A 61,293-nucleotide genomic window follows, 5' to 3' on the forward strand; every position below is an offset into this window, starting at 1 on the left:
GACAGAGTCTGCTAGGCTGCAGTCCATGGGGTCGCTAAGAGTCGGACACGACTGAGTGACTTCACTTTCCCTTTTCACTTTCATGCATTGGAGAAGGAAATGGCAACCCACTCCAGTGTTCTTGCCTGGAGAATCCCAGGGACAGGGGAGCCTGGTGGGCTGCCATCTATGGGGTTGCACAGAGTCGGACATGACTGAAGCCACTTAGCAGCAGATAGGCAGATGACATCACCCTTATGGCAGAAAGCAAAGAACTATAGAGTGTCTTAGTGAAAGTGAAAGAGGAGAGTGAAAAAGTTGGCTTTAAAACTCCACATTCAGAAAACTAAAATCAAGACATCTGGTCCCATCACTTCATGGCAAATAGATGGAGAAACAGTGGAAATAGTGACAGACTTTATTTTGGGGGGCTCCAAAATCATTGCAGATAGTGACTGCAGCCATGAAATTAAAAGATGTTTGCTCCTTGGGAGAAAAGTTACGACCAACCTAGATAGCATATTAAGAAGCAGAGACATCACTTTGCCAGCAAAGGTCTGTCTAGTCAAAGCTATGGTTTTTCTAGTAGTCATATATGTATGTGAGAGTTGGACAATAAAGAAAGTTGAGCGCTGAAGAATTGATGCTTTTGAACTGTGGTGTTGGAGAAGACTCTTGAGAGTCCCTTGGACAGCAAGAACACCCAACCAGTTCATCCTAAAGGAAATCAGTCCTGAATATTCATTGGAAGGACTGAGGCTGAAGCTGAAACTCCAATACTTTGACCACCTGATGCAAAGAACTGATTCATTTTCTAGGAAAGATTGAAGGCAGGAGTAGAAGGGGATGACAGAGGATGAGATGGTTGGATGGCATCACCAACTCCCCAGGAGTTGGTGATGAACAGCAAGGCCTGGTGTGCTGCAGTTCATGGGGTCGCTGAGAGTTGGACATGACTGAGCAACTGAACTGAACTGAACTGATAAGAAAGTGACTTCTTTTCTTTTCTTTGACCTCAACACATGGCTTCCAGTTCCCCAACCTGGGCCCGGGAATGAAATTGTGGAGTCCTAATGACTAGACTGTCAGAGAATCCCTGAAAATGATCAGCTTTTAGTAATACATAATAAGGTATGTTGGGATGAAATGCCATAGCTCCTGAGGTTTGCTTTCAGGTATTTCAGCAGGAAAAAGGAAAAAAATACAGATAAAGCAAATGCAGCAAGCAAGGGAATTATGATGATATAGGAGAAGTCATTGTACTGTATCTCAACTTTTTTGTATGTTCAAGTTTGATATTTCTTTTTTTTGGCCTCACGGTATATGGTATCCCAGTTCCCCAAAAAGGGATCAAACCCTTGCCCCTTGCAGCAGAAGCACAGACTCTTAACCATTGGACCACTGGGGAAGTCTCCGTTCAAACTTTTTATAATTATTTTCTTAAACCTGGCTACCCTTTTATGACCTCCATAAAACCAAGAACTCCACGTTAAACCTACAAGATTGAGCAAAACTGTGTTGAAAATACAAGCAGCTCTGGGCTGAGGGGGTTTTCCCCAAAGGTCTGCCCCTGCTTCCCTCTCCATCCTTTCCTACTCATGTGCTCTGAGTCTGCCATCCTCAAGCATATCTAGTTCCCCAAATAGACCACACTCATTCATGCCCCACCTCAACAAGCTTTTGTGTTTCCTGCATATTTACCTGGTGGTTTTGTCCAACACTGCCCTCGAAGCCATCCATCTGGTCTACCTCCAAACTTCAGCTCAAGTGTCAAATCTTCAGTGAGGGCTTCCCTGATCCCATTTGCTTTGTAGAATGTACCCTCCCTCTCTAGAGCTCCCATTGAGTCTTCTGCACCATACTGACTATTCTAGTATGTACCACAATGTATCAGAATTGTCTCCCTATCTGATTTCCCCACCAGGCTAACAGCTTCTGGAGAAAATAAGATTTCTCATTCATCTCTGTATCCAGTGATTAACACAGGGTTTGGCACACAGTCAGTGTTAAATAAATGTTTATTGAATAAATAAATGAGTAAAAAAAAATCTATACATCCAATTTCAATCTGTTGATCAGAAAGAGATGAGCCTTGGGAAAGAGTCAGCTCACTAAGTGATTCTGCAACCCAGGCTTGCCCTCCCCCGACCATCTGAGTCTCCCTTGGTCTAAATACAGGACCATTGTAAATCCCAATAAAGGAAAGACTCCAGGACGCTGATATTAAGATAAACACCAAGTGACATTCCTTCATATAGCTCAGAAATAAGCACCAAAAACCATTCTTCAAGAAGAACTGCAGAAATTATCTTAGAACTGATCTTGGAAAGGACAGCTTCATTGACAGCTACCATATTCTGTGCAGGAAAGGGCTCAGAATACTAGAGCTATGGGATAGGAAGGAGGATTTAGGCTCGATATCATAAAGAAGGCTGAGCGCCAAAGAATTGATGCTTTTGAATTGTGGTGCTGGAGAAGACTGTTGAAAGTCCCTTGGACAGCAAGGAAATCAAACCAGTCAATCCTATAGGAAATCAACCCTGAATATTCATTAGAAGACTGATGCTGAAGCAGAAGCTCCAATATTTTGACCACCTGATGCAAAGAGCCAGCTCACTGGAAAAGACCCAATTCATTGGAAAAGACCTTGATGCTGGGGAAGATTGAAGGCAGGAGGAGAAGGGGATGACGGAGGATGAGATGGTTGGATGACATCACTGACTCAATGAACATGAGCTTGAGCAAACTCTGGGAGATAGTGAAGGATAGGGAAGCATGGTGTGCTGCAGTCTATGGAGTTACGAAGAGTCAGACACGACTTAGCAACTGAACAACCACAACAATTGGGAAGAACTTTCTTGAGGGAAGTTCCCCATTTTCTAAAGAAGTTCCCCATTTATCCAAAAGCCAGTGATTATTTACCAGGCACCTACAGCTCCAGGTGTTGTATTACTCTCAGGAACACTATAGAAAGTTAATTACCCTTGGAAATGATATGCTGGATAAGCCAAGGCAAAGTCTGAGTGATTCCAAGAATACTGCAGAAAGGGTCTAGATTGAAAGGACCCCTTCCAATTGGATGAGATAATCTCTAAAACTCCTTCCAAATAGCAGAACTGTTTTGCTTGTCCTGATGCTCCTTTCCCAGTTACAAATTTCATGTAGGACTAGAGGCTTCCAGGAATCATCTAGGAAGACTCAAAAAGGAACAACATGTCTTCTATCAAAGAGTGCAAACTTGAGACTTCCCTGTTTGTCCAGTGGTTAAGACTATGTGCTTCCGACGCAAGGGGTGCAGGTTTGATCCCTAGTCAAGGAACTAAGATCCCACATGTGACACAGCCAAAACAATTTTTTTAATTAAAATTTTTTTAAAAAAACTTTGTGCCAGTATGGTACTGGCACAAAGACAGACATATAGATCAATGGAACAAAATAGAAAGCCCAGAGATAAATCCACACACATATGGACACCTTATCTTTGACAAGGGAGGCAAGAATATACAATGGAGTAAAGACAATCTCTTTAACAAGTGGTGCTGGGAAAACTGGTCAACCACTTGTAAAAGAATGAAACTAGATCACTTTCTAACACCCCACACAAAAATAAACTCAAAATGGATTAAAGATCTAAATGTAAGACCAGAAACTATAAAACTCCTAGAGGAGAACGTAGGCAAAACACTCTCCAACATAAATCACAGCAGGATCCTCTATGATCCACCTCCCAGAATTCTGGAAATAAAAGCAAAAATAAACAAATGGGATCTAATTAAAATTAAAAGCTTCTGCACAACAAAGGAAACTATAAGCAAAGTTAAAAGACAGCCTTCTGAATGGGAGAAAATAATAGCAAATGAAGCAACTGACAAACAACTAATCTCAAAAATATACAAGCAACTTATGCAGCTCAATTCCAGAAAAATAAACGACCCAATCAAAAAATGGGCCAAAGAACTAAATAGACATTTCTCCAAAGAAGACATATGGATGGCTAACAAACACATGAAAAGATGCTCAACATCACTCATTATTAGAGAAATGCAAATCAAAACCACAATGAGGTACCACTTCACACCAGTCAGAATGGCTGCGATCCAAAAATCTGCAAGCAATAAATGCTGGAGAGGGTGTGGAGAAAAGGGAACCCTCCTACACTGTTGGTGGGAATGCAAACTAGCACAGCCACTATGGAGAACAGTGTGGAGATTCCTTAAAAAATTGCAAGTAGAACTACCTTATGACCCAGCAATCCCACTTCTGGGCATACACACGGAGGAAACCAGAATTGAAAGAGACACATGTACCCCAATGTTCATCGCAGCACTGTTTATAATAGCCAGGACATGGAAACAACCTAGATGTCCATCAGCAGATGAATGGATAAGAAAGCTGTGGTACATATACACAATGGAGTATTACTCAGCCGTTAAAAAGAATTCATTTGAATCAGTTCTGATGAGATGGATGAAACTGGAGCCTATTATACAGAGTGAAGTTAGCCAGAAAGAAAAACACCAATACAGTATACTAACACATATATATGGAATTTAGAACGATGGCAATGATGACCCTGTATGCAAGACAGTAAAAAAGACACAGATGTGTATAACAGACTTTCGGACCCAGAGGGAGAGGGAGAGGGTGGGATGATTTGGGAGAATGGCATTGTAACATGTATACTATCATGTAAGAATCGAATTGCCAGTCTATGTCCGACGCAGGATACAGCATGCTTGGGGCTGGTGCACAGTGATGACCCAGAAAGACGTTATGGGGAGGAAGGTGGGAGGGGGGTTCATGTTTGGGAACGCATGTACACCCGTGGTGGATTCATGTCAATGTATGGCAAAACCAATTTAAATTTAAAAAAAAATAAAAAATAAAACACCAGCAGATCAAAAAAAAAAAAAAAAAAAGAATGTAAACTTTATCGTATCTCAACAAAGGGAGATGGAGGGAGGGAAGTGCAACAAAGTGAGGAAGGAAAGGAGGGAGAACTTTGGGAACAAGAACCCAGATAGGCAGTCTGAACAGCAGATCCACAGGGCAAGGGCAGAAGAGGCCAGAAATTAAGGTCACCGGTGTCAACCAGGTGAGAGATGACAGCGGGAATTTTGGACAGAGACCTGGAAAAAGCTGGGGAAAGCAATGCAAATTCGAGAAAGCAAGAGCCACGAGCCTTTGGTCTGCCATTATATTCAGAAATTGGCACATAAGAGAGACTCAATGCAAAACTGAATAAATAAATAGTAATGGAAGTGGATGGCGGGGGACAAAAGTAACAGGGTCATTATAGCAGGGAGGGTTGGGCTAAGGGGAGCTTTATGTATATGAAAGACAGGAAGAGTATAAGAAATAAGGAGAAAGGAGCTTCAAGAAGTTTTGCTATGCCTTTTGATGCCAGTTTCTTTTGTTATTTTCTCAAGAGGATTGCAATAAAAAATTAAATTGCCTGTTCAATTACTTTTGGATTCTGGACTGATCATTCTTTGCATGGGATTCCCATTGAGAACAGAGAAAAAGTGGCCTACAATTTATATGAGTGACAATGTTTTTAACCTCATAGGAGGCCATACCATTAGTCAATCGGCAATGATATCTTTGCGATGCCAGTCTTATGCAAAATGAGAATGCCGTAGAATTCGCTCGACACACTGCAAACTTAAAAGTCATCCCTGAGATTCATTGATCCCCAGGCAGCTTGTTGCCTGATCTTGTTAGATTGTCCAAATTTCCTTTTTGTGTTTTACTCATGACCTAGCTAAGGAAGGACATACTTACTGACAGGCGGTAAGATGGGATGTACAGAATGGAGAGAGCACCAACAAGATCTGTTGTGTGTGGTTTTGATCAGCGGGTGACATGTACAGTATCTTGTGATACAGAAGGCCCCAGGAGTTCATGCAGCACACACTGTCCAAAGCATCAGGAGATGAAGTCTTGGATGGATTTGCAGCACGTTAGATTTTTTTATATATATACTTATTTATTTGACTGTTCTGCATCTTAGTTGCAGCACGTGGGATCTTCAATCTTCTTCAAAAATCTGCAGCATGGGGGATTTTTAGTTGCAGCATGTGAGATCTAGTTCCCTGACCAGGGATCAAACCCAGACCCCCTGCATTGGGAACACAGAATCTTAGCCACTGGACCACCTGGGAAATCCCACAACAGAAGTTAGATTTGCTGCAGACACCTGGGCTCGGACTCCACAGTGGGTCAGTGGGCCACTGGGTTAGGTGACCTCACCACCAGTGGGCGTGGAAAACACTCTTGCCCTTGCATGGTTCTCCTGCCACTGAGAGCCGTATCTCCACCATTCCAACTAAGAAACCACAGCCTTCAGCATTTTCTGCCACTTCAACACAAAATATTACCTGGATTAATTCATACAAAGCCCCAAGAGTTAGCCATAATTGACCTAAGCCCACACATCTAATAAATGGAGAAACATGGTTTTTAGACCCAGTTTTCCAACGGCTCTGTTATGGACTGAATGTTTGTGTTCTCCAAAACTTGTATGTTGAAGCCCTAATTCCCAGTGTGACTGTATTCAGAGAGGGAGCCTGGAGGGAAGTAATTAAGGTTAAATTAGGTCATAAGGGTGAAGCCCTAATCCTACAGTAGTGGTATCCTTTATAAGAAGAGGAAGAGGCAGCAACGAGAAAGACCTCGCTGATATCTCTTCCTCTGTCTCCCCACCTGCTCAGAGAAAAGGTCATACGAGGATACAGCAAGAAGGCAGCCACCTGCACGCCAGGAAGAGAATGCTCATTAAGAAACAAAATCAGCCAGAACCTGGATCGTTGGCTTCTAGCTTCCAGACCTGTGAGAAAATAATTGTTGCTCAAGTCACCAGTCTGTGGTCCATTGTTCTGACATCCTGAGCAGACTAAGACATACACCAGCACCTTCCTAAAGTGCCCCACCACCTACCCTTCACTCTGAGCTTTGTTCATCCTGCTTCCCTGCTCTTAGGTCCCTTTCCTGGCTTAGAGGCACTAGAACCACTCAAATCTCCCAACAAGCATCACCCACTCCATCAAACCATTCTTAAAACTTCTGACGCTGGCCCTACACAGACATCAGCAAAAGACATTTATTGAGCACTAAATGTCACCAGGCAGTCTGCCATGCGTGTGTCATTTAAACCTCCCATCCACTATTTCTATCCACTTTATCAAATAGGCACTATTTCTATCCACTTTGCAGATGAGGAAACTGAGGGTAAGTAGCTTGCCCAAGTAAATGGCAGGACTCAGATTTGAATCCTAGCAGTCTGATGCCAGAGCCTATGACCTTGCCAAATCTCATAGCACATGAATATCTGATCACCTGACCTGTTTATTATTTCATCTCCTCCCACCAGACTGTAAGCTCTGCAGGGGCTGGACCTTGTCGATCCATCTCTGCATCTCTGTGCCTCCAATGCCCAGCATAATGCCTGGTGCATCTTGGGCCTCACAGAGGCTTGGGGAATGAATGATCAAATGAACGAATGAATGCCTCAACCTCACACTGGTAGCCACCTGTCACAGTGATCAGAAGATGTGCAGTCCCTCTGACTGCAGTTATTAACAAAGAACCTCAGCGTGTGATAATGAAAGTTACAGCGTGTGCCCGTCTGTCCACACAGCCTTCCTCTGTCTCCATGCAGGCACGTCTGAGTGAACACATAACTCACACTGAGATTTACTTAAAAGGCATTTAACTCAGCTCACACGTCTCTGGACCAAGCTTATTACTTGCCGTAATCTATTCCATGAATTACCATTTTGATTTCCAGCACAGAGAGACGGTGGTGGGTTGGTAGGTTTTTTGCACCCCCTCTCATCAGTTGAGTTACTGTCTGCTTTTGTGGAATAAATCGCTATAAATTGAGTTACCAGCACTCTAAAATGGGGAAATATATTCTCAGTGCTATATGTGCAGCTGACAACATTATGGAAATACACAAAGTGTATGTCCGAGTTTACGGGGAAGGTGATGAGTTGTGACGGATGTTGGGAGAAGGGTGGGGGTGGGGGGTGGCCTCAGGCTCATGACAGGCTTTTCCTCCAGTGCAGCTGGGTTCAGCCTCTAGTGAGGGGTTTTGGAAGTAAAATGCCAGGGAGGGCTGAGGTATGAGGATAAACAAGGGGGCTGATTACTGGACAAACCAACTTGGGAAATAAAATAAAACCATCTAAGTAGGAACGGTATTGGGGACACTGTTGGTGCCCTATTCCGGGTCAGGAAGATGCCCTGGAAAAGGGAATGGTTACCCACTCCAGGACTCCTGCCTGGGAAATACGATAGGCAAGACGAGCCTGGCAGGCTGCAGCCCACAGGGTTGCCAAGAGTCGGGCATGACTGAAACAACTACCACTAACACACAGATAGCTCTTACCCGTCCTGTGTGCCCATCTCTCAGTTGCAAGATGCCTTGATTATAAAGGCTACACGTGCAAACTCTCTTTGGAAGCCCACCCACGAGCTCCTGGAGTAGCTTTGCTGCTCTGCAGCATCCTACCCCGGACCGGAGGCTGCTCTCCGGTGTGACACTATGAAAGACCAGCACCTTGCTCTGAGTGGGGAGGTGTTCTGAGGTTTCATATCCACTCCAGAGTTTCCTACAGAACCAGACTGATGATGGGGTTTCTCCCGACGTCTCTCGCCTGCACCTTGGCTTCCTCCCCTTCCCTGTCCACTTTTCCTAGCTTACAGGTTTCTCCAGGGAGCATCTCCTTAATAAACCATGTGGATACAAAGGCTGATCTCAGTGTCTGCCTCTAGGAAAGGACACAGGATTTGCAGTCGGGAGCCTTCTACCAACCACGAGCGTCTGCGGCAGTGGAACGTGGGAAAGCCAGGAGCTGATGGGGCAGCAATGTCCAGGGGAACAGAATAGGAGTGGAGGGCAGCAGGGGGGTTCCCGGAAAATCTACCCAATGTCTGGCAGAGGGTCAGCTCCATCAGCCAGTCCAAAGGTCAGGAAGGCAGGTGATGACACTCCCAGGCAAACAGACCTCCCCTGACTCCCCTTTCCTTCTTCCCTCCGCATTCCCCTGCCCAGTGCTCCACAGTCCCAGAGGAGCCAGAAATAACAGCTATCCATGAGAAGAAAAGAGAAGGACCATCCCTTTCCCAAAGCCAGAGCCCTGTCTGCAATCCAGCTGGATGGGGGAGGGAGAGGGAGGCGACTTACCTTGGAAACCCATTGAAGTGTTAATATTGAATAGATCTAGACTGGATGCATGTAAGTGAATGCACGCTCAGTTGTGCCCAACTCTTTGCAACCCCATGGACTTTAACCCACCAGGCTTCTCTGTCCATGGGATTCTCCAGAATACTGGGGTGGGTTGCCATTTCCTATTCCAGGGGATCTTCTCAACCCAAGGATCAAACCCAGGTCTCCTGTAGCTCCTGCACTAGCAGGCCGATTCTTACCACTGAGCCACCTGGGGAGCTCAGACTGTACATTCCAATTTCTGAACCAAGGCTCTCTTTTGTACTTAGAGTGACCATAGGGGTTTCCCTTGCCTCAGCTGACCTGCAGAGCCATAAGGGACCACCAGAGTTTTCCTCCAGGGCAGGGAAGGGACAAAGCCAAAGTTAGAGGGATAGGGAGAGACAATAATAAAGTGACTTTTAGGATTACACCTCACAAGTCCTGAATGTTGAACAGGGGTCCTGAATTGAACCGGGGTCTCCTGCATTGCAGGTGGCTTCTTTCCCAACTGAGCTATCAGGGAAGCCCATTTGACACACCAGGACACATCTATAGACATTTGCCGTAAGTATTACTGTTGCATTTGTACTGTAACTGATTTGCTGGATATAATGGTTTCTTATGCCCCTAAGACAGACATACTGTCAGTGGGAACACTCTGGGGAGAATGGAGACAGAAAGATCAATTCAGAGGCTGCTGGGCTGAGGGATGACATAACAGATGCCAAGACTGGCTACCTGAAGCCATTTGCATCCCTCTTTCCCCTGCTTGTCTCTCCTATAGAGCCTGGAAAGTGAACCGCCCCCCCCAGCCCGCAGCCAGGGGGATTCACGTGACACAGTTCTGGCCAATGAGAAATAGATGGAAGAAAGGGACTCCCTTCCCAAATAAAAAGACAAAGGCTCTCAATTAGAAGTGATAGCCCAGAATGTGGATGTGATGCTTGGAGAAGCAGCAGCTATATTGTGATCATGAGAACCAGTACCAACACTGAGGATGGCAGAAGAGAAAAAGCAGGAGGAGCCAGGATCCCTGCTGACATCCTTGGGCTTCTGTTCCAGTCCTGCACTGCCTGTCCCAAACTTCCTTTTGCACATGAGAAACACACCCTTTTCCTTTGAAAGCCACTGCACCAGAGCTTCCTGGTACTCAATCCTAGCTGATGTGAATGGTGAGGGTTTGACACAGAGAAGCTGTAGAGAGACAGAAAGGGAAAATGTGGGAGACATGTAGGAGACATAATTGACAAGACTTGACACCTGACTGGACACAAGAGGAGGAGGGAATCAGGGATGAAAAGAGTGACAGTTTTTCCCTAGATAAGGAAGAAAGAAGTAGAAACAGATTTTAATGGACAGAAATAAACCATCATCATTTAACAAGCTGCTAAGAACTGAATCACCTCCCCCTAAAATTCCTATGTTGAACCAATGTGATGATGCTTGGAGCTGACGCCTTTAATTATCTCCTAAGTTATCTCTTTAGGAGATAGTGAAGTTCACATGAGGCCATGAGGGTAGAGCCCTCGTGATTCGACTAGTGGCCTTATACGAGGAGGAGGGCACATCAGTGCTCCCTTCCTGCCATATGAGGACCAAAGAGAAGGCAACTGTCTGCAAACCAGGAAGAGGACTCTCACCAGGAGGCACAGTCTGAGGGCAGAGGCGGAAGGAGGGCAGAAATAGAGAAATAAAAAGTCAGAAGGGAGGCAGCAGAGGGGAAAAAAGGAGAGAGAAGGAGAGAATCGAGAATGAATCTCTGACTAGAAGGAAGGAGCCTCAAATGAATTCTAGAGCCCATCCTCCCACCTCTGAAGTTGAGAAACTGAGACCCAAAGAGGAGAAAGAGGAAAAGGTAAAACCAGTGGCGCTGGCGGATGTCCGCCCCTCGTTTATTCACTCAACAAACATGTACAGACACCTTACCATGTGCTACAGACCAGGAATCAGGGTCAAATAGGGCAGAGTCCCCGAGGGGACAGCCTCGTCCCATGGAGAGAGACTCTCTGTGCTGCTCATGAGCATCAGTGTCACAAAGCTCCCAGCCCTTAATTATTAAAGTATTTGCAAGAGTTGGAAAAAATAAAATAAAATAAATAAATACATTTTTTTAAAAAGAGTTGGAGTAAATTCACATTTGGAGGGGTCTGAAGCTTATTGAGAAAATCCTATCATGGAAAAATAATATAAAATTATGAATGCAAAACTGCGTACAAAAGAAGAAGGGGTTTGTGCAAGTGAGAGACCCAGAAGCTGAAGCGTTTGGGGCTTTAATAGCAATTCTACTCTGACCACACCTAAGCTGGAAAGTGGGTACCAATACTTCTAAATTGGGCCAGCAGTGCCCTCTAGTGGACATGTGCAGGAGCGCCTCAGAGAGCCCCAAAGCTCCGACTCCACTACCAACAAAGCCAGGCAGGCCAGTTTCACCGTTGGATCCCCAGAAGTTTCTCATCACCTCCACCTACGGACTCCCGAATTGTGTAATTATTACTAGAGGCTCAGAGATCAGCACCTAAGGTACAGTTTCCTGTAGTTGAGTCGACGCAAGTAACTTTACACTTCTGAGTTTCAATCTCCTTTCCTGTAAATATTATGTATCTGAATATGATTAAATTAAATGTCTACTACCAGGGTGGTTCTAAGATTAAAGCTTCCCTGGTGGCTTAGAGGTTAAAGCGTCTGCCTCCAATGCAGGAGACCTGGGTTCGATCCCTGGGTCAGGAAGATCCCCTGGAGAAGGAAATGGCAACCCACTCCAGTATTCTTGCCTGGAGAATCCCATGGACTGAGGAGCCTGGTGGGTTGCAGTCCACGGGGTCACAAAGAGTCGGACACGACTGAGTGACTTTACTTACTCTAAGATTAAATAACATGAGCCGGCGGGCCTAGAGCCTGTGCTCCACAACAAGAGAAGCCACCGCAAGAAGTCCAAGCATCACAATAGAGAGTAATCCCCACTTGCTGCAACTAGAGAAACCGTGCAGGTAGCAATGAAGACTCAGCACAACCGAAAAAAAAAAAAGAACAAGGACAGGCTGTTCTATAATCACAGTCCAATGATCAAAAACAGACAATTAACATAAATGCAATAAATGCTATTAGCAACTCCACAAACCCTATTCCAGTTTTACCAACTCTCCCAATCATGCATCCAGTTTCATCACTTCGTGTCAAATAGATGGGGGAAAAGTGGAAACTGGGACAAATTTTACTTTCTTGGGCTCCAAAATCACCACAGATGGTGACTGCAGCCATGAAATTAAAAGACTCCTTGAAAGAAAGGCTGTGACAAATCTAGACAGCACGTTAAAAAGCAGAGACAAAGGTGCATGTAGTCAAAGCTATGGCTTTTCCAGTGGTCATGTCGGGATGTGAAAACTGGGCCATAAAGAAGGCTGTGCATCAAAAAATTGGTGCTTTCAAACTGTGGTGCTGGAGAAGACTCTTGAGAGTCTCTTGGACTGCAAGGAGATCCAACCAGTCAATCGTAAAGGAAATCAGTCCCGAATATTCATTGGAAGGACTGATGCTGAAGCTCCAATACTTTGGCTACCTGATGTGAAGAACTGACTCACTGGAAAAGACCCTGATGCTGGGAAAGATTGAGGGCAGGAGGAGAAGGGGACAACAGAGGATGAGATGGTTGGATGGTACCACTGACTCGGTAGACATGAGTTTGAGGAAGCTCCAGGAGTTGGTGATGGACAGGGAGGCCTGGCATACTGCAGTCCATGGGGTTGCAAAGAGTCAGACACAACTTAGCAACTGAAGAGCAATGCAAAAGGAAATCCAGGATCATGCGTGTCATTCAATCGTTACGTCTTTTTGTCCCCATGAATTTGAGCCAGTTTCTCAATCTCACGTGCATTCATTCACGAGCATACTTTACAACACTGGCTTTTTTTTAAGACTTTTTTAGAGCTTTTTTTATGCTTGCAGCAAAATTGAGAGGGAGGCACAGAGATTTCCCTGGCATTGACATTTTTAAGAGGACGGGCTAAAATGGTAGAACATTTTTCATTTTGGATTTGTCTGATGTTTCCTCGTAGTTAGATTTGGGTTGTGCATCTTTGGTAAAAATAACACGAGTGATGTTTTCTTCTCAGGGCCTTGTACTGGGAAGCACATGATGTCAAGTTGTCCGTTTGCTGGTGATGTTATCTTTGATGCCTAGCTATAGTGGCCTTTGCCAGCTTGCCCCAGTAATGTTGCTGGGTTTTCCTTTGTAAATAATAAGTACCTTGTGGAGAGCTAATTTGAGATTGTGTAATATCCATAAGCCCCCAACTTTACCTGCTATATCCGCATCCTTTGTCCACTCTCATCTCAGTTGTAACTATAATAGTTGCCAAATAATGATTGTCTAATGCCTTCTTTTTTTTTCTGTTCATTTGGGTTTTCTCATAAGGCAGAGCTTTCTCTTCTAGCCCATTTTTTAAGTTACGTATTACCTTTACCAGTGGACTCAGTGACTCTTCCTTTATTATGGGGTTGTAACTTGCTACGATGCTATGCCACACTGTGCTTAGTCACTCAGTTGTGTCCGACTCTTTGTGACCCCATGGACTGCAGCCCCCCAGGCTCCCCTCTCCATGGGGATTCTCCAGGCAAGACTACTGGAGTGGGTTGCCATGCCCTCCTCCAGCAAATCTGCTCCCCATGGTTTATTTTCATCCTCAAATGGTGCCACCAATTTGACCAGTAAGAAAGACTGGGAGATGAGTGGGTTTGGGGGCTGGTGAGAATAAAGTATATTTTTTAAGTCACAGGACGACAGTGCTCAGCAAGCACCTGGGATTTAGAGCCAGACTGGAAAGTAATAGGATGTCATCCTTCCCATTAGCATTTTATTTATCTGTAGCCACAGGAATAAGGAAGAGAACTCTGATCCCTTCCCTCTGTAGTTTAAAGTCATTAAAACATGTCTTACAGACTGGGTAGCGCCAGCTGGAGCTTGGTTGCTGGAAAGGAAGATGCTGGGAGGAAGCTCACTTTCCAGTGAGGGGCTGGGAACTGAGAAGCATGAGGATGAACCAATGACTAGACTCCGCACTGAGATTCTGTCCTTGAGGAGAGGTGATGGTCCAGCCACCTGGCACTGTGGGTGTGCCAGGGGGACAAGACAAGACTGCCATCATCCTCTGGGAACTCACCACTGACGAGCTGGGACCCTTGGGGACCCATGTGACTCCCCAGCTGAGCATAACAGAGAAGGAGGAAGGCAAAGCAAGGTTCACAGGGAACAGGCAGTGAGGCGGGAGAACAGGGAGGGCTGTTGGGGACCAGGAGTGGCAGGGTGAAAGCCAAATCATGGGTATGTGACGGGACCTCCGGGCATTTAGGAGACCTGAGGGAGAACAATCACCCCCTCTAAGTAAACTGAGGGCTCAGAGCAGTTGCCATTTGAGCAGGTTTGTATATGCAGCTGCGCTTGGGTCCACGCAGTGGAGAACGTCAGGATACACTCTCTGCATCCCTGGGCACTGAACCAGCCTTCAGACACAAAGGTGGGTTCGGGAATGACTTGAGTTCTGGTGGGGTCAAGAGAAAGTGAGTTCTCATCTTGGTGGTGGTGGTGGTGGTGCTCAGTCGCACAGTTGTGTCTGATTCTTTTGCGACCCCACGGACTGAAGCCCACCAGGCTCCTGTGTCCATGGGATTTTCCAGGCAAGTATACCAGAGTGGGTTGCCATTTCCTTCTCCAGGGATCTTCTCGACCCAGAAATCGAACCTGTGTCTCCCGAATCGGCAAGCGGATTCTTTACCACTGAGCCACCTGGCAAGCCCTCTCATCTCAGCACTGCCATCAATTTACTATGGGACCTTGGATAAGTCACTCCTCATATCTGAAAAACCAGTAGAATGAAGCCAGCCAGTACAAAAGGAGTACCTATGAGAATACAATGTATGTCTCAAATGACCAAGCAAATGATTTGGTATCTACGAATGTGTCCTTCAGTTTATTGGGTCATACAGAAAATTGGCAGATATGTACACCATGTTGATTTTTCTTACACTGGACTTCACCAGGAGGTTGAAGCTTTGATCATATTTTGAAAGAGCAAAATTCAAGAGGTTATTAATGTCTTTCAGGAGGTCTGGGTGTTTCCATCATCTAGGATTAATCTTAATTGGTCATCTCATAGGTGAAAGGCATGGAGAGGAGGGAGAGAGATGGAAGCCCCCAAGCAGAGACAGAACGGGAACTCAGGAAGCCAACTGTAGGAAAAACACAGAAGTTCATTCAACCACTTTGAAAGTAACCTGGTGATATCAGTAAAGATAATGATATGCCCTGCTGCTGCTGCTGTCACTTCAGTCGTGTCCGACCCTGTGCGACCCCATAGACAGCAGGCTCCCCCGTCCCTGGGATTCTCCAGGCACGAACACTGGAGGGGGCTGCCATTTCCTTCTCCAACGCGTGAAAGTGAAAAGTGAAAGTGAAGTCGCTCAGTCGTGTCCGACTCTTAGCGACCCCATGGACTGCAGCCTACCAGGCTCCCCCATCCATGGGATTCTCCAGGCAAGAGTACTGGAGTGGGTTGCCATTGCCTTCTCCTAGGTTATAGTATTTCCAGGCTTCCCAAGTGGTAAAGAACTTCGCTAGTGGTAAAGAAATCACTTGCCAACGCAGGAGACATAACAAGGGTTCAATCCCTGGGTCAGGAAGATCCCCTGGAGGGCATGGCAACCCACTCCAGTTTCTTGCCTGGAGAATCCCGTGGACAGAGAGCCTGGTGGGCTACAGTCCATAAGGTCGCAAAAAGTCGGACACAACGGAAGCGACTTAGCACACACGCGTAGCATTTTGGCTCCTAGCAGACTTCTCGGGGAAGCTCTCACACAATTGCACAGAGCACTCAAACAAGATGGCTGCACTACTGCTCATAAGCATTTTTAAGTATTCATTTCTTTGGCTGTGCCGGGTCTTAGTTGTGGTATGCGTGAGACTTGGAGCTCAGGATCTTTAGTGGCAACACTCCAGCTCTTAGTTGCAGCATGTGGGATCTAGTTCCCCGACCAGGAATTGAATCCAGGCCCCCTGCATCAGGAGCTCTGAATCTTAGCCATTGGGCCACTAGGGAAGTCTCTAATAATTTTTCAAATGGATACAATGCAAATGCCCAAAGTGATGAAAATGAAAAAATAAAATCTGGCACACTGCCACCATAGACTACTATGCAGCTGTGAAAATAAATCACTTCATGTACGTGCGTCAACACAGATGGACAGCGAAGGCAAAATTTGTGTGTGCATTTTGCAGCTGGGTTTCTGATTTTGCTATTTCATGCCTTCTTTCTTTTTTCTCTCTGATCAGCCCAACTAGAAATTTACCCATTTTACAGATCTTCTCAAAGGACAAGCTTCTGAAAATAAACCTTTATTGGGAATAATTTTAGACTTACAGAAAACTTGCAAAGATAGCTGAGAAAGTTCTCATACACTCTGCAGTTTCAGGTTCCCCTTTTGTTACTAGGTCACATTACTGTTGTATATTTGTCAAAATATAAGAAACCAACAAAGATACATTAGTATTAGTGAAACTCTAGACTTTGGATGTTCCAGGTTTTCTGTTAGTGTCCTCGTTCTGTTCCAGGATCCATTACACTGCATAGATTACCACTTTGCATTTTGCTGTGCTTGTGTCTTCTGGTCTGTGACTATTTTTCAGCCTTCCCTCATTTTTCACGACCTTGACAGCCTTGAGAAGTACTGGTCAGGTGTTCTGGAGATGGTCCCTCAATTTGGGTGTGTATCTGATGTGTTTTATCATGGTTTCGCTGCAGTGATGGATTTAAGGGAAGAACATGTGCTCAGTCACTTAGCTGTGTCTGACTCTTTGCGAGCCCATGGACTGTAGCCCATCAGGTTCCTCTGTCCATGGAATTTTCCAGGCAAGAATACTAGAGCAGGTTGCCATTTCCTACTCCAGGAGATCTTGCTGACCCAGGGGTCAAATCCGCGTCTCCTGCAATGACACGCAGATTCTTTACCACTGAGCCACCTGAGAAGCCAGAGGAAGCCTGCCTCAAGGTAAAGTGTCTTTCTCATCCTGTCATATCAAAGGTAACTAGTATCACTTGGTTAAGGTAGTACTTGTTAGAATTCGACATCTACAATTACTACCTTCTCTCTCCATGACTATAGTCTTCAGAACTGAGTCACTAAGTCTAGCCAACTCTCAAGTGGAAAGGTGGGAATTAAGCTCAACCTCCTGGTGGGGTATTATTTGGGATTTTTCTACAATGCATATTTGTCTCTTTTCCCCTATTTATCTATTCAATCATTGATATCATTACCAAGTCCTGTATACTTATTTTATAACCTTGGTTATGATCCAGTAGATACCATTTAGTTAGTTTCTTGAATTGCTCCAGCTCTGACCATTGGGAGCTCTTTCAGGTCAATTCATCTGTCCCTTTGACATACCCTCTCTGCTCCCCCCGCCACACACACACACACACACACACACACACACACACACACTCTCTCTCTCTCTCTCTCTCCATTTCTCTTCGTGAAGAACTCTTCTTACTTTCTGGTACTGCAGCGTGCTTCAGGCTCATTTGTACTTTCTCTTCCCCAGCCCTGGAATCAGTTTTTCAGTTTCATTCCTTTTCTCTATCATTTGTCTGCTTTCCATTTTAATGATTTCTGCCCTTCCTCTATTATTTCCTCTCTTCTGCTTATTTGAGTTTAATTTTAATTAATTTCTCTAATTTTTTTTCTTTTTTTGGCTGCACGGTGCAGCATGTGAGATCTTAGTTCCCCAACCAGGGGTCAAACCCGTACCCCTGCAGTGGAAGCACAGAGTCCCAACCACTGGACCACCAGGGAAACCCCCAACCCACTGATAATTTCTTAAAGTGAAAGTTGATGTTACTGACTTGAAACTTTGAGACCTGTCTTTTGTTGACACATTTAGTACCTTAGATTTTAGTACTATAAATCTTCCTCGGAGCCCTACTTTAACTGCATTCCACACATTTTGAAATGTTTTGTGTTTTTTGTTTTGATTCAGTTCAATATACTTCCTAATTTCCCTTTTGACTCATTTTTGGATGTATGCATGATTTGAAGGTATATTATTTAATCTCCAGATAGTTGGGAATTTTCCATAAAGACATTATCTCTATGTCACTGATTTCTAGCTTAGTTCCATTATAGTGAGAACATATTTTACATGACTTGAATCGTTTCTAAATTTATTAAGACTTTTTTAATGGCTCAATATATAGTCTATCTTGGTAAATGCTCCATGTGCTCCTACAAAGCATGTATGTGGTTGGGTGGCACATGCTAGTAAAGTAATGCTCAAAATTCTCCAAGCCAGGCTTCAACAATACGTGAACCATGAACTTTCAAATGTTCAGGTTGGATTTAGAAAAGGCAGAGGAACCAGAGATCAAATTGCCAACATCACTGAATCATTGAAAAAGCAAGAGAGTGCCAGAAAAACGTCTATTTCTGCTTTATTGACTATGCCAAAGCCTTGACTGTGTGGATCACAATAAACTGCGGAAAATTCTGAAAGAGACGGGAATACCAGACCACCTGACCTGCCTCTTGAGAAATCTGTACGCAGGTCAGGAAGCAACAGTTAGAACTGAACATGGAACAACACACTGGTTCCAAATAAGAAAAGGAGTATGTCAAGGATGTATATTGTTACCCTGCTTATTTAACTTATATGCAGAGTACATCATGAGAAATGCTGGGCTAGAGGAAGCACAAGCTGGAATCAAGACTGCTGGGAGAAATATCAATAACCTCAGATATGCAGATGACACCACCCTTATGGCAGAAAGTGAAGAAGAACTAAAGAGCCTCTTGATGAAAGTGAAAAAGGAGAGTGAAAAAGCTGGCTTACAGCTCAACATTCAGAAAAAAAGATCATGGCATCTGGTCCTGTTACTTCATGGGAATTAGACGGGAAAACAGTGGACACAGTGGCAGATTTTATTTTGGGGGGGCTCCAAAATCACTGCAGATGGTGACCACAGCCATGAAATTAAAAGATGCTTACTCCTTTGGAGAAAAGTTATGACCAACCTAGACAGCATATTAAAAAGCAGAGACATTACTTTGCCAACAAAGGTCCTTCTAGGCAAGGCTATGGTTTTTCCAGGAGTCATGTATGGATATGAGAGTTGGACTATAAAGAAAGCGGAGCACCAAAGAATTGATGCTTTTCAACTGTGGTGTTGGAGAAGACTCTTGAGAGTCCCTTGGACTGCAAGGAGGTCAAACCAGTCAACCCTAAGGAAGTCAGTCCTGAATATTCATTGGAAGGACTGATGTTGAAGCTGAAACTCCAATACTTTGGTCACCTGATGCGAAGAGCTGACTCATTTGAAAAGACCCCGATGCTGGGAAAGATTGAAGACAGGAGGAGAAGGGGACGACAGAGGATGAGATGGTTGGATGGCATCACCGACTCAAAGGAAATAAGTTTCAGTAAACTTCGGGAGTTGGTGATGGACAGGGAGGCCTGGCGTGCTGCAGTCCATGGGGTCGCAGAGTCAGACACAACTGAGCGACTGAACTGAACTGAAGCCAATTAACATGCTGCTCAAGGTTTTAGTTGCATTTCTGATTTTCTATTTAGGTATTCTATCAGTTATTGAGAGATGGTTGTTGAAATCTCTGACATAATTGTGTTTGTCTGTTTCTCCCTACAGTTCTTCTGACAACAATCTCTGATTTTCCTTAAGGTCCTGCCTGACCTACTCTTGGGTGAGGATGTGACCTAATTTAACCAATGAGCATATCCCATGCCTTTGCTCGTACTGATTGCTTTCTGTTTGGACATATGAAGCAATTCAGGAAAGAAAAGTCAATTCCATGACATCTACCAAAACAAACAGGAAAAAGAAACTTTCTCTCTAGGGATGTTGCTACCAATAAAGATAATAAAGCCTGAAACTATTGGAGTCACCACCTGGAGTCTGAGAATAAAGCCAGTTCAGAAGAAATCACCAAAGAGAAATGTCAAGAGAGCAGCTGGAGCTCCTCCCTTGATCCAGCCACAGCTGAATGCACTGGCTAATAATGTTAGCCAAATAAATTCTCCTTTCCTGTTGAACAATTTTGAATTGGGTTTCTGTCGCTTACAACTAAAAACATCCTGACCAATACTGAAGAAGGGAAAAATACATTCTTGAGGCTCTTAAATACTTAGCAAGGATGCTAATGTCAGGTAGGTGTCCCAAAAGTGCAATCCCATACCATTTGGTGAAACTCATTGCCAGTCTTTTTGGTGAGCAGGATATGGGCTGTGCAGAAGGTCATTATGCTAGAGTTATTTTGTGTGTGCGTGTGTGTGTTTACATTTGAGGGATATATTCAACAATTCTGTCTCAAGTGTTTTCACATCTCAGCATCTCACAGTTGTAAGAATAGTAATTAAACAGAATCTGATCTTCCACATAGCATAAAGGAAGAGAGAGCATGATATGGCGAAAATGGCAGTGAACCAAGAGTCCAATAACCTGGTATCTAATCCTAATATGATCACTAATTGACAGCATGGGTTGAGACAAATCCCCCTGCTCCTCTTGACCTTGATTTGTAAGTCTGTAAAGTGATAAGAATGACTATACTGTCTTCAAGCACCTGTCCAATTCTGGAATGGACAGCCTGCTAGGATAGAGGTTACTAATCTTTGATAGGATCTAAACCCCAGAAAAATACACATGTGCACAAACACATAACTTTGCATAGAGTCTCATGAGTTTCACAACTTTAGAAGCCATTCTTCTAAGATGGAACTAAGATGGACTAGAATGGGTGAATTTAACTCAGATAACCATTATATCTACTACTGTGCGCAGGAATCACTTAGAAGAAATGGAGTAGCCATCATAGTCAACAAAAGAGTCCGAAATGCACTACTTGGATGCAATCTCAAAACAACAGAATGATCTCTGTTTGTTTCCAAGGCAAACCATTCAATATCATGGTAATCCAAGTCTATGCCCTGATCAGTAATGCTGAAGAAGCTGAAGTTGAACGGTTCTATGAAGAACTACAAGACCTGCTATAACTAACATCCAAAAAAGATGTCCTTTTCATTATAGGGGACTGGAATGCAAATGTAGGAAGTCAAGAAACACCTGGAGTAACAGGCAAATTTGGCCTTGGAGTACAGAATGAAGCAGGATAAAGTCTCACAGAGTTCTGTCAAGACAACTCACTGGTCATAGCAAACACCCTCTTCCAACAACACAAAAGAAGACTCTACACATGGACATCACCAGATGGTCAACACTGAAATCAGATTGATTATATCCTTTGCAGCCAAAGATGGAGAAGCTCTATACAGTCAGCAAAAACAAGACTGGGAGCTGACTGTGGCTCAGCTCATGAACTCCTTATTGCCAAATTTAGACTGAAATTGAAGAAAGTGGGGAAAACCACTAAACCATTCAGGTATGACCTAAATCAAATCCCTTATGACTATATAGTGGAAGTGAGAAATAGATTTAAGGGACTAGATCTGATAGACAGAGTGCCTGATGAACTATGGATAGAGGTTCATGACATTGTACAGGAGACAGGGATTAAGACCTTACCCATGGAAAAGAAATGCAAAAAAGCAAAATGGCTGTCTGAGGAGGCCTTACAAATAGCTGTGAAAAGAAGAGAAGTGAAAAGCAAAGGAGAAAAGGAAAGATATACCCATTTGAATGTAGAGTTCCAAAGAATAGCAAGGAGAGATAAAAAAGCCTTCCTCAGTGATCAATGCAAAGAAATAGAGGAAAACAACAAAATGGGAAAGACTAGAGATCTCTTCAAGAAAATTAGAGATACCAAGGGAACATTTCATGCAAAGATGGGGTCAATAAAGGACAGAAATGGTATGGAGCTAACAGAAGCAGAAGTGGCAAGAATACACAGAAGAACTGTCCAAAAAAGATCTTCACCACCCAGATAATCACGAAGGTGTGATCACTCCCACTCACCTAGAGCCAGACACTCTGGAATGTGAAGTCAAGACGGCCTTAGGAAGCATCACTACGAACAAAGCTAGTGGAGGTGATGGAATTTCAGTTGAGCTATTTCAAATTCTAAAAGATGATGCTGTGAAAGTGCTGCACTCAATATGCCAGCAAATTTGGAAAACTCAGCAGGGGCCACAGGACTGGAAAAGGTCAGTTTTCATTCCAATCCCAAAGAAAGGTAATGCCAAAGAATGCTCAAACTACTGCACAATTGCACTCATCTCACACGCTAGTAAAGTAATGCTCAAAATTCTCTAAGCCAGGCTTCAGCAATATGTGAACCGTGAACTTCCAGATGTTCAAACTGGTTTTAGAAAAGGCAGAGGAACCAGAGATCAAATTGTCAACATCGCTGGATCAAAAGCAAGACAGTGCCAGAAAAACATCTATTTCTGCTTTATTGACTATGCCAAAGCCTTTGACTATGTGGATCACAATAAACTGTGGAAAATTCTGAAAGAGATGGGAATACCAGACCACCTGACCTGCCTCTTGAGAAACCTGTATACAGGTCAAGAAGCAACAGTTAGAACTGGACATGGAACAACACACTGGTTCCAAATAGGAAAAGGAGTACATCAAGGCTGTATATTGTCACCCTGCTTATTTAACTTATATGCAGAGTACATCATGAGAAATGCTGGGCTGGATGAAGCACAAGCTGGAATCAAGATTGCCAGGAGAAATATCAATAACCTCAGATATGCAGATGACACCACCCTTAGGGTAGAAAGTGAAGAAGAACTAAAGAGCCTCTTGATGAAAGTGAAAGAGGAGAGTGAAAAAGCTGCCTTAAAGCTCAACATTCAGAAAACTAAGATCATGGCATCTGGTCCCATCACTTCATGGCAAATAGATGGAAAGAGTGGCTGCCTGTTTTTTTCTGGGCTCCAAAATCACTGCAGATGCCGATTGCAGCCATGAAATTAAAAGATGCTTGCTCCTTGGAAGGAAAGTTATGACCAACCTAGACAGCATATTAAAAAGCAGAGACATTACTTTGCCAATAAAGGTCCATCTAGTCAAGACTATGGTTTTTCCAGTAGTCATTTATGGATGTGAGAGTTGGACTATAAAGAAAGCTGAGCGCAGAAGAATTGATGCTTTTGAACTGTGGTGTTGGAGAATACTCTTGAGAGTTCCTTGGACTGCAAGGAGATCCAACCAGTCTATCCTAAAGGAGATCAGTCCTGGGTATTCATTGGAGGGACTGATGTTGAAGCTGAAACTCCAGTACTTTGGCCACCTGATGCAAAGAGCTGATTCATTGGAAAAGACCCTGATGCTAGGAAAGATTTAGGGCAGGAGAAGGGGATGACAGAGGATGAGACGGTTGGATGGCATCACCGACACAATGGACATGGGTTTGGGTGGACTCCAGGAGTTGGTGATGGACAGGGAGGCCTGGTGCACTGTGGTTCATGGGGTCGCAAAGAGTCGGACACCACTGGGCGACTGAACTGAACTGAGAAGCCATTCTATATCTCTAAACTCCCTGCTCCACAGAAACTATGACACTAGCTTCTGCTTAGGCTTCTCTGGTGACAGGGAGCTCACTACCTTACAAAGTAGTCAAACATAACTGAACTGCGCTGGAAAAATTAATTTGTCTTCATACTGAACCAAGAGCTGCACACTGTAACTTCTACCCACTGATCTAAATTCCCCAGAGCAAAATGGGGAAAAAACAAAACACTTTCCTTCCTTTGTGTAGCAACTCTTCATTTCTCTGAAAACTGTTTCTAACTTTGAAATGCAAACGATTTATGGGGAGAAATGCAGATGACTTGCCATGCAAATTATTTCTCAGTGCATTGTTATAAAGATATATTCTGCCTACCTCATCCCAAATACGCCAGTCATCCAAATGCAGATGCTAAATTCCAGACAAGCAACACTGGTATTAATCTGCACGACTTTGCAAAGACAGGAGTTATTGTATAAAAATATATTGAAGGAAACAGCAGAGTCTTTTGGAAAGAGCACTTCAGTAAGAATCAGAACTCTTAGAAGTGGCTGGTAGCCTGTCTTGCACTCCAACTACCTGTGTATCCTTGGGCAAGTCACTTAACCCCTCCCTCTGAACCCCATTTCTGATCTGTAAAATGTGACAAAACCTACCTCACAGAGATGCAGTGAGGATCAAATGCTGTCCTGTTCGTAAAGCTTCTAGCCCACGCCTGACACAGGACAAATTCTTATTACACACTAGCTCCGGGGCTCAGCAATCCCAGCGTCTCATTCGATGCGCTCGGCGCTCTTGCACCAGCGGGATTCCCCTTCCCAAGCAGAGTCTGCGCTCTGGGCTCGACTGAGGCTCCCTGGTCGCTCGCGCTTTTCTCTCCTTCTCCAAGATGGCGGCGGTCGGCGGCGCTGAGGCGGGATCCGGGCGAGCCTAGTGAAGGTAGCGGCGAGCGGAGCCCCCACGAGGCCGAGCTAGGCCCCCACCCCCAGGCGGCAGCGGCCCCGCCCCGCCGCCACCCGCCGCCTCGGGCCGCGACACCGCCCCGAGAGCGCCCCGGGCCCTTCGCGGCCTAGCCCAGGGGCCGAGCCGGGGACTGGAGTAGCGGCCGCAGTCCGCCCCCGGGAAGGGGCTGGAGCGGGCCGAAGGAGGAAGGCGGGCGGGAGCTGTTCAAATGGGGAAGGCGGGAAAGTGCGGGCCGGGAGGGGGCGTGCGGCCGCCCCGGGGGCCCGCGGGCCGAGGCCGCCCCTCCCCCTGCCCGGCCGTCTCCGCCCTCGGGGGCGCCTGGAGCCGCCGGGACGCGGGAACCCGGGTCGCGGCCGCCTTGCGGCTCAGGACCTGGAACACAGGGTCCCCGGGCTGTCAAGGGGCAAGGGAGCCGGGGTGACGGGAGGGCCGGGGCGCGGCTGGCAGGAGTGGATGCTACGAGCTTTCTTCTTTTTCCCCCTCTTCGCCCAGCTTTGTTGAACTAGCTGTTGCTGCAAAACTGCCAAGAGAATCCCGTTGGTTTGCCGTGGGGACCACAAAAATGGTGGTCTTGGGGGCTCTTTGTAGCAATAACCTGTGTGGTATGTAATCTTTGCGTGCGACCCAGTTTGAACGTGCCTTCCTTAGTGGGATCTGCTCCATCCAGACCCATTTCCCCCCCAAAGCTGTTGCTAGTAGATTTCACTTAATTTTTCTATCGGGCAGAAGAGGAGAACCATCTTCTCTCTCTGCTACCTGATGGCTAAGTTGGTTGCTGATTATATTACCCCATAGCAGAATTTAAAAACAAAAACAAAAACCACTGAATCTAGAGTAGAGCCTGTTGATTGGATAAGGCTTGTCAAAATTTGTACCGCTGGGTTTTTTTGGAAATGTGTGTTGTCAGCAGATCTGTGTGGTGGTCGTGGTTCCGCTCAATTGCATCCCAATGAGAGGATTCAATCCCCAACCCTGGCTGTCGGGATCTCTGCAGTTTCCAGAGCTGGCAGGGGCTGTGAGTGCTGCATAGGTAGGTTTGTGGAGAAGGGAGTGGCAAGAATTCCGAGTCTCTGCGTTCTGAGATTGGAGGAAATTTGGGCGAAAATGAGAAGGCATCCCCTGCTCCTAGCCTCAAAGTAACAACAGCAGCAATTCAGAAACTGGCAACAGCTGTATGTGCATCTTCCTTTTCCTGCACCGACTGGCAGCTTGAGTTCCTGAAAGAAGGGCTGGAAGAAGAGAATGTGGAATCTTGAAAATCTTGAACAAGTCTTTCCTCTTGAACTGGACCCGCGCCTCAGGATTTCGCGTACTGCCTCGGGTTTCCGAGGCTTTCTTTGTCTTTTTCAAAACACACTTATATTTTGGGATGAAGAAGCTTGCTGGTGAATGCTGGGGCTGAGATGACCTCAAAACACCATCTTCTGAAACTTTTTTTCCAAAGTACTTTTAATTTAGGCTTTCAAAATAACAAAGTACTATGTCTGATGATTTCCCCTTTTTCCTGATTGCTTTGATAACTCCGAAAGCAAAGCCTAAACATCACCATATACTTACCTACAAGTGGAAGAGTAGCTCTGTCTCCTTTTTCATCTCTTGAAGAGAAGTCCACAAGTTTGATAATTTTCGCCTTCCAAAAGTACACATTTTTCATGATGGCATATTTCTTACTTCCACAAACAACATAAATAATGAACTTTTACTTCTGTTGTCATTTCTTAACCCACTGAAAGGAACATAATTGTAAAATTATCCTGCCTCTTGAAGTTGACAATTTTGAATTCTGTACACACCAAAATTTATGGAGTTCCGGAGAATGAGCTTTAAACATCTAAATGAGTTTTTACATTTGCCAACATTTAATGTAATTATGGCCTCTATTTTCTAATGTGTGAATATCCAGCCTAATATTTTTCAATTTCATTAATCCTCACAATCTGCTGCCTAAGCCTGGACTCTGAATTTATCATGGATAATGTTCAAGATCTGGAAAGAACATCAGGAGAGTTATCTTATATAAATGTTGCCCTAACTTTGCCTTTCCTCCACACTGTTGCTTGAGACTTCTTTATCTGGTTTCATCTTCCTTCTGTGAGTCAGCATCCAAAACTAACCCCTGGGTTGCAATAATATCCTCACTTGAAAGAACCTAGAAGTTCAGGGTCCATCAGTCTGCCCAAGCTGTGAGTGAGTGAGACCATTGTATCTAATTTTAGTTTTTTAAGCTCTTGACTGTCCCAGTTCTTTACTGAGTTGGACTTGCCTTCAGGCCCCGTTCATTTTTTACTATAGGTTATTTAATCTTGTAATTTATAAAATGCTCCTCCTGTGTCTTTAGAAAAATTAAATAATAGCAGACCTAATTGTAATACCAAATGCCAACACCAGCACACGTTTTCTGTGCTATTCTGTGCCTCTGAGGATCAGCCCCTAATTTTCTGTTCCCTTGTACAGTTTTTTCATCCACTGGTTGTTTTTCAAAGCAGTCAGTTAAGAGACCATGAGTGCCTTTTCATAGTCCAGTAAGTGACATCATTGTTTTCTTTCTGGAGCTGTCTTCAGAGCTACTTATTCTGACTGTTAGTTGTTCAGCTCTGTTTTATGTTAGTTTTGATATTTCCAAAGGGAAGCCCTGGTTATAAGTCTCAGGACCTGCCTTCACTTCATACAGAAGAGCATTTTGTTCTTGACCACAGATTGGTGGCCACATTGGCGCTGAATATTTCAGATTTTTTTGCCTGTTATTTCTCAAAGGTTCTTAGCCAGAATCCATTTGGCATGGAAGACATTTAACTTGAGGTCACAAGTTGTGCTGTTTCTTGGCATTATCAGCCTATGAAAATGAATGGGGTCCATATACTCTTCTAATAAACTTACTATGCTTTAGTGCGAGTAAGCAGATACGCAATTTTTAAATGAAATGGTTGTAATTCCCTATGATGATGCTCCTCTGACCCCTCCTGAAGTTGCACCATGTGGGTGGATGGGGGCAACAGTAATTTCTATTTGAGAAAGTTTAACGCTTAGTATTGGAACATGAAAAACTGGCTATAAAAAAAAGAAAAGAAAAACTGGCTATATTATGAATTTCTACAAGAGACCCGACCTCATATCCGCATAATTTCCTGTGAAAAGCCCTTTGAGTAAGCAGTTCTCCAATTATTTGTAAAAGAACCCAGTTCATTTCATTTCTTCACTTCACTCCAGCTTCTCTTACCTTGACCAAGTCCATTCTTCTTTCCACTCCTTAGGGAAGTGGAGAAATGTTTTTTTACATTTCTGAATGTTGCTTGTAAATCCTTCCTGGTAATAGTTCTTTTTCTATTTTCAACATAAGCTTATCTGTGCATTGTATCTTATCTGACTTGTGCAAGTAGGTCTTTTTTCTTTTGGTTTATTTTAAATGTAACTCTTAGGAAAGTTTCCCTTGTTCATTCATCTTTTCTTTCCCAAAAGTTACATACTTCACAATTACCTGTACCTTCCTCAAAGGGATTGTCAATATCTTGTTGAAGTGTCCTTCAGCATTTCTAAACCCCACTATAGTTACGAAGGTAAAATGAAATATAAGTAAATAATCAGATCAACTTTTAAGCATTTCACTAACAGAATGAGGGCATTTTCAATATATTTAGTATATAAAATTTAAACTTCCTGCAAAAACTTTTACTGCAGGAATTGTGACATTGGCTGTCCTAAAAATATTTGAAGAACCTTACCTTTGAGTGCAGTTTATGGCTCATCATCTTCAAAGTCAAAATGGACATATAAAGTTGAATGCCAAAAAATGTAATTTTAGTAAATTTAAAGCAGTATTTAGAACACTTAAATTTTAATAGTTCTTCAGATTAGTAAAAATCTTAATAATGATAAAAGTTTCATCACCAGTGGACAGGTGGCAATTCCTCCTTATTTTCACCAGTGAAAGTGAAAGCTGTTCAGTCGTGTCCGACTCTTTGCAATCCCATGGACTATACAGTCCATGGAATTTTCCAAGCCAGAATACTGGAGTGTAGCCTTTCCCTTCTCCGAAGATCTTCCTAACCTAGGGACTGAACCCAGGTCTCCTGCATTACAGGCGGATTCTTTATCAGCTGAGCCACAAGGGAAGCCCATTTTCACCTATAGCCTTTAAGAAAGGCTTGATAGCATTAAAGCTGTTTTATGGGCAACTAATGTAAGAAGTGTGCCTACTTTTACACTTCTATGATTTTGAGCAAATTCAAAGAGCCCAACAAAATACACACCAAAAAATTATGCTCTCAAGATCTTTACTATCCCTGTCATGTTGTCATCATTTCTGCTTAAACTGCAATACAACAGATTTTAGCCTGTCACCAGTTCAACCAGTAGGGTATTGTGGTCTCAAATGCGTGGCATGATCTGTCTTCCTCTGCATCCTGCTTTGTCTGTGCATTTTGTGACCGTAATTGAACCTAACCCTCTGACTTCATGTCGGCTTTCACCCTGTCTCAGTGTTACTAGACCTGTTGGCATTTCACAAGTTCTCATGAATTTTTGAAGTTTTTTGGTTTTTTAATGGGAAGTATTTTATATACTTCCCCAACTGACAGCTTTAATTCATGAATCAAATCGAATTAAGCCTAATGCACTTGCTACAGCTTCATCCCTAGTATATTTACAAACAGAAAGAGGAGGTGGTGACAAGACCCTCCTTTATTCCTTGCTGCCCTTCCAGTCCGCCCTTGGATCACTTCGCATTTCCACCTGGAAGGTTGCTTCTCCACAGTGATTTCGCATTACAGGAGGGTTTTCCTTCTTTGTTTCTCAGACCTGGTCCTGTAGACGGGAAGGAGCCTGGACACAGGGACCCCATTCTCAAAGGCCCTGCAGGACCACCATGGCTTATGATGACTCCGTGAAGAAAGAAGGTATGACCCCTTAACCTGAGAAGCATTCCAAAGGGGGTGTCCTCTTCAATCCTTGCAGCCCATGGACATAGAGACCAGGACTGGCCATCACAGCCTGGACTCCCAAGTGATGACCCAGAACACTAGTAAAACTTCACATCATCCCCCGACTGGGCCCATGGAAACGCAAACTGGGACAGGGTTCTAACCCAAGAGTCTGAGCCATAAGTCTCTGTAGTCTATGGGGTGATCCCCAGCAGCACTCGTGGTCCTTGCCAGCTCCAGTGCGCAGGAGCCTGGGGATAGGAATCACACAGTGGACGCCCACAGAGCAGCACCGCACATGACTCCTTATTCTTTTCAGCCTTACTTCTGCAAGTCCGTGTCCACCTGCCAATTCACAACTAAGAAACCATGTCTCAGAACGCACCTTGGGCCTTTGCATAGCATGGAAGCGTTGTTTCTTCAGGTCTGATTCTTGTATTTGCAGCCAACTCATCAGGACATAATGCTCACCCCCTCGGATCTAGCCCTGTGTTCCAGTGGATTTACCAAATGACATGATTCTAATTCGGAAATGGAGGGACTGTTGCATTTCATGGGTGGTGATACAGTCTTGACTTACTTGACTTTCTCGTTTCCTTTCCCAAACGAACCTGTGCTTCTCAGATTGCTTTGATGGTGATCACAGCTTTGAGGACATAGGGCTAGCTGCTGGCCGAAGCCAACGAGAAAAGAAACGTTCTTACAAAGATTTTTTAAGGGAAGAGGAAGAAATCGCTGCTCAGGTCAGGAATTCTTCCAAGAAGAAATTAAAGGTAAATTCTAAACATTTGAATTAGGAATGTTTAAACTAGTTCATAGCGTGTTTCCTAGTATTCGAAGAAACATGTTTCTTTGAAAAACATTTAAAAAGAAAGATAAGCATCGTTCACATCTTTTTTTTTTTTTTTACTATTTCCTGTGTGTTACTTTATTTTCCAAAGTCAGAAATCGTCAGAAAACAACATTGGTTCCAAAGTGCCTGTGCCTCATCGTCTTATTCGTTGCTCAGTTCTCCTTCCTCTTGAATTCCAGGACAGTGAGCTTTACTTCTTGGGGACGGACACGCACAGGAAAAAGAGGAAGCACTCCTCCGATGACTACTACTATGGAGGTGAGGCTGGGGAGTGGCAGCAGGTGGGACAGACTCTTCACTGGTTCTTGGAGTCGGGGTAGGGGAGAGAGATCCAGATGTTGCTGACTCAGTGGCCTATTTAACAGGACAGTGGTTCTTGTTCTGAGTGCCGATAAACCAGTGTGAAGGAGGAGAGAGGTGGAGGGCTGGTATTTTGGAGGATTCAGCATAGAAGAACAGTCTTCATTTGTGATACACCAGGTACCAGGTTCCTTCTCCCCCCAATCATCCACTTATCTTGTGCCCATTATTATTAGCATCCCTCTTGCCATTTGTAGTCCTGGGCCCTCCAGCCTGCGCCTGTGGGTTCCTTCTCACTCCAGGGCGTATCCACTCACAAGACCAGCTTTTCTTAGCTATATTATGCACTTAGCTGACGAGACCGACTCTTTGCTAGAATGGATTTGTCCTGAACCCAGAAACAAATGATGCTTTGTCTTCAGCGTAATCTAAAGTTGTAACTACTCGTAACCCCGCAGCCACGGTCCATCCTTCTGAGCATGCTGTCTTTGGTGGCTTGTGAAGACTCAGTGAAGAAAAACATCTTGAGTGGCAAGAACTGTCTTCAGGGTCAGAGGCAGGATCTACCAAGCCAAGAAGCACGTGGGCATCATCTCTGAATGTTTACAATCAGTTGAAGGGCCTCCCCTCCAGTCATTCCTGTTAGCCTCTTCCTCATCTTAGTTGGGGGTTTTTGGTGAGAGAGGAAACTTGCTAGAAGTAACTCTGCCAATAGGGACAGTTACTTTTCTTGATTACTTCTAGATATTTCGTCTTTGGAGCCGTCACAGAAGAAAAAGAAAAAGTCCAGCCCACAGTCTGCTGATACAGCTATGGACCTATTGAAAGCGATCACTTCCCCTCTGGCCACAGGCGCCAAACCCTCCAAAAAGATAGGAGAAAAGTCGTCCAGTTCCTCAAGCCATTCGGAGAGTAAGAAGGAACACCACAGGAAGAAAGTCAGCGGAAGCAGTGGGGAGCTGTCCCTGGAGGATGGCAGTTCCCACAAATCCAAAAAAATGAAACCGCTCTACGTGAACACAGAGACACTGACCCTCCGTGAGCCTGACGGCTTAAAGATGAAACTTATCCTCTCACCCAAGGAGAAGGGGAGCAGCTCCGTTGACGAGGAGTCTTTTCAGTACCCCTCTCAACAAGCAACTGTGAAAAAATCCTCTAAGAAGTCAGCTCGGGATGAGCAGGGTGCTTTACTCCTAGGACACGAATTACAGAGCTTTCTAAAAACAGCCCGGAAGAAGCACAAGTCATCCTCAGACCCACGTTCGTCTCCTGGCCCCGAAGGCTGTGGTTCTGAGGCCTCCCAGTTCCCAGAATCCCACAGTAGTAACCTTGACCTTTCAGGGCTGGAACCTATCCTGGTAGAATCAGACTCTTCCTCTGGCGGGGAGCTAGAGGCTGGGGAGTTAGTGATCGATGATTCTTACCGGGAAATCAAGAAGAAAAAGAAGTCAAAGAAGAGCAAAAAGAAGAAGGACAAGGAGAAGCATAAAGAGAAGCGACACTCCAAGTCCAAGAGGAGTTCGGGGCTTCCCCCTGCAGCGGTGGCAGGAGAGGTCCCCGTGCCGCCTGTCCCTGCTCCCAGCCTCCCGTACACCGGAGCCGCCACCCCACCCCCGCCGCTTCCCAGCCTCCACACAGACGGGCACAGCGAGAAAAGAAAGAAAAGAGAGGAGAAGGACAGAGAGAGAGACCGAGGAGAAAAGGTAAGGCATGTTTTTAAAGTATGATGGAGGACAAGAGGTGAAGCAGGCTTTTTCCTTGACCGTGGTAAGTGGACTCGGAATTAAGCAGGTGAACCATTGGGAATGTAGCAAGATAAATCCACTGGAACGATGCAGAGTATAAAATAGTGCCGGGCTTCCCTGGTGGCTCAGGAAAGAACATTACATAATCTCTAGTCCACTTTTTTTTTTTTAACAGAAGCAACAGTTTTATTGAAATATAAATCTGATGGCTCAGACGGTAAAGAATCTCCCTGCAATGCAGGAGACCCCCGTTCAATCCCTGGGTTGGGAACATCCCCTGGAGAAGAGAATGGCTACCCACTCCAGTATTCTTGCCTGGAAAATCCAAGGACAGAGAAGCCCGGCTGGCTACAGTCCATGGTTTGCAAAGAATCAGACACGACTGAGCAACTAACACGTTCACTCATAAAATAGTACCAGTGGTACAAAAATAGGAGCCATCTTAATTATTCATGGGTTTTCTTGAGAGAGTTGTTCTCCCACTGTGCCAAGCATGGGTTTAGAAATACCATGGTTTTTTCTGACTGGCCCTTGGAATTCATAGAAGGAGCCAAAACCCCATTTCTTTTACTCAGCAGTGCAGTCTGCCTAAGGCAGTTGAGAGATGAAAAGGTATTCATTCTGTGAGTTCATCTTGAAAAACAGATTTTTAAAATTAGAATGACAAAATAAGGTAACGGCTTCCCACTAACTGATATTGGCTACGGTGTGGTGTTCTTTTTAGTGTCACAGATGTGTTCTCTCACCGTGTGAGTGCTTTTCTGGGTGCCAAGACCAGTGCTGCCGTTTGAGTTAAGAGGTGGGAAGAGGAGCAAGGGGCCTATAGCTCTTGATCTCAGGAAGCTCACCATTTACTGAGAAGAAAGGAATAGAAATCAGCCGCCTTGGTTTGATTTCTGTCTCACAACTCAAGAAATTTTCTAGCAGTTGTACTATGGGGGCTGATGGCTGTGTCATTACAGGTTTCCTTTAAAAGATAAACTTTCTTTCCCCCAGTTATCAAAGTAGCATGTTATTTGTCTAGAAACTTAGAAATTGAGAATAGGAGAAAAAATCAATCATAGTTTTTACCACCCAAGGACAACCATTTTCTTCCTTTCCCCTGCAAAGTTAAATGTCAGGTAAAATCAGAAAAGAAAAGCAACTAAGAAAGAGAAAATCAGCTATATTAAGAATATGGGATTGGTGATTTCCTTTCGGCCTATAATTGAGGCACAAGTTATTTTCCCCACTAGTAAGATTGCCGTTTAAGAAAATATACAGATCAGAAAGGAAAAAACTGTACCTTCTGATCTAAGGATCATCAAGAACTGGACAGTCAAATTCCAGGGCAGGTTTTATTCATTGTTTATTCCAAAATTATTTCACGAAGTAATACATTTCCTGTGTAAGATGCTGTTTATTCCAAGAATTTCCACTCTAGTGATACATGCTAATGCCATTAATTAACCTCCTAGTAAATGTGGGGAAGGCAAAGTGGCCATAGAAAGCTTAAAGGAGAAAAAGGTTAATCAGCAGAAGGGAACACATGGAGGCAGAGAGATGTTTAGGAAGCAGGACAGCAAAAGAGCTGAACTCCGGTCCTGTGTTTCCAACTCTGATAATATTTCTACCTGAATGCCTTTGCTACCTCAGACCGTGTATCACTCATGAAGCCTCATCGCCAGACCCCTAAGCCTGCTTCTCCCCCTCCATCGCCTCCTATAATCCTCATGTCCTACCAGTCAACCCAGACTCAAATCTATATGCTTATTATTTTTCTCAGTACTTTATTATGCAATTTTTCAAGCTAAAAGCATTAAAGAATTGTACAATGAACACCATATGCCACCCATTGAGATTCTGTAGTTAGTATTTTGCCATTTGCTTCACCATCCATCCATTTATCTTATCTTTGTTAGTGTATCTTAAAGTAAGTTGTATGTATCATACACTTCACCCCTAGACACTTCAGTTTGCATATCATTAACTTAAGCTCAATATTTGTCTTCTGGGCTTTTATTAGGTAAAATTCACATATGGCAAAAATGCACAAATGTTAAGTATACCATCTGATGAGTGTTGATGTGTTCACACACCTATGTGACCAAACCTCTATCATGATACAGGTACTACCCTCATCACAGATACTCAGAGGTATTTTCATACCCCTTCTCAGTCAGTCCCACTTTTTCTGATGTTTTTTTCCAACCTTATAATTCACTTTTACATTTCCCTCCACTTAAGGTTTGAGCCTGATATTCTTCCTTTTTAATAACTTCGACACTTTTATGCCCTCTATCACCACTGCCTCATCTCTCAGTACTTAATGTAATAAATAGCCCTCTTTCCATCTCTTCCCCCATGCAGTTAATTAGTCTTACACTGATGCCAGAATGAACTTAAGTATCACTTGATAACAGTTGTCTGCTCAACATCCTCAGTGAATTTTTACTGTCTTCATGTTAAACCATAAGCTCCAGGGGGACCGAGACCATGTCTGTCTTGCTGTCCACTCTGTCCCTGATACATAATCTGCAGTCTGGCCCGTTGTCGAAAATCAATGAATGCTTGTTGAATGAATAAATATCAAAGTCCAAACCCTTGCCCAGGCATTCATAATGGCGATTTAGCCTGAAACCTCTCTTTTCAGCTTTACCTGCTAGTAGTCTGATTTGCATGCAACTGTGCAGAAACCAGACTTGCTCCTCACAGTCTGACCTCCACTCTTTGGGTTGTATTTTGCAGTGACCTTCTTCCCCTTATTTCTGCTCCTTCGCATATTGAAGCTCTGCTTCCCCTTCAAGACCCAATCAAATGCCACCTCCTCTAAGACATCCTGACCCTCCAGTTATAAGTATCTAAAGAACACCCTTGCTCTGGGCAGTTATTGCACTTATTTCCTTCTTTATATTGGATTTGTCTTTGTGTGTATTCCATTTCCCCTGTTGAAGATGGTAAGCTCCTTGAGGATGTTTTAGCTCCTTAGGGACTCTTTTAGCCACCTACTGTGATTACTTTCAACTCCTTGATGTCCTTGGTAGGCATTTTGTGACGCATGTCAAATGAATGAATATGTGGGTGAAAACAGCATCCAAAATGTAGGTTGTAAACAAATGGTAAAGAATCTCCAATGCCAAAGTGAGAGATTTGGCCATGGCACTTTGGGTTCTGAGCAGGGTTTAAATATGCGGTAAATGATAATTGAAGAATAAAATGATGAAGCTATACCTGGTGGCTTAGACCGAGGAGAGACTTGAGGCAGATCACCCAGGAAATTACTATAGTCAGAGGTCAGTAATGAAAGCCTGTTAGAAATAAAATTGAAGAGACAGATTCAGGAGAGACTCTGAAGGAAAAAGTGACAAGATCTGGCAGCTGGGCTTGGCTCTGGGGAGCTAGAAACATGAGTGAGTACATAGATGTCCCTTCAGGTTTTGAACCTGGGTGCCTGGGAAGATAAAATTATAATCTCCTCAAGGGTAAGGACTTTTTTATAACTTCCCCAAGTGGTGAGCGGTTGCTAGTGAAAAATGAATTTGAGTTTATAGCAAAAAGTCTTACTGTGAATCAGTATTTGATTGTGACTGTCCACAGCTGAAACCTGATTACTCTGAATGCAATTCTTTATTTCTCCAACAGATTATTTATGGGACATACACTGAGTTTCCACTGTGTATGAAAATTTCCATGGAGCTTGAAAAAAAAAAAATCCTTCCCTGGGCTTTGTTTCAGTATGAAAAACTATCTGAGAGACTTTCCTGGTGGTCCAGTGGTTAGGACTGAGCACCTCCACTGCAGGGTCCATAGGTTTGATCCCCGGTTGAAGAACTAAGATCCTGCATGCTACTTGGTGTAGCCAAAAAAAATAGAACTATCTGAAAATTCACCTCAAGATAGAAAGGAAGGCTTCAGAAACAGCTTCCCCTTGGCCTGCAGAAAACACACACCAGGAGCTCACTGTGGAAGTGGTAGGCCTCCAGGTACCCTTTCTACCCTAGGTTCTGTGACCAGGATAGCAGTAAACGTGGAGAAGCAAGACAATGTCTGATTTGGAAGAAGAAGAAAAGTTAGGTGTAGATTCCAAGACATAAGAATCTGGAGATTCAGCAGAGCTAAGTGTGTGGTGAAGCTAAGTGGGGAAGAGCGAGGCCATGGAGCCAGCGCCGCGGGCTCCATTCCTGGCTCTGCCACTTAGAAGCTGTGCAGTGCTGGGCGTGGTGCATAACTCCTCCTTCTATTAGTTGGGGGTGAGGATGGACCGACCTGGTAGGGTTGTTAAGGTTCTGTGAGGTGATGCATGGAAAGATGTTTAGGGCCTCTGTATGCCAAGGCCCTCTGGGGCACCAACAGCAAACTCACAGGGGTGCCACAGGATTTTTTTCAACGTTAAAATTTCAAGAGAAAGAGCCATATTTGCCATCTGTCAAGTACCTTCTGAACTACTGGAGTGAGGTAATTCTCGGTTTCAACATCTTTTTATACTCCATTCCTTTCCATAATGCCATATCTTTTCAAAGCTAGGTTTTCAGTGATTGCTGTGATAAAAAGCACATACTCTGGTGGTCCAGTGTTGAAGACACCAGTTTCTACTGTAGGAGGCACAAGTTCAGTCCCTGGTTGGGAAACTAAAATCCCACATGCCATACAGCTAAAAAAAGAAATATGTTTTTTAAACAAGGAAATTTATAAATTAAAAAAAAAAAAACATGTATACCACCTGAAGACCTGCACAGGCACCGTGACTCAACAAAGTTTGGAAACCCTTGACTTTGCACAGTGTTCGGCAAGTTAGCCAAAGACCATTTGATATTTATAATTTGTCACTGACAAGTCATCAGTGACAAGTCATCATCTCAGTAGGTTTTCCAGAGAGCACTAGAAAAGTGAGGCCTTTGAGTCTGATGGACCACCGGGAACTAGGGTTAGAAGTTGGGTGTTTGTGGGCAGTAAATGAAACGTGTGAGTGGATGAGAGGTCATCGAGCCCAAAGCGGAATCATGTAACACACACGAAGGCCCTGGAGGGGAAAGAGAGGCCCTGGGTGCTGGAGGAGAGACCAGAGAGGACCTAGTAAAGACAGAAGTTCGGGTGTAATGGGGAGAGCGGAAGCCAGGTTGGCAGAGTACACATGAGAAGGAGAAGTGACATGGGGGGAGCTCTTCCTAAAGAACCATGACTGTCGATACAAAGAAGGGAGACCTGACTAGTCGTCTCCCTCATGGAGACACTTTCAGTGTGGAGTTTATCTTGGAGGAGGTTTTTTGCTTTTCTGTTTGCCTCTTTGTTCCTTTGTTACTGAATCCTGCTTTCCAGGAGGAATAGAGAAATTGTGAGGTGGTACCTTGATGCATCATGTCCCCTTTAAGATCATGCTGTTGGAGTGGGTGTCTTTTGGTTTATATTGGAGGAGCAGGATATGGTAGCATTTCCAAGACACTTTTCCTTTTGTGTGTGTGTATGGTTGTGCTGGGTCTTCATTGTTTTGTGCAGGCTTTCTCTGGTTGCAGCGAGTCGGGGCTCCAGTTGTGATGCTCAGGCTTCTCATTGTGGTGGCTTCTCTTGTTTCCAAGCACAGGCTCTAGGCACTCTGGCTTCAGTAGTTGCAGCATGTGGGTTCAGTAGTTGAGGTGCATGGGCTTAGTTGCACTGAAGCATGTGGAATCTTCCCAGACCAGGGATCAAACCCATGGCACCTGCGCGGGAAGGAGGATTCTTAACCACGGGACCACCAGGGAAGTCCAAAGATACCTTACTTTCGGTTTTACTAAATCAGTAAAACCCCATTCACTACCACTTGAAATAAGATCTGTGACATTGCCACTTCAGAGGCATGTCTTCACTTATCTCTATGTTTCCAGAGTGATCTCATTTCCTCTAAGCAAACGAAGGCTGACCTAGTGCCTGGCACGCTCAGACATTGCTGTTGATCTACAAATAAACTAAATTCTGAGAGATAACTAGACTTGTCTTGTCATGGTATTACATAAATGAGTCACAATAGCCAGAAGTGGTACCAATGAGGAGGCACCATCTCTGAGGGCCTGCCACGTGCCAGGCTCTCTGAGGCCTTTTTGCACACAGAGGGGTCTTGACTGATAGGTATGGTTAGCTCCCTTTCACAGAGGAGGAAGCTGAGAAGACAAGACACGGAGCCAGAATTTTAATAGAGGTTTCTTTAACCCTAATGTTGTACTCTTTCCACTATAGTGCATGCCTTTCTAATACTTAAGATGATTACCCAGTGCCACAGGAAGCCTTCAACAAAGCTAAATGTAGGTCCTAGGGGAACTGAGACTGATACCGTTTGCTGGTGTCTGAGATCAGCGCTATGGAGACAGGCAGATGTTGTAATAAAGTGGCTGAAAGCTTGGACTCAAGTTCAGTCGTCTTGAGTTCTTGTTCTTGCTTGTGTTGTGCTCAGTCGTTCAGTCATGTCCAAGTCTTTGCAGCTCCATGGACTGGAGCCCGCCAGGCTCCTCTGTCCATGGGATTTCCCAGGCAAGCATACTGAATCAGGTTGCCATTTCCTGCTCCAGGGAGTTCTTGTTCTAGTTGCTACTTACTAGACTTGTTCTCTGGAGATGGCTTCCTCGCTTCCCTGCTCACTTGTGAAAGGGGCTGAAGAAGTGAAGTGAAGTCGCTCAGTCGTGTCCAGCTCTTTGCAACCCTGTGGACTGTAGCCCACTAGGCTCCACCATCCATGGGATTCTCCAGGCAAGAATACTGGAGTGGGTTGCCAGAGTAAATCAGGTGAATGAGTAACATGCTTGGCACAGGGCATGGCTCAATCAAGAGCTGCTGTTACAGCAACTGTTTTCATCCCAAGTTCCTTGGAAGCATAACATATACTTGAAAACAAAACTTTTTTTTCAGCCACTCATTTCACAAATTAGAGTGAGCAAGGGGGTGCTGCTTTTATGGTTTTGTTTCTGTTTTGTGTTTTCATATTAACACCCACCTTTTAGGAACCCACCTCTGCAACCAGCATCTATTTGGAAAGCAGTTAAGAACCAGAAAGAAAACAGGGTCCCTAAGGAGCAAAAGCAGATGTTACAGAACAAGTTCACAGCAGATCCTTGGAGCACTTCATGGGCGCCGGGGAAGGGGAACATCAGCTGGAGGTGCATCAAGGGGCCACTCTGGCCCTATTCTTTTCCGCACAGTCTTAATGAACAAGCACCCAGCCTGCTTCATCCAGAAGCAGATGAGGGAATACAAATGAATGTGCTTTTCACACACAATTCTGACACTTGGTTATGCATAAAATACATATTTATTCTGCACGTACATTGTGCCAGGCCCTGATCAGATACAGTGTCAGCTCTCAAAGAGCTCTCAAAGTAGTAAGAGGGGTTGGAAAGTACCCAGTGGGTTGAACCTCAGCAGAGATGTGTGCCGAGTGCCAAGGAGAGCCTAGGGGTGACCAGGAAGCTTTCAAAGGGAGGCAGCACCAAAACCGAATCTTAAGGCCAGATAGGAATTGAAGGGTGGAAAGGAGGAGTGGGCATTCCAGTCAAGAAGTGGAGAATGCGTGTGAAGGCCTGAGTGGTGGTAGGGTGTTCAGAGAACCACAGGAAGTCCAGCCAGCTGAAAGGTAAAAAATGGCTATGCCCTGGTGTGGAAGGCAGGAAGCAGGCATTAGTAAATGACAGTGGTAATAAGAACTTTGCTATGGAATTGCTCATACAGTCTAAGAACTGCACTAAGTTTTTTTTATCTATGGTGTACTGATGAATTTCCACAAGAGCCCAATGAGGTGTAGGTATTTTCATCTCCATTTCACAGAAACGAGCTCAAAAAAGTGAAAGAAGCTGCCCCTGGATGCATACCTGTTTAGTGGCAGTACAAGGGTTTGACCCCAAGTTTTTCTGATAAAAGGACACAGAAAGAATGTTTATAATAAACATTATGCCTCAGGGATCTGGTTCTCATCTTAAAATGGCAGGAATGATGAAACCTACCTTGTAGGGTTATTGGGAGCAGTAAAAGAATTTCCGCAGGTAAAGCCTTGGTAACCATCTCCTGCACAGTATTAACATCAGTGAAGAAATGGGGTTCCATCAGCAGCAGAAGAAAGCCAAGTTTATTTAGAAAACTCATAAATTATGTTTTGCCAGATTCCTCTGTCCATGGGGATTCCCCAGGCACCCCATGGACTGGGTTGCCATGCCTTCTCCAGGGGATCTTCCCAACCCAGGGATTGAACCCAGTCTCCCGCTTTGCAGGCGGATGCTTTACCGAGTGAGCAACCAGGGAAGCTGTTTTGCCTTAACCCCCAGATATTTTACCCTTTAAAAATAGGTTCTTAAACTAGAGTCCTAGATGGGTTCAAAGAGTGATTTTTATCTGACTTTCACAAAGAGTTCTGTGCTCTAAAGGAGTTCAGCATGACTGCTTTATACAACACATTAAGAAGTTGCTCTTGGAAGGTCTTGATATTGTGACACATGTCTTCAAACATTTAAAAGGAGGCCTGGCTGTAAAATTACAACCTCCTGAGTCATGCTTAAGTGGATTTGTTGCAGTTATTTGCTACTAGTTATAAAGTATCCAAGTTTTCAAAGTATTGACATTTTGTTAAAGGAGAGCCCCTAGTTATTCCAGATGTAACCACTATAAGTCACAAGATTTTGGCGTAGGGAGAGGGATTGAATGTTTGTATAATAGGTGAAACAAAAAAGGTTTACCGGTTTGTTATTTAGTTGCTAAGTCGTGTCTGACTCTTTGAGACCCCATGGACTGTGGCCTGCCAGGCTCCTCTGTCCATGGGATTTCCCAGGTAAGAACTCTGGAATTGATTGCCATTTCCTTCTCCATTACCAGTTTGGGAGTGGGGGAGGGGTGGTGATTTATTGTAAACAGCAAGTGCTAAACTTGAATATATTAAAATCCTATTTCTACTATAAAAATAGAAAGTCTAGGGTGTGGGCTTACCTGGGGATCCAGTGGTTAAGACTGAGCTTCAGTGCAGGGGGCTCAGGTTCAATCCCTGATGGGGAACTAAGATTCTAACATACTGTGTGGGACAGCAGAAAAAAATTTCTAGGGTGAAATTACTGGCCTTGCATTTAGAATCATATGGAAATATTTTGTTTATCTGGAGCTCATCCACTATATGTGTTATTTCTGACTGTTAATTTAGGAAAAAATGGCTATGCCCTGGAAAAAAATTTAACCCTCAAGTTTGAATTCCAAACTTTGAATCCTTAGGCTGGAGTTGCATCTTATAACACAAAGGTTAGGTTCTAAGGTCAGCACATAAGGTGAAAATTGTTAAGAGTTTCCCTTGAAAATCCCTTAGGAAAGCTGAAGGCCAGTAGATGCTCAGTCCAACAGAATGTCAGCCCATTCTTCACCAGATGAAGTCATCGGTGTATGTTGAGAAGCCATACTTTTATTTTGTAATTATGTCGGCTCCACCGTCAGACTCAGCCTTGGGCAGCAAGGCGCACACACTGAGGGAGACATACAGGAGCTGTCTGAGGAAAGCAGATTCATGCTTTCTGTCACACTCGCTCCAAGGACTGGGTCCTCAGAGCAAAGTCACCCAGGCTAGTCAGTCCGTAGTGCCCTCTCTCTCTCATGGCCAAGTATAGAACTGTGAACTCATATCTTTCTCTGTGATGCCACTTCATTTTATCTTGAGCACAATAAAGGGAGATTTGAAAGGACTAGAACACTTAGCGCATCTGGGGATATGAGGCTGCTACTCAGCTAATAAAGGAGATACAGCACCCAGAACTCACTCCTGTAGCATCTCTGAACAGGACTGGCTTCATCAGAAGAATACTAAAACTAAGACCTTTACTATTTAAATGAAATGTTTAAGGGCCTTGCCACTGTTTTCTTTGTCTTGTTTAAGATGAATTCACCCTATCCCCCTTCACCAGAATTTATATTTTTAAGAAAACTCATATTGGCTTTTTGGATGCTACAACTTCTATTGTTAAAAAAAAAAATGGAATAGAAATTAAATTTTCTATTATGGCATCACAGATTACCACAGTATCCATTTGTTAATATCACCTCAAGAAGTTCAGCCAGTGCTCCTCTGGGCCCTCTGTTCTGTTTCTCACAAGACTGAGTCCACGTGTTGGCTAGAACTGGGTTCTCGGCTGAGGCTAGAGAGCTGCCAGGTTGTTGGCAGCATTCAGTTCCTTTCAGTTGTAGAACTCATGGCAACTTGTTCAGGGCCAGCAGGGGAGTGTCTCCTGTTGGGTCTCACCTCTTTTAAGGTCTCACCAGATAATATCTTGGATCGCAAAGAGTCGGATGCAAGCAAACTGAACTGGATACCATCAGGCCCACTCAGGATAATCTCTGTTTGATTCACTCGGATTCAATTCGCTTAGGAACCTTAATTACATCTGGATAGGTTCTTAGGAACCTTAATTAATAGCAGTAAAAATCCCCTTTTGCCATACAGCATAATACGGTCCATGGGCGTGACACCCTCTGGTATTCACTGGTCCTGCCCACAGTCGAGGGAGGGCGTTTTTACAAGCCATGTCCACCAGAGGGGCAGAAATCTTGGGTGCCATCTTAGGATCCTGCCTACCACGGAGATAACATGAGTGAGTACCTCCTGAAGTGCCAAACTGATGAATTCCCACCTCTGAAAACAGTATTATCCAAGCTCAGTGGTATCATCCAGGTTTTACTTACAGGGAAACTAAAGTCAGGATTCTAACCTAGCTCTGTCGGCCCCAAAGCCCAGGGTCTTTCTCTTTTGCCACATTGTGTCTGATAAATCCTGTTAACTTTTCCCTCCCTTTCAATTGACCTGCTTCTCTCCAACCCCACTGTCTTGGCCATGGGCCTTCATCCACCCCTCCCGGGTGCTCCTGCAGCAGCCGTCTCACATCCACAGGACTCCCTGCCTCTAGTCCATTCTCCATGGTCATAAATTGCAATCTGTCCTAGTGACTTCCTGCTTGAAATAATTGCCTCTTTCAGATAGAACCCTTACTCTTCAATACAGTTTACATGGCATCCATCTCTGAGCACTCCCTGCTTCTCTGACGCCATCTCCTACCTCCCTCTCTGATGAGTGTCACCAGGCTGAGAGCCTGGAACACTGGTACCATTCTTCACCTGGTGAATTCTACTCAGCTTTAGCATCTAAGTTAAATGTCCTTTCCTCCAGCAAGGAGGACCTTCTTCAACTCCCTGATGAGTGAGGCGGTCCTGTTGCATATTCCTGTAGCAGCCAGTACTTCTGTAATGTTGTCACATTGTATTATGATGACACATTTATCTGTCTCCTCTGTTAGATTCTGTGTCTGGTTCTTGGCTGTATTCCCAATGTCTGGCATAGAGTGGATGCTCAGTAAATATTAAGAAATGAAGAGTACAGAGTACTTTGATGGGTTACTATGTTTCCTTTGCGATCTCCTCCTTGTTAGTCTCTGCTTTTCCTTCTTTGCCACTGAAATACTTTTAACGTCACATGTCAGAAGAGCTATCCATTTCTCCTGTGTTTTATTCAGGATCAAATCGTTAGTATAAGGTGAAGCTGAGAAAAGATGGTGGGCCTTCGAACTTTATGTTTTAAAATTTTTCCACCGTTTATGCTGCTTGACTGCCTTAGAATAAGATCTGGGCTTCAAAAGCTCATCCTGTTTAACTACTCACTATAAAATATCTGACTATAGTGTGGGAGACCCGGGTTCAGTTCCTGGGTTGGGAAGATCCCCTGGAGAAGGAAATGGCAACCCACTCCAGTACTCTTGCCTGGGAAATCCCTTGGATGGAGGAGCCTGGTAGGCTACAATCCATGGGGTCACAAAAAGTCGGACACAACTGAGCGACTTCACATACCCAGTACAGGTACTCAAAAGATGCAGGCTTATTTTCTACACAATTGAATAAAGTCCTTATGAGAGCTATGAGAGGAACTCCTTTCTTCAGGATGTGGATTGGGATCTAATGTATTGAATAAGAGTTGTGATTCATTCTATAAAAGTCATTTTAGTTTTATGTTATAGCTGTAGACAGCCTTGTGAAATAGAGGGCAATAACCTTTCACAGTCTTATAACTTGTCTAAGGAAACATTGTTAAAACTCCTTACAAGTTTTATAATATGGCCAAATGTCAGTTCTATGAATAAGCTGTTTTTAAAAAACTGGTCTGAAATTTTTGAAGGTAAATTTATAACAAACATGCCATAATTTTTATAGCCAAAGAAGTGCTATCTCATTCAGAGCAGGTACTTTGGGAGATGTCTCAGGGTTGTTTCCATTCTTGAAAAATGGTTTCAGAATTACTTTGGGAATTCAAGTCAGAGCTGTCATACAGCTTTTTTTTATTGTCTTAAGTGTTGGCTATGACAAACCTAGACAGCATATTAAAAAGCAGAGACATCACTTTACCAACATAGGCCCATATAGTTGAAGCTATGGTTTTTCCAGTAGTCATGTATGGATGTGAGAGTTAGACCATAAAGGAGGCTGATCTCTGAAGAATTGATGCTTTCAAACCATGACACTGGAGAAGACTCTTGAGAGTCCCTAGGACAGTAAGGAGATCAAACCAGTCAATCCTAAAGGAAATCAACCCTGAATAGTCATTGAAAGGATTAATGCTGAAGCTGAAGCTTCAGTGGTTTGGCCACTTGATGCAAAAAGCCGACTCATTGGAAAAGCCTGATGCTGGGAAAGATTGAGGGCAGGAGGAGAAGGGGTGACAGAGGATGAGATGGTTGAATGGCATCACCGACTCAGTGGACTTTGAGCAAACTTCAGGAGATAATGAAGGACAAGGAAACCTGACATGCTGCAGTCCATAGGGTCACAAAGAGTTGGACACAACTGAGCGACTGAACAACAAAAAAAGTGTTGGCTAGCCTTTGGTCTTTGAGAATAGTGGTTTTATGAAAACAATATTAAGAATTAAGTCAGGTGAACCCAAAGTGCGTGATTAGACTTTGTTTTAAACAAGGTGCAGCTCTGAAGTCATGAGACAGGCACGGTGTTGTTTGTTGTTTTGTTTTGATTGTAAAATATAACTCTTGAGGCAAACAAAAGTTTCCAGCAGCTTTAAAGCACCAGACATTCATGTGATTATAATAACTTGCAGGACCAGAAAGGACTATCTTGGAAGGAGGTGGAGGACCAATCATTGTACTTTGATACTTACAAATGAGGTTGTAAGGAAAGCCAGACTGAAAACATCTCAGTATATTAGATAAAAGTTATAAAGGGATAATCTTTTAGTCTGAAATAGTAACTTTTTCTGTAAGGAAGCAATGTATTTTTCCCTTGGCCCATAGTGCATAGCCCTAAAGTTCAGGTGCCTGGGTTGTAGCCATTCTGGTGTTACAACCGGCATAGCTGCAGGACCCAGACAAGTCACTATTTTTCTGAGTTTCCTTTTCTTCATCCTCAAAGTGAGGGGGTTGGACAGGTGCTATCTAACATGCCTTTTCAGGTAGGAAAACTTTTTTCTTCCAAGTTTATGGTTAATTATAAAATGGAATGCATGGTAATGTATAATACCTTCTGTTTTATATACACTTGGTTGGTTTTAAAAGCTTGTTTCTCAAAAATCCTGTGTTGCTTTTGAAATTGTCATAATTCAATGAAGCATAAACATACTTCAAGTAGTACAAAGCACTTTGTTGATGTGAAAGAGGTTCATCTTACATTGAGTACCAAAGAATTGTCCTCAGTTATTTATTTACTTTTCACCTTTGGAGCACAAGAATGTGAACAATAAAATAACAATAAACTATAAGTGACAGTCAAAGCAGGATCAAGAAAATTTTAAGATTAGAAATCAAAGCCAGGGACTTCCCTGGTGATCCAGTGGTTAAGACTTTGCACATCCAATGCAGGGGGCGCAGGTTTGATCCCTGGTTGGAGAACTAGGATCCCACATGCCGCAGAACCAAAAGAAAGAAGAAGAAATGAAAACCAGAGGCACAATATGAACGTAAATTTGGCTCTTGATTTTCTAGCCCCAAAGTAAAGAAAAGTTATGTGGTTCTTATTTTAAAGATGAAAAATAGCTACCCCAGGAGAGGTAAAGATTTGCTTAGCACTCAATTCTAAAAGAATTAGGTAACATTTGTAGGATGAATGAAGAGCTTTACAAACAATTATCAAGGAGCTGCAACAACCTGAAAAATCTAAAAATCAGCATCTGGTTTTTACCTTCTAAAAGTAAAACTGATACTCATCTCTGAGTCATAAGTGACATGGTTTAATAATTATCCTGTTTAAGGAAAGTTGGTTGGCAATTTAGGACCCTTGAGGAAAAAGTGCAGGTTACTTTTCTGCTTTGTTCTCATAGACGCAAAGTTGTTCAACTTGGCTTCTAATTAAGTCTTACCCTGTTCTATTTTTATGTGGTACTAGCCAAAAAAGAAGAACATGTCGGCCTACCAAGTGTTCTGCAAGGAGTACCGTGTAACCATTGTGGCTGACCATCCAGGCATAGGTGAGAACATTTCTCATTTTTAGTGTTCTTACTTTCCATGTCTATCTTTGAAGCAAGGCAGTTAATTCAGTCAGCAGGCGAAGTTCTTCCCATGGTCTGAAAAGGACACAAATCTCATTTCTCTCCTCAACTATACAAGTCACTTTAGATTTTGCCTTAGTACACCCTGTCCAAAAGCACAGTATGTAAACATACAGTTGTTTCTTTCCAAGATTCTTCTACAGCTGACTTTTTCCCCAAACTGCCTCTTGGGTATGGAGTTGGAGTATAGGGTTGGAGTTGGGTATGGAGATGACATATTACATTGTTCGTTATTTGTCTCTATATCGAAGTTGGTAAGGTGAGAACGCTACACCTCAGCCCTTGGACAAGTCAGGTAACATCTACAAATCTCATCTGCCTAGTGTGTGGACTAGCTTCTCAACCCTCTCACCAGGGCTGTTGTGAGGCAAACATGAAGCATCAGAAAAGACTCAGATGTGCTTTATAAAGTGTGAGCTTGCTCTACAGTGTGGGGAGCACAGTATTACACATCTGAAAGATTGCTTCTGAGCTGCTCTAGAGAAATTCTCCTTTGTTTCTGAGCTCTCAGAAATTTGATAAAAACCTAACATTTCTTATCAAATCCTACATAACATTTTTTCTTTAACCTAAGTAGATAAGCCATGTTTCATGGGATCATATTAAAAGATACCAATACGATGCATCAGGCGTAAATCCTTAAAGAGTAGATGTGTGAGATTTTAAGCCTGTCTCATAGCGACCCAAACAGCTCCTTCCTTCTATAAAACACCCAAGGGAAGTGGTGGGGTTTGGTTTGGTTTTCTGAAAGAATCTTGTGCTATTTAAATCTGATCTTCAAAACCATCTTCTAGTTTTTGTTCTATTCAGCCTTCTGTTTTGTTTATGGTTAAACCTTTACTGTATTCAGTTTTCCCGGGTTTTTTTTACTCTTTTGTGCCAGATTTTGGGGAACTGAGTAAAAAACTGGCTGAGGTGTGGAAGCAGTTGCCAGAGAAGGACAAACTGGTAAGCAGACTTTATCACAGACACATTTTTCATTGCTCTGTCCTTCCAAAGTGTGTAATCCTCTTATGTTGCTGTTGTTGTTCAGTTGTTCAGTTATGTCTGACTCTTGCTTCCCCACGGACTGTAGCCCACCAGGCTCTTCTGTCCATGGGATTTCCCAGGCAGGAATATTAGAGTGGGTTGCCATAGCCTTCTCCAGGGGATCTTCCTGACCCAAGAATCAAACCCATGTCTTCAGCATTGGCAGGCAGATTCTTTTACCTCTGAGCCCCTGGCAAAGTCTGAAATCCCAAACACTGAAAATAGTGAAAAAAAGAAAAATTATAGATTGGTGGAAAATGGCTTAGAGGTCAGTAAACAAGTTGGTGCCAGTTCACTCTAGGTGAGAATTTAGCTGCAGGGAGGCTGTCTTCTAACCTCATCTAATTTTTTTTCTCAGCAACCTTACGTTTGAGCCAAAAGATGACCTGCCTTGGGCAATGATATGTGTTAAAAGAGGATCTAAAGTCAGAGCCCCTGACTATAGCTAGTAGTTAGCTATGGTCTGAGAACTGAGGAAAGAGCTCCATAGTCACAGCAAATAATAAAACCATGGGACATTGTTTATTAGGAAGATAGGTTCTGGGTCATCACCTCCATCAACCATTACCAAATAATATACCGCCCTATCAAACACTAATAAGACAATGATATAGTCATACCTGAATCACTCACAGTCACTTACAGTCAGACGATGTAAAGGTGGTCTAGGAATTAGAATTTCCATTTTGCTTTATTTAAGGTACTGCTCATCTAGGTGAGATGACATGTATTTTTCACCCAGGTAGATTATCTTTAGTTTCTGGGTTTTGTGTCATTGTTATCCTACTGTTGGTGTTGCGAGCCGACAGGTTAGAAGAAATATTTAAACCAGATGGACATAAAGGTGAGCCAGAGGTTTCCTCTGTGATTTTTACGTTCCAGCCTTAGGTAGAGGGATCGCAGAGTGCATGCTGCCGTCTGAGCAGTAGCACTGAAGGATGTGCCTAGTCCTCGCCTGAGATGCTGCTGTCTCCACTGCCTGAAGCCTGTGCAGTGACCTTCCAGCTTAAAAAGAAACACTAATCCTCTGTCTGCTCCGCTCCACTGTTCCTTTTCTTTTCTTCATTCTGTTCTTCCATAACTGCTTTCCCTTTCAGTTTTTTGCCCTTTGAAATTTATTTTTGCCCTGATCTGATTGCAGGTTTGGAAGCAAAAAGCTCAGTATCTACAACACAAACAGAACAAAGCAGAAGCTACAACTGTGAAAAGAAAAGCATCCAGCTCAGAAGGTTCCATGAAAGTGAAAGGTAATGACCACATCCTTCTCCTCTTTTCATTCTCTTCCCCACAGCTCTGTGAATTTTGCTTCTTTACTAAGAAATGGGGAGAGTGGCCTATATTAGAAGCAGATCTTGATATCCAGATACCAGATATTAAAGGTTGCCCCCAATATTTAGAAAATGTTAAGTCAGGAGTCAGCACACTTCTGTGAAGGACCAGAGAATACATATTTTAGGTCTGCGATCCATATGCATTCTCTGTCGTGTATTTTTATTTCTTCTACAACAACCATTTTAAAATCTAAAATCATTCTTAGCTCACAGGCCATACAAAGGAAGTTATTAGACAGATCCGATCTGCAGTCTACAGTTTTAGCGTATGCCTGGTAGAGCTCATAAAAAGGGAAAACCAGGAAGAACAGTTCTGTGGTTCAAGGCCCTGGGCAAGCTTTATCACTCTGTTTCTTCTCTGTTCTCAGCTGCTTCTATGGGAGTACTGTCACCCCAGAAGAAATCCCCTCCCACCGCCATGCTGTTACCTGCCTCGCCAGCCAAAGCTCCTGAGACAGAGCCCATTGATGTGGCTGCTCACCTCCAGCTGCTGGGAGAGTCCCTGAGCCTCATTGGACACCGCCTGCAGGAAACTGAGGTAAGGGCGCCATCAGCAGCAAGCTCCAGCTGCTGGTAGTCTGGACCCGTGTGCTCATTCCACATACATGCAGTGAGCAACTGCTGTGTGCTGCTACACCAGGTGCTCAGGATACACTGATAAGGAGGGGTGGCAGTGCTCACTGCGGCACTGTTTACAACAGCCAGCACATGGAAGCAACCTGGATGCCCACTGACAGATGAATGGATGAAGGAGCTGTGGTACATATATACAGTTAACATTACTCAGCCATAAAAAGGAACGAATTTGAGTCAGTTGTACTGAGATGATGCACCTAAAGCCTGTTACACAGAGTGAAGTACATCAGAAAAACAAACACCGTTTATTAATGCATATATATGGAATCTAGAAAAATGTTACTGATGAACCTGTTGGCAGGCAAGACTAGAGATGCAGACATGGAGAGCAGACCTCTGAACGGAGCAGGGCAACGAGTCGGCGGGACAAATTGAGACAGCAAAATTGAAACACATACCTTACCGTACATAAAATAGATAGCTAGTGGGAAGCTGCTGTGTAACACAGGGAGCTCAGCCTGGTGCTCCGTAACAACCTAGAGGAGTGGGACGAGGTAGGGGGTGGAGGGGAGGTTCAAGAGGGAGGGGAGATGTGTATACCTGTGGCTGATTCACATTGTTGTATAGAAGAAGCCATCACAACATTGTAAAGCCATTATCCTCCAATTAAAAATAAATAAAATTTTTTAAAGAAATGGGATGGTAATAGAAACACCTAGAGATTTGGAAGCTGGCTCTCAAAGCTTACACTGATAGTTTTCTATTGAAACAATGACACAAAAGAAAATTACCCTGACACTTCCTCTCCCTCCCCTGTTTTATAGAGAAATAATTGACATATAACCCTACAACTCACTTTTATTTTTGAAAAATGAGTCCAAATCCCATGGAAACTTTCATCATTTTTACTTCCAAGAGAATTAGGATTTTTCTATGCATTTCAAGGTTTTGAATAGACAGGTTAGATTATCCAGGGGAGTAAGAGTTCCTCTACAGCTTTGAAGATAGGTAGCAAACGGGGAGATTGAGGTGTCCAAGCTCTTCATTACTCTGCACTTGAATTATACAGTGTTGTATACCCTAAGGAGATCTTTGTCCTTTTAAGCTTCAGTTTCAAAATCACTTAACCTGCAAAACTGTCATGTTCCATCTCTGTTACCATATTCCACTTCTAATCATACTGCCCCCTGGCTAACTCAGTGGTGTAGGATTTCAGGTTTCCACCGGGTCCTAGTAGGACATTGCAGTAAAGAAATCAGTCTCCGTTCCTAAAGCCATTTTTAAGCTGAGAAGTCAGTATAGAAATATAAAACTACCCACTTGCTTTTATGTGGAAGTTGAATTACTATTCAACAAATAAAATGCCAGAGGCCACAAGAGATGAAGCTTTGTCTAAATTCTTTGGCTAATTTCTCAAAATTTAGTAAGTGTCAAAAAGAGACACTTCCTGGTAGGCTCGGATATTTGAATGGATATAGATATTTCTAGAAGAAAATATTCTGGGACCCTTACTTATTTTTCATATTTAGATATTCTTATGTTTCCTAAAAAGTTACAGTGACTGTAGCCATGAAATTAAAAGTTACTTGTCCTTGGAAGAAAAGCAATGTCAAACCTAGACAGTGTATTAAAAAGCAGAGACATTACTTTGCTGACAAAGGTCTGTATAGTCAGTACTGTGGTTTTTCCAGTAGTCTTGTATGGTTGTGAGAGCTAGACAATAAAAAAGGCTGAGCACTGAAGAATTGATACCCTCAAACTCTTGAGAAGACTCTTGAGAGTTCCTTGGACTGCAAGGAGATCAAACCAGTGAATCCTAACAGAAATCAATCCTGAATATTCATTGGAAGGACTGACACTGAAGCTCCAATTCTTTGGCCACCTGATGCGAAGAGCCTGACTCACTGGAAAAGACCCTGATGCTGGGAAGGATTGAAGGCAGAAGGGGATGACAGAGGAAGAGATGGTTGGATGGCATCGCCAACTCAATGGACATGAGTTTGAGCAAACTCCGGGAGATGTTGAAGGACAGGGAAACCTGGCATCCTGCAGTCCATGGAGTTGCAAAGAGTTGGACACAACTGAGAGACTAAACAATAAAATTCACCTCCCATATTACAGATTTTCCCTGCCATCTCCTTTTAGTTTAGCAAATACTTGTTGAATACTTAGGCATAATTCCAAAAACTGGGAGGAGGAGAATTCCTAATAGTTTCCTGATGATTTCATATCATCAAGAAACTTGCAGTGTAACTGGAAAGATAAAATAGATACAGAATTAGCCAATAAAACAAGCCAGCTTCTGTGAGCAGTTGCCACGGAAGGGTTACATGTCTGTATTGACTGAAAAGGGGAAAATTACATTGCAGACCCTCCATTCCACTTTTTTTAAAAACATAAGGAACAGTCATAGAGATATAACTGCCATGGCTCAGACTATGAAGAATCTGCCTGCAGTGCAGGAGACCCAGGTTCAATCCCTGGGTTGGGAAGATCCCTGGGGAAGGGAATGGCAACCCACTCCAGTATTCTTGCCTGGAGAATTCCATGGACAGAGGAGCCTGGCAGGCTACAGTCCATGGGGTCGCAAAGAGTTGAACATAACTGAGTGACTAACACAGCAACAACCATAAAGTTTACCCTTTTAAAATGTAGAATTCAGTGGCTTTTAGTATATGCACAGATTTCTGGCTCCATTACCTCTGTCTAATGCCAGATCATTTCCACTACCCCCAAGAGAGACCCCGTATGTACCTGCAGTGGACTTCCCTGGTGACTGAACAGTAAAGAAGCTGTCTGCCATTGTAGGAGACGAGGGTTCAGTCCCTGGGTCAGGAAGATCCCCTGGAGAAGGGAATGGCCACCCACTCCAGTATTCTTGCCTGGGAAATTCCATGGACAAAGGAGGTTGGCAGGCTATAGTCCATGAGGTTGCAAAGAATTGGACACAATTTAGTAACTAAACAACAACGTGTCAGCAGTAAGCAGTAATTCCCCTTCTAATCCACTTCTCCCCAGACTTTAATCATTTGCATATATCTTCACAATTTTGCGATTTCCTCAGACCACTTATACTGTTACCTATTGTGTGTTTTTATTTAAATAAATTTATCCATGCTTTCACAGTGATATCCTGGATATCACAAGTGTGGTATTCTAATCTTTTTTCTAATGGATGTGCATTATCAACTGATTAATGTTCACCTGTATGCCACCTGAAATTAGTAAACTACTACACTTCAAGGAGCATTGACTTATACAGTTGCTCATTTTAAATTGAATACCTGAAGCCTAATAAAATTGTGACCATTATTATAAGTCTACACAACTCACTGTGAACAAGCTTAGCTTGTCCCACTGTGCAGTCTGCTGCCATTCTACAGCTCTGCCACCTGAAGCAGTTAGAGCAGAGTTAGGGGGTCAGGAGAGGCTCTGAAAGGGAAGTGGGGTTCCATCAGGACCCGGAAGGACAGGCAGGACTTGCATCATGGAGATGGTATCCTAAACCAAGACCACAGTGCACATGTGCTTCTCAGCCCTGGCATCTTCTGCCAAGATGGGTCAGAAGAGACCCAGTGGGGCTCTTAACCCCCATTCCTACCTTCACCAGATCTTTTAACTCTTTTATGTATTAGGGTTCCACTTGAGGTTTTCTTTTCAAAGGGTTTTATTGCTTAAATGATTAAAAACTAGAACATCCAGCGCACAAGGTGGGGGAAGGCTGAACTATGAAGGGCCCAGTACAAGTTGCAGAAGGAAATGAGGGCTCAGGAGCTTCAGGGATGTTTTGAGTAGAAGGAATGATCACAGCTCTCATTTGATTTTCTTTAAAAATACCTTCTACTTTAGATTGAGAGTGAAGACAGCAGAATTAGGGAAACGTTATAACAATAGTCTAGACATGACAAAGATTTTAATTTAATTCAAATATTTATTGGGGGATTACACTATACAGAACCCCAGTAGTTATTGGGAGGATATAAAAAAGAATAGGACTTGGTTTCTACCCTCAGGATGCTTATTGGGAGAGTCAGACAGAAAATATTACCTCTGCTGCTGCCGCTTCTAAGTCGCTTCCGTCGTGTCCGACTCTGTGCGACCCCATAGACGGCAGCCCACCAGGCTCCCCCGTCCCCGGGATTCTCCAGGCAAGAACACTGGAGTGGGTTGCCATTTCCTTCTCCAATGCATGAAAGTGAAAAGTGACTCTTAGCGACCCCATAGACCACAGCCCACCAGGCTCCTCCATCCATGGGATTTTCCAGGCAAGAGTCCTGGAGTGAGGTGCCATTGCCTTCTCCTAATATTACCTCTAATTAACTGTTAAAGTATGGAGTAATACTATTAATTGGCTATCTTTCATTGAACTCTCACTCAGGCAGTTTTGTGAGTGCTATACATAGAGTCTCTCATTTAATTCACATTGCATGTTTTGTAAAACAGAATTTGTGTTGTTCCCTTATTTTACAGAAGGAAGAATAGACTTTCAGATTAAGGAACTCTCTCTGGAATTTAGCCCCTAAGTGCTGAAATGGAGCCTTGACTTTGGTGGCATGACCTCAGGGCCCATTCTTGTAACCCTTTGCTTTATTTTCTGACTTGGAAGTAGGGGGAGACATTGGACAAGGAGAATGAAGGGAGAGAAAAGTCAGTGGTGGCAAGGCCTTGAGACTGGGCAGGTGTGTGAGTGATGATGACTTTAGCAGAGGAAGGAATGCTAGGAGGAGCCGTAGGTTATTTCTCTTTACAGTGTGTTGAGATTGAGAAATACCCAAAATGGAAGATCTAGCAGGAAGCCTGAAATGCAGTTTTGGAGATGAAGGTGTTGGTAATAGTAGTAAGCACTATGGATACTTTCTGAGCAGTTACCAGGTAGCAAGAACCACCCCCAAATACTTTACATCTGTTATCTCACTTAATCCCCTCCTTGATGCAGATGCTGTTAGCACTGTCTGTACTGTTAGTACTAACAGCTGTTAGTACTGTTAGTACAGGCACAGCATAGAAAGCAACTTGCCCCTTTCAGTGAGTGAGATAGCCAGGTTCTGAACCCAGCTGTCTGAAGCCCAGAGCTCCTTCTCTGATGGACTCTGCTACACTGCCTTCTAGGTCACATACCCTCACAGTACTCCTAGTTGAAGCAGATTACACGAGCTCGGCAGCTGTATTTGCACCAAGCAATCTTATTTCTTATCTCTTTGAATCACAGAGATAACAAACAGTATTAGTTCTAGAAGAGGTTAAATTTTAAAAAGAACAGAAAAGTGGTATCTTCACCTGTCGAAAGCTACATATGTGGAGAATTTGTGTGTGTGTGCTTATATTAAACATTAACGTGTAGAATTCTCATGGTTATCACATTTGAGCTATATTTTTGGAGTTCATGAGAAAAATAACTTTTGCATTCATGACCTCTACAAATCTTGCCAGCAGTTCTCCACAATAGGTGAGGCCTTTTTTAATATTTTTAAGTGTAGGGTTGTTCCCCGCCCAGCCCCTACTCTTTGTAAGTGACCAACCCAAGGTCTCACAGAGGATTCAACGGGTTAGAAATATAGACAGGAAACCTGGAATGTATTGAGTTACCAAAGCAGAAACCTTCCATTTCTGCCGCAAGTTTCCTGGAACTGCCCGAGACTCAGAGAGCCATGTGAGGAAGTACCCAGGGCCTGGAGGGAGCCTCACGAGTGTGATGCAGGCCGCAACCTCCTCCTCTCACGCTCTTCCTTTCAGGGCATGGTGGCTGTGTCCGGCAGTCTGTCCGTGCTTCTGGACTCCATCATCTGTGCACTTGGCCCCTTGGCGTGTCTGACCACACAACTACCTGAGTTGAACGGCTGTCCCAAACAGGTCTTGGTAAGTTTCCTTGTTTCCTGGGATTTAGGAGGGGCCAGACCCTTGGGAGCCCTGTCAGGCCCAGGCTCTTAAGGCTCCCTGGATACTGCACTGCTGTCAGCCGACAGAACGTGACACTGACTGTTGAATGTGCGCTGGACCCTCAGTGAAACCGCAGGCGCGCCATTTCCTAAGATTTCTCTCCTCTGGAGAGAAGCAGTGTAGCCCCTAAGGCACTGCACCGCCTGTGTTTCCTATTTGCTCTTCCAGAGATGAAGAGAGTCTGCTGCCCCTGCTTTACTAGGATTAATGGGCGACGTCAGCAGAAAAGCTCCCCGCATAACAGACAACAGAATACCATCCTCTCTCCCTGTTTTCTCTAACTCCAGACTCCTCTCTCCCCTAAACAAAGAAATATGTCTCAGGGAACTAAGGTAAAGTACTCTTCAACTGAAACTTTTCCCCTTGTTTTGCAGTCAAACACACTAGACAACATTGCTTACATCATGCCTGGACTGTGACAGCAAAGACTCTTGGGACAGAAACCTTATCCTGCCCTGTTGCTGGCTTGTGTGTATGTGACTGTTCCAGATCCCTTCACTGGCCTCTGGGTGTAGGTTTTAAATTTTTATATATATGCACATATATATATATATATATGTAAAATGTAAAATATATACATAGGACTGTAAGTACTTTGCTTTTAATAATTTTATGAAATGGCAAAAGTTTAGCCAAGAGGAAACCTTGGCATGAATATGGGCTTGGAATTCTTTCTTCTCCTGTGGTGGATAAATCTGCCTTAAAAATCAATGTAACTTGGGGGCTGGGGGCTAGTTTTGGATGCCTAGTGCATCACAGTAAGGTTGGCTATAATGTGATTTTTTTCCAAACTCAGTTGTACCTCCAGACCCATCACTGACCATTTGCCTTACCTGTCTTACAGTCTGAAATGTAATGGGAAAGATTATGGGAAGACGTCAGTTAACTGAAAATACAAAGCTTTTCAACTTGAAGTGACCTAGGTGGGAGGCGATAACATCGTTCCCACCGGAAAGTTACTGTGATGGCCTAAGTGAACTTAGTAGAGGGTTCATTCCAATTCCTGCTCTGTCGGTGTCCACGTCTCAATACTTACTGCAATCATTGGTACCACTGGCAGCCTCTGTCTGGGCCAAGGAGTTTTGTGAGCCCTGGAGGGGGTAAAGCCATCAGTGTCACCAGTTGCAGAGTCTGTACTGTGAGCTGATCCAGGGCATTTGGTCTGCGTCACCAAGAGCTGGTATCTTCCATGGGCAGCGTCAGCTCAGCTCACAGTTCTCCCTCTTGGTTGTTGGGAAGGTGAGCTTTGCCCAGCCTAATTCCTGGGATCTTCTCTTTGGCTCCCCTGCTGGCCAGATACATGGCGTTTCGCATTCCACACATAAGCGAATTGCAAAAGGAAAAAAAAAAAAGTACTGTGTTCTCATGTAGGTTTATTTATGTGCGAGTATGAATGTGTTTTAATTATGTGTATTTAACTCTTTAAACTCCCTTAGATTTTAATTTATCCTGTAAATTTCTGTATATATAATTTAAAAAACAAGAGCCTCCACCAGCAACAGCATGTGGAAGAGACTAGATTTGTCATTTCTTCCTCTCCTCCTTCCTCTGGCCTCCTCTGCAAACTCCAGATCACCCACACTTTAAGGTATCGTGCCTCAAGACGGAATCATTATGTTGGGATTCTAGTTCTTTACAATTAAATAATGTCAAGAAAGTGAAATAAAAAGGAATGTTACCATTCCCAGCTGCCCTCATTTCCAAAGAACCAGATTTTGCTTCCCAGTTCCAAAGAAAACAGCTGAGCCATTCATGGTTGTTTTTAAATTTTGTGCAAGTCCACATCAAAACCAAGCTCTGAGGTGACTGCTTGCTTCCCTTGGCCTGGATGGAGCACTGAGGCATCAGAGTCGATCTCTGAGGATAGTGCCCCCAGCCTGCATCCTGTGTAACTCCTTCCATCCTTCCTTCCCATCCACGTGGCCACGGGGCTGTGTTCCTTAAAGGTATTCTGGCTGCCAAATGCCTTTCTCACCTCAGAGCAGCTTTGAGATTGAACTGGGGAAACAGAAGGGAACAGGAACGTCTGGGAACCAAAATTACGAAGAGCAGAAATCCTGGTTTGGTTTCGTGTGTCAGTGCTTGCCACACACCTCCTCTCTACCCATGCCAGTTTCCTGTTGGACACAGGGCATCAAGGAAGGGGCCTCAGAGACATGGATTAGTACAGAGAGAAGTCAGTCCCACCATTGTCATCTGTACACATTAACGAAGTCTTGACGAGAGCCTGCTTTTTGTTTGTTTTCCTTTAAAGTCCAACCCTATTGTATTTGTATTTAAAATTTGTACACATTTGTATAATAATCTGTTCCTTGTGGTATTTGGTACTATTAGAGGAAAAACTTTGGATTCAGACCTTCTTGCAGTTTTTATATCATTGTTTTATTTTGTTTTTTAAATAAATTCTAGCAGTTTGATCCAAATCCCATTACAGTTGTATAAAGAAATAAAATTTTGTACTTATATTATTAAAAATCACATTTTTAATATTTGTAGTCCAGTGTCAGCTATCTTTTTCCTGTGGCTAACCAAAGTTCCTATGAAATTTTAAACCTGTCTTTCACATTTGAAAAAAAAAAAAAAGCCCATCTGCAATAGAGGTCAAGTTTCTGATCAAAGCTATCTTCCTAACAAACATCTTGCTCTGTTTCTATTAACTTTTACATTGAGGACTTTCATCTTCTCTTTTGCTAATTGCAAACCCAGTGGCTCTGTAAGTGTAGCTATCTTCACTGACAAATGAAATTGTATGCACATTACATTATTGGCCTAAGTCAAATATCTATGAATCTTGTATAAGAGTCGCATTCAAATTGTGTGCTAAATCATGTGTTTCAACACTGTTCTGATTTGCTGAGTTACACTGGATTGGATAAATAACTTAATTTTTATAGGTATCTACAGTCCTGTCTATAAGTGTTAATGTCACTTCCCTGTCTCCAAGCCTTGCAGCCAGCCAGCCTGACATGTACGTTTAGTAATACTGTGAACATCTAATATATGAGATTAGACCTTTCAAGGTAAAATTTTCAATGCAAACACAAGGTGTTAATAGTCATAAATAGCAAATAGTCATAAATAGCATAAATAGTCATAAATAGCAAAATATTGGCTGTAAGCCTCACTTCTTACAGAGAGGCAGCAAGAAAGAGATCACCATATTACTGAATGAAGAGAGTGCTTTGCATATTTTATTGCACTTAATCCTCCCCCAAAGCTTTATCAGTATTATCCCCTTTTACAAAAGAGGAGACAGATACAGGAAAGCACTTTCCCTGAGTTTAAACAGCTAAGTAAATGGCAAAGCCAGAATAAGCACACTGGAACAGCAAACCCCAAAGCCGAGGCTCTCTTCTACCCCAGTTCAGTTCAGTTCAGTCACTCAGTCGTGTCCGACTCTTTGCGACCCCATGAATCGCAGCACGCCAGGCCTCCCTGTCCATCACCAACTCCCGGAGTTCACTCAGACTCACCTCCATCGAGTCCGTGATGCCATCCAGCCATCTCATCCTCTGTCGTCCCCTTCTCCTCCTGCCCCCAATCCCTCCCAGCATCAGAGTCTTTTCCAATGAGTCAACTCTTCCCATGAGGTGGCCAAAGTACTGGAGTTTCAGCTTCAGCATCATGCCCTTCAAAGAAATCCCAGGGCTGATCTCCTTCAGAATGGACGGGTTGGATCTCCTTGCAGTCCAAGGGACTCTCAAGAGTCTTCTCCAACACCACAGTTCAAAAGCATCAATTCTTCTACCCCAAGTAATTTGAAATTACTTCAGATTTAAACTGTGTATGTAATTCATCGGAATCCTTCTCCATTACCTGCAGTCCTGAGCAAATGTGATTGCAGGAAAACTGCCAGAACTTTTCATTGTCCAAATGTTCTTTTGTCCTAGCTGGACTTTGCTATAGGGATCTCACTTTTCTTGTCATACTATGGTCTTTAAATTTTGGAAGCAGAGTATCTTAAATTTTTTGTTTAAATGTACTTAAAGGTTATAATCTTAATTATTTTGTTTAGATGTACTTAAAGGTTATAATCAATTATATTACATTTATGCATTGTCAATCTTAAGGGACTTCAACATTTTTATCCATAGTAAGGCATTTAATATTGATATTGCTAAAACGCTTAAAAGGAAAAATTAAAGACTAATTACTAAATGAGTTTGTTCCCTGTTAGGAAATAGTTTGAAGACATAGTTTTGTACTGCACTTAATGTTTGCCATTTACGTTACTATTTATTGTATTGACAAAATCTACACACTTCCATTTCTAATTTAATAGCTGTACAACTTTCTGTCTGCATGGAGTTAATATAATTTCACTCCCTGTTTGGGGGTATGTGGGTTGTTTCTGCTTTCTTACCATGAAGGATAAAACTTATGGCTGTTCTATTCTCTGTAGTAAAGCCAAGATCTGCCTATAATCACTTCAAACCAGAGTGATGCAAGAGGGCAAGAACTTCCAGTCATCCAACATAGGGATGGATATTAAAGGTTAATGGAAGAATCCAAAGGAAAATCATGCTAAATACATGCCATACTAACAAGCAATATGCTTAAATGAAAAAAAACATGGAAGGTACCTACCTGACATGAAAATGGTCATAAGTGCACATCCCTCCTTTATAGGCTAAATGCCACTGCTAATTTAAATTTTAAAGCATTAGTCATCATGCTGGACAACAGTGAGAGAAACAGACATAGCATCCCAGACTCAAGGAGCACTTAGACTACTGGGGGACTGGGCATATATTAACATGTCTCATGAGCATTATTAAAACACTTCAAAGCACAGGAGTACATGATTTCAATAAAGCTTTTATATCGTACAATAAAGATGTCAGCTAAGAAATCCCAGGGCTGATCTTGCAGTCCAAGGGACTCTCAAGAGTCTTCTCCACCACAGTTCAAAAGCATCAATTCTTCTACCCTATTGACTGTTCAAACAGTTAACATACAGAAGTGATAAAGTTGTAATTCAGGTTTTCTATCCTAAATTTGTGAAATGTACTAGCCTTTCGAATTAAAAATTCACAAATATGTTCGATAGATACTAAAGCACCTTGCAGTAGCTCAGACTACCAAAGCGGTGGTTATTTTATCTTTTGGAGTGCATGCCATTAGAAGGAAAAAACTATAACCAATAGATAAGATATCTAATGAGTAAGTGACACAGCTGAAACATGGCGCACGGGAGCATGGAAGAAGACATTTGAATTACAAAGCTGGAGAAAGCCTTTGAGATTCTTAGCTTGGAGTCCACTGGTGTACCTCAGGGACCCCAGAACCACCCTGAGGTACAATTCTATCTTGCCTTTTTTCTTCAGAAATGCTCCAGTGCTTTGTACAATTTCTCAAAGGATCCTGTGACCTAAGAAAATAAGGGTTAGAAGTCCTTGATCTAATTCCAGAATTCAGAGAAAATGGAAGCCTGCTGTTTGAATCACACCGTAAATGAATGGCAGAGATGTGTCC

General features: G+C 43.4%; 1 protein-coding gene across 6 annotated transcripts; it reads left to right on the forward strand.

Moving 5' to 3' along the window:
• HMGXB4 (HMG-box containing 4) lies at positions 24,524-58,305 on the forward strand. 6 transcript variants are annotated; one of them, XR_001918084.1, is made up of 12 exons: positions 24,525-24,604; positions 29,421-29,520; positions 30,169-30,317; positions 30,577-30,655; positions 31,442-32,400; positions 46,783-46,864; positions 47,829-47,893; positions 49,116-49,221; positions 49,674-49,843; positions 55,615-55,737; positions 56,193-56,329; positions 56,663-58,305. XR_001918084.1 is itself a non-coding variant. In XM_018048231.1 (12 exons), exons 6-12 carry the CDS (start codon positions 31,510-31,512, stop codon positions 56,235-56,237), a joined length of 1,482 nt encoding a protein of 493 aa, XP_017903720.1. In that variant the 5' UTR covers positions 24,527-24,604; positions 29,421-29,520; positions 30,169-30,317; positions 30,577-30,655; positions 30,763-30,877; positions 31,442-31,509; the 3' UTR covers positions 56,238-58,305. The 6 variants fall into 6 exon arrangements, 5 of the variants coding, with proteins under 5 accessions (XP_017903719.1, XP_017903718.1, XP_017903720.1 ...); XM_018048231.1 differs by adding an exon at positions 30,763-30,877 and having other exon boundaries at positions 24,527-24,604; positions 56,193-58,305; XM_018048230.1 differs by lacking the exon at positions 56,193-56,329 and having other exon boundaries at positions 24,524-24,604.

Source organism: Capra hircus, chromosome 5, assembly GCF_001704415.2.
Source record: "Capra hircus breed San Clemente chromosome 5, ASM170441v1, whole genome shotgun sequence".
In the NCBI taxonomy this organism is placed as follows: Eukaryota; Metazoa; Chordata; class Mammalia; order Artiodactyla; family Bovidae; genus Capra; species Capra hircus.

Coding starts and splice junctions, on each gene's coding strand:
- HMGXB4 (XM_018048229.1), top strand. CDS start 29,490: ATGGCTTATGATGACTCCGTGAAGAAAGAAG. Junction 49,222..49,673: donor AGGTTCCATGAAAGTGAAAG/GTAATGACCACA, acceptor CTCTGTTCTCAG/CTGCTTCTATGGGAGTACTG. Junction 55,738..56,192: donor GCTGTCCCAAACAGGTCTTG/GTAAGTTTCCTT, acceptor CTTGTTTTGCAG/TCAAACACACTAGACAACAT.